The following is a 68220-nucleotide window of genomic DNA, read 5'->3' on the forward strand; positions in this document are numbered from 1 at the left end:
GAAATTCTGTAAACTTATATAATATTTGGATTTACTAGACTGTGGTTGATATCTGTTGTAATGATTAATTACATGTTCATGTATGTACGATACTGTATGTCCTGTGGGGTGGAGCCCTGTGTGTCAGAGACTCCGGGATTCTGTAATTTATTTATATTTTAATGCAGTTAAGTGTGGGGCCCTGTCTGGGAATCTGCTTTATTAATCCCTAATCGAGCTCCACGTCACCCACCCCGTTTGGGGGGCGTGACAAGCTCAGAGCGTAAGATTTATAATAATCATTTCAATAATGTTAAGAGTTCAAATTGTCAATGTTATAATTATTCAAGAAAGCATCTTCTTCCTTTAAAAAAAAAAACAGCATTTTGATTAAATTGTTATTACTATTGTATTTAGAGATAGAGAGGCATATGGTCGTTTTTCAAGGTTTTTTTTTTGTTTTAAAAAAAATAGCTGAAGTTTTATAAATTAACAAAATGACCGTTTTTTATTAATTAAAGGGTCAATCATCGATTGACTAGCAGTTAATCACTGATTGACTTAAATTTATCATTAATTCACTTGATGATTTCTTATTATTAATCAATATTAATTAATAATTAGCTGAAATTAATTAATTTTAATCTACAAATTACATGTTAATAATAATAAATCATTGGTAACATATAATAATTAATAGATCAATCATTGATTGATTTTGATTAATCATTGACTGAGTATTAAAAAAGGAAGTTAAAAAGGAGCCGTTTACCTATCTTTTTCTCTGTTATTAAATATAAGGACTAAATTGTAAAAAGAATACTTTAAATAAAAAAAAAACTTACAATTTTCAATAAAAATATTTTATATAATAAATCAAAAAAATAGAATCAAAGAAAAAAAATCTTTACATACATAAAAGTGCTAAAAGCCGTTTTTTCTCTCGTGACTTATATCACTATAAGAAAGTTTCTCATTTTTATTAACACATGGCATCTTTTTTTTTCTTTTTTTTCTTTTTTTGTGTTTTAAAACATTTTCATTATTTAACTTTCATTTTTTTTTCTTGTCTTTTATTATTATTATTATTATTTTTATTAAACTAAACCCTTTAAGAAATAATAAGATAAAAAAATAAAACTTTTAAAAAAAATAGAAGACGTTTCGTTCATGAATTAGAATCATGAGATTATAATTATTTTTAATTTACGTGTATTTTTTGTGAGAAAAAATACTGTAATAAATCATGAATCATGATTCGAATCAGAGTACGAATCCCCTTACTAAACGTCACCTAAATCTTTAAATTGTAATACATTGAATGTACACCCTGCTTATTTATTATTTAAATCATAATTTAAATTTTTATTATAATATTTTTTTTATAAAATTTTAAATATAATTTTTTTTATTATAATATTTTTTTTCACATGAATTCATATTTTAATTCAAATTTTTAAATCCGAATGAATGAAACACGAGTCGTACATTCAGGTCCTGTTCATTTCGCTGATTCGAGTTTAGAATTCGAGTTTTGCTACAGTAAAAAGTTCTCACAAACAGTCACGTCTAATTTTTTTATTACAGTAAAAAACTCTCATATAAAATCACATTTTAACTCGAATTAAAAACTCAAATCAATAAATTAAACGGGCTCTCACGTTATGCACGTGATTTCAACTAGTAATAATAAAAGAAGAATAGTGGTTCTCTATTTTAGCTCTCTTTTTTTTTTTTTTTAAAGAGAATTTTATTTTCTTTTTGGTTCCTGAGGCTGAGAAAATCGAATTCTTTGCATCGAGAAAGAAAGAGCGTGGAAAGAGAGAAAAAATAGGCAATCAGGAAAACGCTACCTTGGTTCTGTGTTCCTTCTGAGAATCTTTCTTCTCTTTATCTCCGTAAAGAAGAAAGATCGATCGACCAAGTCAATCTCATCGCCATTAATTTGTTTCCTTGGAAGTGGATGAGCGAGTTTTAAGACCAATTATTACCAGAGAAAAGCCTCATAGTTATGGGTCAAGCTTTTCGCAAGCTTTTCGATGCCTTCTTCGGCAACACTGAGATGCGAGTATACTCTCTCTCTCTCTCTCTCTCTCTAGTTTCACGGCTTTTTTTTTTTTGGGTAACTAAGAATTGAGTATGTTTGTGTTTATGAAATTGATATCTTTGGGATTTTTATGCTTTAGTTTTTTTTTTTTGATATTTTTGGGTTTTTTATGTTTTTTTTTTTTTTTTTTTTTTTTTTTTTTTTGAGAATATGTAGATTTTCTTATGAGTGATTTTTGAGTTGAAAGTGACTTACCAAATGATTTTTTCATATCGTCGTCTCAGAAATTGGAAAATCCCGTGCTTCATTTGTTTGAAGGAATTGTAATTTCTGTTTTTGTTACTCGTGTTGTTCTTTTAGTTTTTCTTTCATATGCACATTGTTTGTAAATCGGTAGAGACGTTATGCTGTTGTTTTGGTGTCAATATCAGCAACTAGCATTCCTTTTCAGGATATTATCGAAATGGGTTTTGTTGTCCTCTTGAATCAAAATGAAATCCAGTGGTGAAGAATCCAAAACGAAAAACTGAAGTCATTCTTATGGACAAAAGAAAAAAAAAATAGAGAGTATTGACTCGAGAACAAATTCATTAGGGGCTCCATGCCTCCATTGTAGAATCCAGACCTAATCATTAATTGCGAAGCCATGGGAAAGACAAAACCCGTGATTGCATAAGATTCTATCGAGAACGAACCCTAATGGTTCGTTGGTAGGATGGTGGAAGGGACTAGGAGCCAATTCCTTTAGTATGAAAAGCCATGTCATGAATTAATCCTAAACTAAAAGTTAGAAATGTAGAATCCAAAGGCCATATAATGTTCTGAGCATTTCAAGTTCATACCTTATACACCCCGCATCTCATTCTCGGAATCTCATGTGAAAGCAAAAATGAAGGTTTAATTAATGCTTAGAAAATAAATTGCTCAGTATCCAAGTTCATGATGCTAATAAATTAGAGGGGGTGGTTTAGATGTTTTTTATTAAATGGTCGACTTTTGGGCCCTTTTCTTTGCCTTCTCTTAATTGCTAACGAGCTTCCAATAATCTCGCTTCACTCTCTGTGGTTTCCTTGATCGTACTTTTTGATTGTGTTGGCTTAGGTTGTAATGCTAGGCTTGGATGCGGCTGGTAAAACTACCATTCTATACAAGCTGCACATTGGAGAAGTTTTGTCAACTGTTCCCACAATTGGTACGTCACTTTGTTCATTATTATCGAAACCTTTTCTTTCCTTGGATGGTACAATTGGATTATTGGAATCCTATTACTCAGGACACTAGTCAAAAATACATCCGACGTTTGACCCCTTATAAGTGTTGGGATATTGGGTTTTCTATAGCCCCAAAATTCTCTCTGAAGACACTATTCTTCGTCATGCTAGGTTCCCTATACTTGCATATGGATGCCATTTCGTGGACCAAGAGTTCCTTGCTATTCTATCTAGTTTTAGGAGTACCGTACTGCTCCCTTTTTTTAAATTAAAAAAAATACTCCATTAAAATGGAAACAATTACCCTGCTGTGAATTTTGCTTTAAAGACACCTCTTTGTCTCCTTCAGGTTTCAATGTGGAGAAAGTACAGTATAAGAACGTAATATTCACAGTTTGGGATGTTGGCGGGCAAGAGAAGCTAAGGCCATTATGGAGGCATTACTTCAATAACACAGACGGACTGGTAATTTTCCTGCTTGTGTTTTCTGTATCCTTGTCAAGCGATGCTGCTCGTTGTGGAAGCCAATATAAAGAAGCATTTTTTTATTCTTATATTACTTCTTTCTTGTTTTCCCTTTCTTGTCATCAACATGCACTGTTAACCGTTAAAGGATATTTATATCTGTGTTTTATATCTTTGTCTCTGCAGATCTATGTTGTTGATTCCTTGGACCGAGAGAGAATTGGAAAAGCAAAGGCAGAATTTCAGGTTGTATATCTGGAAAGAAATACAGTTTAAAACAAGCACGTGACTATTGTTAATGTTCTCATTTAACTAGGTTTCTCTTTCAGGCTATCATCAGTGATCCATTTATGCTCAATAGTGTCATCTTGGTGTTTGCTAATAAACAGGACATGGTACGTTATGCTAGCAATTTGTTTCTTCCTTTCAAATGTGAGATTTAATCACGCCATGTTCATCCCGTGCAGTGCTTAGTTTAGCAACTTGGCAATATAGTGAGAACCTTTACATGTTTACTTGCATTGACTGTTGAAAAATTATAGCGTTTAAACTGGAAAAATCTTGCTAGTTTATTCTGTATAATGGTTTTGTGATAACTTTTCCAGTCACATACTAATACATCAACCAAGAACCAACTTAGGAAGACTGGAGAACCTCATAAACTTGTTTTGGAATTCCCTCTTTAGGGTTTATATTTGCCTTGGTAGTGAAGGTTTTCATGCTAAACCAACTTAATTTGCAAAATGTTTTGTTACCCCCTTATAAAACTCACTTTTCTTTTTCCCCCCTCTTTCTGGAATAAAGAAAGGAGCAATGACACCAAAGGAAGTGTGTGAAGGACTGGGTCTCTTTGATCTTAAGAATAGGAAATGGCACATACAAGGGGCTTGTGCACTTCGTGGAGACGGCCTTTATGAGGGTTTGGATTGGTTGGCTGGGACACTCAAAGAGATGCGAGCTGCTGGGTACTCTTCAGTTGGCACCTCGTCATTCTAATTTGAAGGTTAATATTCTCTACCTACTTGCTTAACACCCAAATCAAAGTGACTTATTTACTATCCCTGCATTTCGAGTTATAAAAGTATACCCTGAATTTTGGACGTGCTCAGGAGGCTCTAAGTTTTGCGAAAATTGTGATTCTGACAAAATTTCTTCTGCAGGTTTGGTTGGAGTAAAGGAGTTCTTCAATTGTCAAAAGCCACAGAATTGACCTTTTGCGTGTTGAGGAGCAATGAACTGAAATTTTTTGGATTGTTTCCGAAGCTAATGATGTTCAATAGGTGCTTTTTCCTCGGCCTTGATGGCACTCAAAAAGTTGTAACTTCCTCCAATGTATATTAAAGATTATCCAGGGTGTGCCATTGATTAAAATAGACCTGGATTCTAGCTTTCTGTATGCTTTTGATCTCCTGTTTAACCCACTCTGCATATATTCTTATATCTTGTAGACCGAGGATTGATAATAGTTATAAGATATTGCATATTTCTCTCTTTCACTTATGCACACGAACCAACTCTAGGTGAAATTTTATTTGCAATTAGGTTTTCCTACCCGAGCTACGGCCTCTTGGTGGGTGTAAACATATGTATTGGGGATCATTTAGTGCTTATATAAACATTATTCTTAATCAAGAAGAGTAATTCTAGAAGATCAAAGTCTTGGAGATTTTAGATATCGTCAATGGGTCGATCGCAATGGCTTTCGTACACAAACGTTGATTCGAGAGTTATTGTTTTCGCGCTAGGAGATTTCACTACGAATTCGATGTGTTTGCTGTGGGATTAAGAAGCTGTTTAGTCTCGGATACGTGCGCGTAGGAGGGTGAGGGATAGAGATCTTCCCCTGGTTCCGTCATTCTCTGAATACTTGTACAAACTAGGAAGTACATGCAAGAACTTGGGTTGCAACTCTTTTAATATCAAGAGTTTCTAATAATTTTGGATACATGAGCCCCTTTGTTAGATTTAGTTGGAGATTTTCATGGCTTTATTAGTTGGTCTTTGACGGTATACATTCTTTCATGGATTTTTGCTTTACACACAACAAAACAAGCGACACAGGCGTTACAAATTTTATTTATTTTAATTATTAGATATCTAATTATTAAGAAGCACTCACGTCGAACATGCTCTCGTAGCTCAGTTGGTTAGAGCACCCGTTTAGTAAGCGGGAGGTCTTGAGTTCGACTCTCAACGAGAGCAGATCTTTACTAATTTATTCTTTTGCCTCGCCATTGGTAATGGTTTACTCATTTATTTTATTTTTTCCCGGGAAAATCTATCCTCTTACCGTTAATTTGCTTCTCTTCCTCATCGGGAAAAGATCTAATCGAACGGCCAGATGCTGTTCCACACTTTCTCTCTCTCCAAACAGAAACCAGAAAGACATCCGTGGATGGATTCCCAGCCATAACTTCCCCGGACCCCACACAGACACTCTCACTCCCTTTACCTATATTATATATATAATTCTCTTATATTATTGATTTTCATTTTTTCTCCATTTCCATTTCTAGAGAGATAAAGAAGATAGAGAGTCGTCGGAGTTCACACACAGACGATGCACTCATGCCAAAGCCCTGCAAACGCAATAATGTTGGCCTGCAGATTCCACCGCCGCAGCTCCGTCAGGATCCGGTGCCTCATCGACCAGATAATCGCCCCAAAATTCGCCGTCTCCTCCTCCCTCAGCTCCGTCTTCACCTCCGCCAACGCCATCGCCGCCGCCGCCGCCGCCGCCGGCTCCACCTCCCTCCACGGTGCCGTCACTTCCACCATCACTCAAGTTGCCGTCACCGCCGTCGCCATCGCCTCCGGTGCCTGCCTCTCCACCAAAGTCGATTTCTTGTGGCCTAAGCTCGAAGAGCAACCAGGTCTGAAATTTGCTCCTTTCTCTCTCTTCAATTTCGTTTCCAGAAAATCTTGTTTGATCCCGTTCGCTTTGAAAGAGTGAAAAAAATTAACAAAAATTCTTTATAATTCTGTTTTCGTTTCTTTCGAACGATCGAACAACAATTTCGTTTGGCAATTCCTTGTTTAGTTAAATTCTGGCCGTTCTTCTGACAGGAGAGAGTGAGAGAGAAGCGGAGAGAAATTAGAACAAAGGAAATATATTTTTTTCAATTCTGATTACGTCTTGATAAAATCTACAGGTTCTCTAGTTCTGGAAGGAGTAGATGTAACTGGATATCCTATTTTCAGCGATCCGAAGGTATACTATCGACATAATCAGCGTCTACGGCTTTGCTTGAACATCAGCAATCTTTTTTTTTTTTTGGTTTTTTTTTTAAATGAAAATGAAGATTGGTAATCAATCTGATGCATCTGGAATTGCTCCCATTTGTGAAGGCAGGTGCAAAAGGCAATTTCTTTTGCTAAAAAGGCTCACCATGGGCAAGTACGCAAAACAGGAGACCCTTATTTGACGCATTGTATACATACTGGAAGAATCTTGGCCATGTTGGTTCCTTCAAGTGGGAAACGGGTATGACTCTTTCTCATTACTTGTAGTGCTTTGAAGACACCTTTACTAGTTTTTAAAAGAAAGGAAAGGAATAAGCTAGTGTTTATTACCTATTAGGAAGTGAAATTGGATACAATCCAATTCCACTTTCTAGTGTTTACTAACTTTGAGAATATGAATTCTAAGAGTTAAGTACTAAAATTTCCTCACGCATAAAATTCCCTTATACATTTTTCTCTGTCAACGGTATATCTGGACTATCAAAAAGACTAAACCATCCTCAAGAGAGAAAAAAAAAATCTAGAAAAATAGAACTAAGGTATATGCTTGTTTTAGTAGGCATTTTCTTTTTACTTGGTATTTTGGTTATTTCCTAGTCAAATAGCATGTTAATCGATAAATGAGAGCTGATGCCATACATTTGCTACAATTAAATGATATACTTTCTGAATGCATGGTACAAAAAACTTGACGAGAAATTTATTTCAAAGGAGGGATTTGAACTCCACACTTTGTGGTGGAGTTAGGTGTGGAATTATGACTAGGCTATACCTGCAACCAATGATATACTTCTCTTTCTCTCTCTCCTTTTTTTTCAAAAAAAAAAATAATAATAATGATAATAATTCAAAGGGAAACAAAATTGGGGTAACATAGAATTGACTTTTCCTTTCCTCATTTCCTACATCACGCCGTAGCTTTCCTGATTCTGTGGGTAGACACATTAATAGGTCAGGAAGGGAAACAGTCCTCCCTTACCATTTGCACATGTCTTTAGTTTGTTGTTGTTTAGCATTTTTTGACGTAGAAATGTGCTTTCAAGAAATTTGCATGCAGTCTTAGGATATGAGTCATATTTATTGCTTAAAAGCAGATTATAATTGCACTTGTTAAGAGATAAGAATCAAGTCCTTCATTAACCCAAGAGTCTTCTACAGGCTGTTGAAACAGTTGTGGCTGGAATTCTCCATGATGTTTTTGATGATACAAGTGAAAGTTTGCAGAGTGTAGAAGAGCAGTTTGGTGATGATGTGGCTAGGTTGGTAGCTGGTGTTTCCAGGTTGAGTTATATTAATCAGGTATCTCAATTGGCTTATGAGGGTATAATAGTTATAATTGTTATGTCGCTTTGGCTGTTTTTCGCAGTTTAAGATTATATTTAGCCCAAGTTAAGAAAGTTGAACATTTGGTTTTGTATGAAACTTAACCGAAAATATGGAAATATTTTGCCATTTTCACCTTGTAAGGTCTCAGAAGCTTAAAAATAGTTATTCTTGGATATAACCATGCCTTTTGCGGAAATGATTCCATGTCTAACCTGGTACTGCTGAAAAGTAAGGAGATCATATCAAATTTGCTGTTTTCTATTTCTTAAGCAGTTCAAAGAAACATCAAGGTTTGCTCTCCCAAAACGTTGCTTTTGTGCAATTTTTGAAGCAGAGAAAACATTTCTAGTCTCTTAGAATCTGGCCTTATTTTACTAAATGGGTGAGAAGCTGAAACCGTTAGTATCAGAGATGAAAAAGAACAGTGTCTAACTTGAAGGTTTAAGAAAACTATTACCTGATTGCGGCTTCCATAACTTTTGTTTTTAACATACAAGTTCTAATTTGTTATGCAGCTCTTACGAAGACATCGGAGAATAAATGTGGATTCGGGTACCCTTCGGCATGAAGAGGTATACAACTTAGACCCCACGTTTTGATAACGATTGTCCATAATATGGGTGGTAAAACCGAGATTTTAGCAATGAATTGGAATCACCAATCACAGCGGATGATAAACACGAAAATAAATTTTAGATAATTCTATGATCCTATATCTTTTCAAGTTTGATGTATGAGCCATTATAATGATGTAAGAAATATTAAGTAATCTTAAATCTCAATCAGTCCAGTGAATTCAATTCATGATCTAAGACAAGTAGTATCAGGCAGTATCAATGTTCCGCAGCAATTTTATTCAGTCCCTGAGAATTACTAAGTGTGCATGTACTCATTTAATAGTAATCTTCCATAGAGGATGGTGGAGGGGAATTTCTTTGTATCTAATGCATTTGACTGTAGCACAATGAACAAAGCTAATAACGGCGTAAGGAGATGAATGAAAATTAATGTTATTAACTTTTTTGTTAAACATGACCGTATAAGCACCATAGATTAGCTGCTCCATTATTCTGCATCTCATTCTTGCTTTATTTACATTCCAGGCAAATAATTTACGAGTTATGCTCTTGGGAATGGTTGATGATCCACGTGTTGTTCTTATCAAGCTTGCTGATCGTCTTCACAATATGAGAACCATGTATTGATTCTGAACTTCATGTGTGTGTGTGTGTGCGTGCGCGCGCGTGTGTGTACTATAGTTTTTTTTTCCTGTTCTTTTTTTTTTCCCCACAACTTTTATGCAATCATAGTTCATAGTTCTTAAAGGCAATATGTCGGTTTTTGCCTTAGTCCCTCAATGTGGAATGATGATAACAATGGTATTATTGTCTTTCTATCTTTGCCTCTTTTTCAAGTTTTTTTTCTAATTAATTTCTTGTTGGCTGTTTAATTACAAAAAAGGAAAAAAGTAAGGAGATTATTGTCGCGGTTTGTTTTTCTTATTGTACAACAAAATTTGTGGCTCAAAATGGTAGCAATTAGTCACACTCTAGAGGAAAATGTTTTACAGTTATGCCCTGCCATTGCCAAAAGCGCAAGCTGTTGCAATGGAGACCCTTGCTGTTTGGTGTTCCCTTGCTTCCAGATTGGGTTTATGGGCATTGAAAGCTGAACTGGAAGATCTGTGCTTTGCTGTTCTTCAGGTTGCTTATATCTCTTTAGTTGTCATGGACTTGTTTAGCTCCTTGTTTCATGCCCTTGTCATTTGAGCATCTGCTGATTCACTTATTATTATGTCTTTTACACCTCGTGTGCAGCCTCAAATGTTTCAGAGAATGAGAGCTGATCTGGCTTCTATGTGGAGCCCTAGCAGCAAATCAGGAAACACAAAAAGAATGTGTGAAAAATCCAGCACGCAGACCTTGGATAAAAAAGGCTTTGTTTGCGATTATGAGGGGTCCGTGGCAATTGATGAAGATGTCACAAGCATGAAAGTAAGCTCTTTGCTGAGATCAATTGTTAAAAGTTACAGTTACAATTTATTGGGGCAAAGTCCTATGGGGAACAGTGAATGATTGTAGAAATTGATACGAAACTAAGAGATTGAAGATTAGATTTCTATATATTATATTAGTAGGCAGGCGGCTTATTTATTTTTATTCTCTTTTCTTCCCAGGATCTTTTGAAAGCTGTATTGCCGTTTGATGTCTTGTTGGATCGAAGAAAGCGCTCCAGATATCTTAGTACTCTAGGGAAAAGTTTGCAGAACCAGACAACCCCGAAGGTTGTGCGGGACACTGGAATTGCTTTAGCATCTCTGGTGGTCTGCGAGGAAGCACTTGAACGAGAGTTAATAATTTCAACTTCGTATGTGTTGCCTTCATATCTCCCCTTTCGCCTTGCTAACTGGATATGATTACATATACTCTATATTCTGTAATTTAACATTTTCATCTAGTGCACTGATTATGACGAAACAAAAAAGTAAAGACCATTGCTAAAACGTTCTCTTTGTTCATGCTTGCAGTTATGTTCCAGGCATGGAGGTGACTCTGTCCAGCCGTCTAAAAAGTTTGTATAGCATCTATAGTAAGGTAATTAATGGAGTCAGTGTTAATTGCATCAGAAATAGGTAGAAATGCAATGCTTTTAAAGTTCGAATAGCATCTTTGTTAAAGTTTGAATATTTGCAACCTTGAATTACTTGAAACATTAGCAACCTTGAATTACTTGAAACATTAGCATTTACCATTTGAATATTGTCTTTAAGTTATCATTATTTTCTGTGTTTTAATATCAGTCATGTCGGTCTTCTTTTTTTTTTTTTTTTTTTTTTTTTTTGGTTTTAATTTTACATCTTTATCTCTTTCTGTAGATGAAAAGAAAGGATGTCGACATTACTAAAGTGTATGATGCCCGTGCGTTAAGGGTAGTTGTTGGAGACAAAGTTTCAAATTTTACATCTTTATCTCTTTCTGTAGATGAAAAGAAAGGATGTCGACATTACTAAAGTGTATGATGCCCGTGCGTTAAGGGTAGTTGTTGGAGACAAGAATGGAACTCTTCATGGACCTGCTGTTCAATGTTGTTACAGTCTTCTCAACATTGTACACAAGTAAACCAAAATGAACTTATCTTATTTTCACATTGTTTTTGTAAAAAATCTTTTCACATTGCACGCTAGCAAATAAATATTTTGGAATCTGTGAAACATCACTCCGACAATGCCATGAGTTTCTATGCCTCTATGAATAATGACCTGCTCAATTTCAGATGTTCAGTAGAATTACCTATTCAAAGACCTTTTTCAGAGGCCGTGCATCTTCGTCAATTTTTTTCAAAGTAGAAAGCTGGATATATTCATTTCATTTGCACATCATTTATGGCCCAGTCATGATAATGGCCGTCATTCTTCTATGTGTAGACTTTGGACCCCAATTGATGGTGAGTTTGACGATTACATCATCAATCCAAAGCCTAGTGGCTATCAGGTTAGATGATCTCTCATTGTTTCACTATAAAGTAGAAGTTTCTCAAGTCATCATCTTCTTATGCACATTTGCGAGTAAATTACATAGATACCTAGTATAATCTACCCTTACATTCAAATCTCTATTTGTAGTCTCTGCACACTGCAGTACAAGGTCCCGACAGATCGCCTTTGGAAGTTCAAATACGAACACAGGTTCTAAACCTCTTCTAGCTATAAAAAGTCAGCATTTACTTCCTAGTATTTTTGACTCTGCTATTATCAGTGACTGTCTTTTCCAGAGGATGCATGAGTATGCTGAACATGGACTAGCGGCACATTGGCTTTATAAAGAAACTGGAAACCCGTTATCTTCTATAGCCAGCACAGACGAACTTGAAGTAGAAACTTCGTATTTTTCCAAAGACATGGTGGAACAAACTTCCATAGAATGTGATTTGTTTGAGAAGTATAGTTTGTTGAAAATTGGACATCCAGTTCTTAGAGTTGATGAAAGCCACCTTCTTGCTGCTGTCATTATTAGGTATATAACTACTTCATGTCTGGTGAATATGATTCCCATTATAAGGTTATCAATCTCTAACATGTCCTTCGAATCTGCAGAGTAGACAACGGTGGAAGGGAATTGCTTGTTGCTGTGAGCTTTGGACTAACAGCTTCTGAAGCAGTAGCTGATAGAAGATCTTCCTCCCAAATGAAGCGGTGGGAAGCTCATGCAAGATTATATAAAAAGGTTGGTTCTGATTTTATTTGAAACGTATTAATTGTAAAATGTAATTTATTGGTGACCTTATCTAGAGATAGAGGTCTTGCATTTCAAAAGCATTTACCGAACTATGTTTACATAATTTGCTGCACTCAGCATTTATTGAAGTATATGAATCGGAAATCCAAGAGAGTTGAGGTGAAAATATACGACTGCGTGGAAGTACCTTTACTCAAAGATAGCTGAATGGATATTGCAACATAGATAGTTTCTAAAATTGTATCCGGTTACAGCTGGGTGATTCATCATTTATGCTTTTTTTCCCCCTATTAATGGCTTTCCAGGTTTCCGACGAGTGGTGGTGCGAACCAGGACATGGGGATTGGTGTACTTGCCTGGAGAAGTATACACTTTCTCGAGATGGTATTTACCACAAGGTGTGTTTAGTATCTACTTAAAAAATAAATAAAATAAATAAAAAAAGAGAGAGAGAGAGATGACATTCTTTCTGGTAGATATGCAAGGCGGTAATGGTTTGTCCCAAGTAGGTCGATCATTTACTGTAGAGTTGCTATTTACCACAATTGGTGATGCAATTGCCGTGGCAACATGTTAGAACTTCCACATGGCAGGGACATGACCCAACGGTCACACTTTGTCATTCGACTCTTCTATTGTGTTACCAGGCGTGTGTAATGCATCACCGGTATTAATAAATAGCAGTAGTTTATTGTATTGATGTTGATGTTAACATAATGATCAAAATTTTATTGAACTTCCAGGAAGAATGTGATTAAATTTCTTTTTTACTTGCAGCAAGATCAATTTGGTCGCTTACTGCCGACCTTCATTCAGGTCATTGATTTGACAGAACAAGAAGAAACAGATTATTGGACAGTTGTATCTGCTGTTTTTGATGGTAAACAGCTTGATGATTGTACTTCAGGGCCAAGCTTTAACTCAGTTACATGGGGTTCCATGGAGAGTAGCATCAATAACAAGGTTTGCCTAAGATCCTTACTATTCTAAATCGAGAGAGAATGGGGTTCAATTCTACGCTTCAGTGACCAAATTCACACATATAATGACGCAGAATCGAGAGAGTAAAGAGTAAAATTAAGGAAGAGAAATAGAAACAAGAGAGATTAGAGATATAAAGGGAGAGGAGAGAATTCTGGAGAGAAAATGAGAACTCAAGAAACAAATCATACAATGATCGGGCCTATTTATAGAGAAACTAAACATAAAACAAAGATAAACACATCCTTATAGTTAGGCAAATTAAAATAGTCGTAGAAGATTAACATAATCTAAAATTCCTTATTATCTACATCTTGTTCCTCATCACTAATGCTGAGCTTTCAATTTGTAGGTGCGTTTATTAAGGACAATGCTGAGGTGGGAAGAGCAACTACACTCGGAAGCAAGTCTGAGACATGAAAGGCAGAGCAGAAAGGTTTATGGCTCGGTAGTTCTCGGGGAAGTAGTCATTGTCTGTTGGCCGCATGGCGAGATAATGAGGTTGAGAACTGGTAGCACCGCTGCGGATGCTGCTAGAAGAGCGGGGCTTGAGGGAAAGCTGGTTTTGGTTAACGGTCAGCTGGTGTTGCCCAACACGAAGCTCAAAGATGGTGACGTGGTCGAAGTCAGACATTGATAATATAACTAAATTTCTGGTAAGAGGAAAATTTGTAAAATGCTTGTGAATGCCAGTGGGGGAAGCTAATGTATGTTACAATTCTAAAGACGTAGGGCCTCTGTATTATACGATTCTTTTTGTTCTGTATTTTCTCCCCTAGTGTAAATGGGTGGGCTCTACATGGACATTACAGTGCTTGATTTTAACTGGTGACTGTATAGAAAAGATAGTTAAATGTACATATGGAACAATTTCATAGCAAAAAATAGAATGAAAATTCTTTCATAAATGTAGACTCAAGATTCTTTGTTGGTTTGTTACATGGTTAACATTATTCAAGGAGCAATGCTATAATATCACCACCTATGAACTACATTATATCACCATCTTAACACAATTTAATTTATGCTCGTTTCCAATGTTCTTAAACTACCTTTTTTGCGCCCACAATGATCACAAAGGAGTAAAGAACTCATCAATATTAATAATGTAAAATCCCACGATGAACACTGTGCAAAATAATTTTGTCAAAATGAACAAAGGTAAACACTTAAAAAGCTTAGGATGCCAAAGTGAGCCTCGGTTAAAAACCGAATTGTACAAGCAGCAACAGATGATCCAAGCAAAATTATCAGTATCAGTTTTGCCATCCTAGGACCTAAACTTCCTTCATAGCTCAGCGAACTTTATGGTTTCCCAAGCCAACCATCACAATCCAATGGGGCTTAACCAAATCACATTTGCTCATATCGAACTCCAGACTTTCACGTCCTTCCGGTGAAAAGCAAACGGAATGCTGAGCTCTGTAGAATTAAATCAAATTCTTAGAAAGCTACGAATTTCTAGCAGTTGTTGGTTGGTGTTGCACTCGTTTCGGAAGGTCCAGGTACAACTATATCCTCCAAAGCTTCCATGTCAATGGTCATGTTATCGTTAATATCAGCCTCTTCAACCTCAACCATTACTTCGTCCTTATCACCCACCGCATGTTCTATCCCATTTTCCACAGAATCAGACTGCTGCTTCAGTTCTTCACTTGCTCCATCAGGCTCATTTGGCTCTATTGTTGAGTGCGGATAAGGATCGGTGGAGATGGTCAACATAGACGTCACTAATAAATTCTACAAACAAGGAAATGGTGAGCTGTCAAGTCCATAGAACTTCTCAAGAACATAGCATCAATAAGTGTTGCATATGGAAATTGCGAGCTGTTAAGTCCATTAAAACTTATCAAGCAAATAGCATCAACGAGTATAACATATCATCAAATAATGCAATGTCCAAGATATACGGCCAAAGAGGACTTTTTGACTAACATACCTTTTCAAGTGCTAGTGCAAGCTTTAATAGATTTGGGTAAATTGCCCGTGCATCCAAAAGGATCTGTTCAGGATAAATTGAAAATAAGTTATCTCAAATACTTATGGCACTGTTTTTAATTTGGAAAAAAAAAAAAAAGGGGGATCGAAAAGCCAAAAATGATAGGTGAAGATCACGGTCCAGAAAGATGAATGGTTCAGCCATAGCAATGAATAGCTCTACCAATTAATGAAAAATGCCAGCTTAAAGAAAAGCATAAAAAATATAATGCCGCAATGCAGGTAACTGGGTATTGACTGGGATATAAAGAACAAAGAATAATATGAAGCAATTACCTCACACAACCTTTGAAGAGTAAATGGAGGACCTTGATCAAAACTATGAAGAGCTGGAAACACAGAAAACATACAGTTGATAGTCTTGTAAAGGGAAGAAAAGAAAATAGAATATTAGATATTCTTAAACCTAGACTAGTAAATCTATATGATTTTCACATTGCAGAGTAGCATTCAGCATCTCTCATTCTCCCACTTCTCTTAATTGTTAAACCTTCAATCAGATACAGTGGACCATTAATTTGCCTAAAAGTTAATACAGATGGTGCGAGTTATTGGAGGGATATCATGATCCACCGGTTGTGTGGCCAACATCACCCTTAATCTCATGTTAGTTAGTTCATATATTTCAAGCTACAGAGTCAGTCAGAAAAAGACATCCAAGATAACCCAGTAAAATAAACATCGGGGCAATACCTTCTTCCAACCTTTTCGCCAGCTCTGTAAAGGTTTCTCCTAAAGAAGCATTTTGCTGCTCACTTGTCATTTTTGTCTCAGGATACTCTGACAAAACCTTCATAAATCAGAGACAAAGAGAAGAAGAAATGTAAAGAAATTATTATTTTGACCGGAGAGAGACAAAAATCACACATCGATTGCAAACAATTACACTTTCCATGAAAGTTGCAAATTCATAGGCCCACATGCTGGCATACCTCCCCATACCTGCTTCAGCTGAAAGGATAAGATGGCCTTTAACTTGTCCCACTCATGCCTACAGAACAAATACATAACATGAAGAGACTATAAACACAAATCCTGTCTTCCAATTTCCGAATATGTCTATTTGATATAATTGGCTAAATTGGACCTAGATTTTGTTTCTACAACTACTTATCCTAAAGTAAGAGTAACTATATCCATATCTTGTATAACACGTGGCTGTGCTTAAGAACAAACAGTATCTAACAGCGTCCTATTGGAGGAAGGAATATAAAAGCCACACCAAATTTCTAGGTTTTCTTCTCTTAACTCACAAAAGATGATATTGGACACCCACTGCCAAAATTCAATATTAAAACTCGCAACAAAAACACTACATACTGAACAAAAATGAGGAAGTTTCCAGCGGAAATGATAACATACCAAAACTTCCCAGTGGATGCAATAACTTCGAGTATACCTCTAGCTTCTTTTTCAGCAATCTCATATTTCGGCTCCGCACCACTAAATCACAAGAAAAAAACTTTCACTATTATGAAATTTTGAAAAGAAAATAATACATATATGCATACATAGATATAATCTCTAATCATGAATCAGAGAAACTACCCAAAAATCAAAAAGAAAGAGGGAGGGGGTTGTAGATCTCATTGTTAACTGTGAATGCAAAGCAAATCTTCTAGTAATCCAATATTGGAGATGAGCACAAGAACGCGTAGATTATGACAACACACCAAGCATTGGTTGGATTATAAACACCAAGACCACAAGATAACCACTCACTATTACATTAACAAGGGAGGTGATTTTGTTTCCTTTCCTTCCTTTCATACCAAACACCAAACGAGAAATGACCTCTTTTTCCCTCTCCGTTTCTCACACCTAGGCTATCAACCTCTCCCTCCCACCAAGCAAGGCATTAACAATAAAAAAGAAATAAAGCGTAATTCCAATCTAAGAGCCTGTTTGATAGGAGGGAAAAGTGGAAGGGCAAAGAGGGGCGAGGGGCTTAATGGAAGGATTTTAGGACCCATGGTTGTTTGTTTATTAGGACAATTCATATGAAACACGGTAATAATAAACATAAATAAATAAAAAGGTCGTCTTCTTCCTCTCCAGTTTCCTCACCTAGGCTATATACCTTTCTTTCCTTCCTATTTTCGGGAGATTACAAAGGAGGTTCATTACAATAAAGTATAAACACTATAAATCCAATAACAAATTACATAGGGAAAGAGGCTTGTAATGTACCCATGATTCAGCACATCGGGAACCATATCCTCGTGATAATCATGATGGTGATCAGCTTCATTGGAAGAACTCTTGGACTTCTGCACATCTTCATTTGATGTCATTTCCATTAACGCTCCTATTTTAAGAATACATAAAAACGAAAACAAAATTGCGATCAGAAAAAACATAACCGCTCACACACAGTGGGGACAAGTGATAATACAGTGCGTAAAAGTCGAAAACCGAAGTTCTAGACGAAAAGAACAAATAATTGTATATGAAGGAAAATCTCATGAAAATTGAAAGCAATTGCATACAAAGATTTAGACTTGCTCATTAAAAACGAAGTTTCCGATACCAAAAATTTCTAAATTTCCTGAGAAACACAATTCTAGCTAATAGAGGAGCAAAATCTCCTGAATATGAAACGGAAGAAATCATAAAAACCTAGAAGAAGGAAAAAAAATCAAAATTTTTCCATATTCTCGTAAAATGTTGTAAGCAATCAAATGAAGCTTAAATATCGAAAATGAGAGAGAGTTTGTTTGTTTACCTGGGAAGAACCGAATCTCCGATTTGCAGAGAAACGGAACAAAGTTCTCGACTGGATTAAGATTACAGCAGTGAAACAGAAGTGAAGAGAGAAATTATTATTATATCTGATCTGGTACTTGAAGGTGTATTATGTGCTAAGAAGCATTTCTATCAGTCTTCCATTTAGATCTTGCCACGTACAATTGGAAACAAATTTAACTTGAAAAACGACAACTAGAAGGTGTAAATAGATTAAAACGACAATAAATAAGTAGAGAAAGACAGTAACATGATAAACGACAAGTGGAAGCTAAAAACATACAGAAATAGGGGTGGACAAATCATCTATTATCCATTGATTCAACTAATTCAATTCAATCCATCCACAAAGATGGAATATCCAAAGACTATTAGATCAGATTTGAATGATATTTTTACTAATCCAATTAGATTGGATTGGATGTTGAATTCAAATTTTGAAAATATAATAAAACCAATCTAATCCAATGTATTTATGTTATGAATAATCAAATATATAATTAATTATGTATATAATATGCAATAACCAAAGTTTTAGAATGCAAAAAATTATTAAAAAAACACTCGCTATTATAATGGAACAATCAAATCAACAAATTGTCTTGAAAATACATGGATTCATCATTTTGTTTGTTGTGTTTGATGGTTTTGGTTTTTATATTGGATGATAAATGGATGATGGGGACCAAATTGTCTTGAAAATATATGAATTTATCATTTTGAGCAAGTTTTATAAAATTTAATAGTTTTAATAAGTTTGATAAAAGTCTAGGCTAATCCAAGCATCCAATCCAATCAAATCAAATAGATATTCGATCGGATTAGATTAGAAGATAGCCCTACATTAAATTGGATTGATTGGATTTCAAAAGATTTATATTGTATTGAATTGGATTATGGATGGTGTGTGTGTGTGTGTGTGTGTGTGTGTGTGTGTGTGTGTGTGTATATATATATATATATATATATATATATTGGATTTGATCCAATGCCCACCTCTATACAGAAACGTTACAGTAGCATTTGCAGACGACACGACAACGAACAATTCCTAACGACAAGTCGAATTGAGTAAAGACGAAAACGACAGCACGGCAATAAATACGTAGAAACAAGATAATCTGAAATACGACATCTCGAAGAGAACAAAAAACGACAATCGATAAGTAAAAACAACATAAATTAAAAAAACGACAATGGTAATGAAAAATTAAAAACGACAACGACATTATGAAACGAAGCGACAACAAAACTAGAAACGATAACTACCGAGTCTTGACATGGTAATAGTAAAAACTAAAATGATAAGTCGAAACGAACAGAAGGAGCGACAATGAAGTTAGTAGACGACAACAATGGACGATAATAGAACTATCCATGAATGATAAAACCACAATTAATTTCTTTTTTTTTTCTTAAAAAAAAGAAGACGACAATCAATTTCAAAACGACAACAAGATGGAAAAACGACAGAAAATCTCGTTTAATTGGGAACCCAACAATAAGTTTCTATTAAATGAGAGAGAAAAGGCAAATGGCGTTGATTATATTGTCAAATATGGACTCAAATCTGTCTAATTTTTTTTTTGTCTCAATTAATATCTAACTAATTATAATGGGATACATCATTAATAAAATCTTAATATCAAAATAAGGAAAAATTCGTTAAAAAGATATTTCAATTATTGAAATGATACGACACAATCTGATTGATCAGATACCATTTTAGACAATAAAATTGGACAAGTGATTCGTATAGCCAAATATAAACAAAGCAAATAATAATTACTTAGTAAAATAAAGTCAGTCAAAAAGGGACGGCCGAAGATCAAATCTCCGATGGCTAAATCCTAAGAGACCAGTTGGGAAGTGTAATCGGTAAACTTTGTCGGCTCTAAAGCTCAAACTGTTCTCTTATGTCGCAATTTGCGACGTCTAATTTATTATGGGCATACTCAAACTTGCAGGAAAAGAAGAAAGAAAATATACAATTAACTGATTAGGAAAGAAATATTATTAGCGAATAGAAGAGGAAATTACTCATTCATTATTGTCCAACGTAAAAGATGAAGGGCAAAAAACAAAAAACAAAAAGGGAAACTGCAAATATTCCATTACTCTATTTATTCCCTTTGAGCAATTACGTGATATGACGCTAGTGCATGCGAATAGAAGAGGAAAGCTTCCTAAAAAGAAAACAGACGAATTATCGTCAAAGGTCAAACATGAGGGGAAAGGAAAAAAAAAAAAAAAAAAAAAAACAAGGAAACTGCAATATTCTACCATTACTTTCTACTCTCCCGTAATCATATAATAATGTATAATATATATATATATATATATTAATACAAGGATCTTAATTTTTAGTCTTTTGTTTACTTTTCTCTAGCAATGGACGAGAGAGTACTAGGCTTCAAGGTTTCTCGGTTGTTGAAGGTTGTGATCGTGTTAGTGGCAATGGGATTAGCCTCTCTAATCCTCTTCTCCATCCCCCCCTCGCCACATTTCTCCGTCTTCTTCGCCGCCGCCGCTCTCCACCATCACAACCACTCATCATCCTCCTCCTCCTCATCATCATCATCATCAACAAAGAGGGACTTGGACATCGGCTTTGCTGTCACCAACTTCGCCAGGGACGGCATGGTCTATGACCACATAATAGTCTCCGCCTTCCACGGCCAAGACTGCCTAGCCACCATCGCTACTCTCACGCCCTTCGAGCAGGAAGGCGGCGAGCTCACCGCTGTGTGGTTTAGGTTCTGGAACGTGACCTTGCCGCCGGTGGTCCTCCACGACATGTCGTTTGAAAATGTATCGTACGTGACGATTGAGTTGAGGGCTAAAGCTATGTACGAAGGGAAACGAGAGATTGCAATGCAAGTGATGTGCGACGATGTTAAGGTTGTTTTGGTCTCTTCGTCGAATGCCACCTGGTTTCCTACGCTTCATCACGACAATGGGGACCGGCTGAGGAAGTGCGAAGTCGACGGGATACGGAGACACCGGGAGCAATGGTTGTTTGTGGCAGTTTTTGTGGTTCCTGTTTTGCTATTTATGTTGGCTTTATATTGTGAAAATTTTATGTTCCGTCGAAATTGTGATGATTCTATGTCTCGAGACGGTTGATTGTACATAATATTGAAGCCGTGAGGTAGTAGATTAGTAAATGGAAGTTGAAAGAGCCAAGTAACGCCGTTTAAGTCAATTGTTTGAACTGTGACGTCTCAAAAACAAGAGAAAACGACAGAAGCATTCAAAACGACGATAAACTGGAAAACATACTTCCAGAAAAACGACAACTCTAAGACAATAAGTGGAAACGACTTAAAACATTATGGAAAAAACAAAGAATTAAAAACGGCAATAGAAAACGACAGAACGAGTAAATAAAAGGACAACAACCAAGACAACAATACATGAATCGCGATTCTAAAACGTGCATAACCTGAAAAACGACAAAGTAGAAGATAACAACAAAATTGTAAAACGACGATAACTAAGTAATAGTAACTTCAAACTGAAGCTACAACTCGAAGAGAAGAGCAAAAAAAGACAGCCACCCAAAAAAAAATAAAAAATAAAAAATCCAAGAACGGTAACTAATAAGCAAAACGACAACGCTATGATAAATGAAAAACATAAAAATAAAAATAATAAAAAAAAAGTGCAACACCATGGAAAACAAGTATGACATTCCAAAAACGACAATTTCAAAGGGACGATAAAGAAGACCTTCGTGGTTTGTCAGTTTGTCTTTCCATATTACTTCATCGAAATGAGCGCAAACTCCAACGTTTCACGAATCAATAGTCATTATACAGATGAACGAGGTATGTCATATTAGAGCGTGATTCTTTTTTCTTTTTTTTTTTCTTAAAAGGGAAATAATCTAGTTAACAAGTTATAGTAATAGAGATATAGAAACTGTAATGAATTAACAGACTGATTCCAAAACCATGATGAAAACATATACGTGACTAGGTATAAAGAGAGAAACACTAAAATACTGTGGGAAGGCAAATTGGCCTCTCAAGGTGTCTTCCAATATATTCCGACCACAAGCTAATTTGAAAAAATTAGCTCAAAGACGAAAAGATTTACAACGAATGCAACACGGCCTAACGTATTTAAAAAACAAAAAAGAAGAGGAGCTAGCTAACATTTATAAAACCACGACTCTGTACTCCTCAGGTCAGAACCTACTTGTCCGTGACCATCAATCATCATCACCTTGAAGGATGTTCTGATGCTTGACCGCTCAAGGAGGGGTTTGAGGAATTTGATGGAAGTGGCCCATTATCTTGAGATGGTGTTCCACCCCACTTAAGCTCAATGTCGGATGGCTCGACCACGTGTACCGTGCCATCGGTCATGCCAAGTGCGATCTGGTTAGGATCGGACGGATGAGCCGCTACGACCATAGGATAAACTGGGTTGCTGCTGCACAAGAGTGTTCATCAACTAATGTCACGACAGAGACGATGACTACATGTTCATATAGCAGGAAAAAAAATGAAAAAGACAATCTCATGCTTACCTGAGAGCAGCTGATGGCAAAAACAAAAAAAAACAAAACAAAACAAAAACAAAAAAACAAAAAGATTCTATGCTTACCTGAGAGCACCTGATGGCATGTAAGCAGAAGGAGCTATTCGACATCTGAGTCTTATGTTATCTGCGTCGAGAACGCCAATTGCGCCATCGCAAAACGCAACGTATACCATTAATCCGTCACAAGAATATATTGCACTTGAGATGGGAGCAGCAAGTGCATCTTTTGGATACCACTACAACAAATTTAAAATCCAAAATTTATTTATTTATTTTTTTTAAGTAATGACTATCAAAAGCTGTACTTCTACATTGTTATGACTTGAGAACATGAAATCTTTCTTGTAACGATACAATTTTTATAAGAAGCGTAATCTGAGCTGTGCATGAAGTTTGAGGAACACATTCGTGTCCCTTACCAATTCTCTGCTATGATTACGTCGTAGAATAACAATTTCAACTCATACACACAAATCTACTGTCAGCAATAAAAGACGCCAACAATAATTGGAAAATAAATCCTTTTTCCACGTACCTTGTTAGATATTCAGAAAAAAAAAAAAAAAAAAAAAAGAGCACCCATGAGTGTGACAGAAGTGCTTAAGTAGATAACTTACCGAGCGTAAGCATTCAAGCTTGCCATCATACACGCCAATCTGGCTTTCATGGGTAACCAACAGATGCGTTTGATCATTGTGAAACTGAACTTTAGTTTCTCCAGACAACGGAGACTGCCAACCAACTGGTGCTTGTATGAATCTCGTCTTCTTTTTCTCCCATCCGTCTATGCTCCACATGCATAACTATAATGATCGAAATAAAAACCACAGACTAAAACTTGGAAAGCCAGAAGGCAAGTAAATTCAGTTGAAATCTGAGGTAATAACAATTCTTCCAAGGATAAAAATTTTGCTGAAAAGCTCTTTTTTTCCAAAGCATGATTCAACATAATTACAATCCAACTCAAACCATAAATCTTTTGAAACTTAAAACATTTGAATTGGGATCACAAGGGACAACAACCACAACAACAACAAATACAAGACTTAATCCCAAATTAATTTTGGTTGGCTATATAGATTTCTCGTTTCCAGTCTGCTCTATTAAACACGAGACCCTCTTGAAGCCTTAGATCTTGAAAGTCGTGTCTAACTACGTCAGCCCAAGTAATTCTTGGTCTACCCCTCGCTCTCCTAGTACTAGGTATTTGGATGTTCTCCCAAGCACGAATAGGTGCATCTAACGATCTACGTTGTACGTGCCCGTACCACCTCAGATGGTTTTCCCGCACCTTATCTTCTATTGGTGCTACACCTACTTTACTACGAATAACTTCATTCCGTATGCAATCCATCCTCATATGACCACTCATCTAAGGGAAAGGAACATTTAAATTAAATAAAATAAATAGTTAAATTCGAGGACTTTGTGGTGAAAAGAACAGAAATCCATATACTATGAAAACTAAACAGAATAAACATTTCTGCTTTAACTTCATCCAGAAGAACAACTGCATTGCTCTTGAGGATGGCCAATGGCTCCTTTACTCGTGGTCATTGTGGATATTATGTTTAATTATAAATTCAATGAGCCACTAACCTGAGCATCAGCGCCCGAAGAAACCAGCACATTAAGAGTTTGAGAAAATGCAAGACCTGTAATCCGAGTCTGATGGCCTTTAAGTTTCGTTTTGACCTGTCAAATCTCCCAAGATCAGTTTTCACAGGATAATCAGAAACCATTTGATGCACGCTTAACTGATTAGAACACGTCTAACAGATTAAGTTAGAACTTGGATGTGTAAATATTACTCGTACAGACAAATTTGCTGATTATCGACTAACTTCAAAGCCATACCACAATGGCATTAAACACACATTTATGAGGTCAAACTATAATCTTAAGGGTCCACCTGCAAGTTTTAAAAAGTAAAAGGAACCCGGTAGCCTCACTCCAATGAAATACACATACAAAATATACGATACCAAAAGAGATGCTTTACCTCATCAACCCTAACATTATATATTTGAATAGTCGAATCCTCCATGCCAATGGCAACTATATTATTATCTTGGGGATGAAATGCCAAAAATGTCGCCGCAGGAGGTGGAGGCATAAATGTTGTCATGACCTGAAAAGGTAGCCAGTTTTAGTCATACAACTCATTCATGGAAATTGAGCCAATTATAGGTAGGCGTCAATTTGATTAGAAAAGTTGGTAACATTCAAGTTTTCACGAGAATAGATTCCAAACAAAATTTACAACCTTAAAGGTCATCATGTTGAACAACGAAACCTTCCCACCAGAGGCAGACATGACATAAGAATCATTTTTAGATAAAGCAATGCATGCAGCAGATTCCTCAGGTGGTTTACTGTCATTTATGTCATTGGTCATAAGCGTCCCATTGGGAGGCTGCCACAACTGTGGAGTGACATAAGCCGTAGCCTGAGGGGAGAAACAAAAAAGGAAAGAGAGTTCGAAAGTTAATAGAAAGACCAAAAAGTTAAATAAGAAATGCATATTTGCATGTTATGAAAACGGACATCATACCTTTCCTGATGGATTCCTATCGCTACGGTGCCATTTCCATAGCTTGTGAACAGCATTAGCAGTTAGAGCCAACAAAGTAAGGCCATTATTAGTGTACATAAGTCTCACAACCTGAAATTCGGAATTGATACTTTCTCAGTTCTGGTATTATAGACTCATAAACACACAAGTAAGTTTTTCCAACTGCCTTCTCTAATGTGCATGCGCACGAAGATGTTCGTAATTAATGGAGACAAAATCAATTAACAAGGCCGCATTTTCACTAGGCCAAAAAATACACCATTCATCTCAACGACATAGATAAGTCAGCTTGGAGAAGGAGGAGGGAGGAAGGGAGAGAAAAAAGAGCTGAAAACGGAGGTAGAAACAGAATACATCTATTTCTCATACCTATGAAAGCTAATATTAGCAGCGCTTTCTCCTATATTAAGCAAAGTATACAACAATGATACCCACCTTAGCAGCAGTTCCAGAATCTGGCAATCGCAAAGGTTTTAGTAGAGATGGATCTCCAATATCAGGAATCTTCCAGCTCTTAATCTTGTCTATATCATCGGAGATCCGTGGTTTAACATCAACAAGCCTGCTATTTTCCACAGGACTCTGCAGTTACAACTAATATAAGATTGTGAACAAGCGTGAACTAACAATTTCATACATTTTAAGAAGCTGAACTTACAAGGCCACTGATAGACACAGCAGGCGGTATAATGTTCGAACGCTCTAGGGTAGGACCAACAGCAGAAGAAACATTCGCCACTGGGCCTAGTGCATTAACAATTAGTGGCTGCAACACAAACAAAAATGTTTTCAATAAAAGAATCCATTGGCAAATTCATGAAGAATTAAGGATCTGAACAGCGCCTTCATGCCATTTACTTAAGTAGGCTACATTATATTTCCATGCAAAGTTTGCAAACAACAACAAAAGTTGGTAAACAAATAGAGAACAGAAACTACCTTGGAATTAGTAGGCTCAGAAGGACCTCGATTCTTATCCATAGCCCTGCCCTCCAGCATCCTTATCAAGCGTATACCATCATTGTTGGCTAAAATCTTAATACCATTCTCATTAGTAGTGACTGCCAACAACGACCCTTCTTTGTTAAACCTTAGTCTAGGACTTGCCTGCAAATAGGAAAATAGACGACACTCATTGAACATCCAACTCTTCCTACTCACGTACTTTTAGCAAAATGTGAAGGATAGAAGTGCTAACAGGTAAACCGCCATCTGCATCAACAGCTGTTAACATAGTGGTACTGTCCATATCCCAGAACTTAATTTGAAATTCATCGCCAGCAGCTAAGAATCGGTTTCTTGTTGTGTCAAACTGGACAACACCTAAAGATCTCTTCCTGAAACCAGAATATGTACGTTTGATAGCTCCTTCACTTTCATTCCACTCTACAAGATGAGATTCACCCTCCTTGCTTGTTCCACATGAGAAAAGCCTGCCAGTAAAAGAATACATAGTTTTATGAAAATTTTCTTTTCATCATTAATTTGGATATAAATGTAAGTTTGCGAACACATTTCAATATAAATTAAAAATTTATCCATCTCCATTATACATATCTATGTCATTCAAGAGAGTACGAATTTCATATCTAACTAGGAAATCGAAAATAGACCATATTAAATGGCAATAACTTAAAAGGAATGAGAAGGTTGTGAAAAAAATTGCATTCTTAGTTGGACAAAATCAACGTCATAAGTGGAGAAAGAGTTCAAACTAGGAACATAATCTATTCAGCTTTATGCATCATATAAAAGATTCCTAGAATAAATAAAATGAAATACAAGAATGTGTTAAATAAAGCATCTCCCCTTTATCTTCTCTAGAATAGGTAACCTTTACCTGGTTCCATCTGCGCTATACGCCATCATGGTGCACCAAAGTCCAGGAGCATCATAGTCCACTCTTGATCCCAAGCAATCATAAAGCCAGGCTTTAATCTTCCCATCAATAGCAGTAGAAAAAATAAACTGTGTACGTAGTGTAATTGAGATCTAAAGTCAGAAGCTAACTTTTGTTTTAAGATATCAGATGGCTGTACTCCAATGAAAAGCCAACTTATTAAAGTGTTCAAAAGCTTATAACCAGATCCATATAAGATACCTGGATATTTTCTTTGTAATGAGGACAAACAGAATATACTGGAGCCTCATGACCTTCAAATGTATAGAGTCTGCGTCCAGCTACAGCATCCCATACCTGTTGTACAGCAACTTTAGAAAGCCCCCAGATTTATAAAATAAAAATAAAAAAAGACCCAGTTGAGGGTTGCAACCAATGAAATACCTTAATAAGCTTATCATCTCCGCATGTAATGACGCAAAGTTGCTTGTTAGGATGAGCAAATGCAATATCATTAACACCACCCACATGAGCATCAATCTAAAAGATGAGACACCGAGTCAATCACCAATACTTACTACTACCAACAAATATCGTATTTTCAAAGGCATGAGATTTACCTCCATATGTTGCCTCATTTCCCCAGTTGGATTGTAAGTATAAAGCTGAACAATGTGCTTTGAAAATGCAACACCTGATCAATGCAAACGCAATAAGGGCACAACACAACCAATATTATCCAACAATAATACATTGAAAAATTTTGGCCTAGACTACAATATTTACATACCAAGCATGAGCCCATCTGGCCCCCAAACACACCGATTCACCGATATTGCAGCATCATTCAACAAAGCCGACTGTTAGCAGAGCCAAGACGAAAGTAAATCAGAACATGCCAGTATCACAATATAACAATGAAGGGAGCCTACGTTCACCAGGACTAGGACTGACCGGGTTTGAAGGTATGGAATAGGGCTAGCACATATAGTATCTCATAATTTAGTTTATCCAAAAACATTTCGATATAAAACTTTGTAATGTTTCAAGAAAAACAGAAAACAAGTGGTACCTGCAATGGCATCGAAGCAGCTTGTATGTCCCAAACCTTGAAAAGTTTATGAACCAACCTCTCCCGCGACCCAACTTCCCAAAGGCTAATCTCACCAACATTTGTGCCAACTGAAAAGAAAAAATAAAAAGCTCAACAAACAATTTCACAAAATAAACTCCTTGGGGGAATCATACTCACGCTCACAAACCTAGGAGTATAGTTTGTTGTTGTGGATGAAAATCCATGCTCATAACATTAGATCCTTGACTAAGAGTCCGCAAAACAGTTTTGGGAATGTCGTCTTGTGAATAGGCATTCGAATGCATTACAGCAGAAAATGATACCTATAAAAACCAACAGTGAGTGTATTTCCTCCATTTGTTTCTTGTATTTCTCTTTTTTCTTTAGCTGGGAAGCGCACATTCAACCAAAATGATTACCATGACATACTTGCAATAGATACTAGGCATGATAATTAAACTTGGACTTAGAAAATACATAAATGTTCTCTTCCTCACCTCCTCCGATGGGCCAGTGCGAATACGCTTTATCAAGTGCTCCGAATCAGCTGACTGATAATCCATCCCTGTAACACCTGTAGGAGTCCTTGGATGTTTCAAGAATGCAGCTGCATACATAGAATATGAAGAAGGTTCCATAAGATTCAAACTAAGTCAGTAAAAGCCCGCATTCAAACTTAGTTATAGAAATTTTTACCTGTACTAGAAGGCTGGACTAGACCCGGAGGGGCTGCTGCCACAGCAGGGGGAGGCAAAGATGGATTTGTGGTCGACATCCAACCAGCAATAGCACTGGGAGATGGGGAGACAACGGGCTGAAAGGGCTGCACAGCATAAAGAATTATTGCACGTATTATGAGAGCATTGCAAGTCATTTTTTAGTCCGAGAGACAGAGAAAGAGAGAGATTGAAGGAATGCAGCCTTACACTTACACCATGGGCACCAATAGGAGGAAATGCACCAGCCTTGGGAATTGGCCCCACAAGGGGGTTGTTTGTAGGAGGAGGACGGGATCCATTAGCAGTTGGATTGCAAGAATGATCCGTAAAAAGTGTTTTTATATCGGGGTTTGGACGAGGATTCTTGCAGAGTTGATGCTGCCAATTTAAACTGAAACGATCAAACAGCTAAGTGAACTTCAACGAAACAGGGCAAACCAACATCAGGTAAATAGTACAAACTGAGACAATTCTGTTGGCAAAAGAGGATGACAAAAAAAAAAAAGTGTAGAAAAATGTAAAAGAGGCAGAGTTGAACATGAATGAATATAGAGGGCAATAAATATCCCAAAATTACGAATCACCTCTGGTTTATTAACGTCCTTAGACGTGAACTTTTGAAGGCTGGGAATGCAAGCTTATCGCGAAATAAGGGGTTTGCTTCAATTAGCTTCTTAAGTTCTATAAGCATGATATTTCGAGCTGATTTCGTGTCTCCATACTTTGAAAGCTGTTCATTTTGCCTGGTTATATGATAAGACAGCAAAAATAAATAAAAACCAAAGAGCAGATCATCACAACTAACCCATGGAGAACTTGCATTATGTATATACCTAAAGTTATCAAGTGTAAGCAACTGTGTAATCTCCTTGAAAAGATCCTCATTGAAAGATGAAAAAACCTTGAGATCTTTCACAAGAATCTCAACGGCTTTGGCCCTGTCCTGCCTGATAGCGACGAAGAAAAAAATTGTATTAATAGATGTCAAAAGGATGGGCAAATAACACATATATATTCAACGACACTTGGCTACTGGAAACCAACATAACTCAGATCCCGTTCTTGAACTCAGCAAAATAACTTAAAGCATTCAATTTTGAGTTCTGAAATGCCTTCAAATCAACAGTTGTTACAGGACTTGCATACGGTCAGAAATCTTAAAAGTAAAATGTCTGTCAGGATGCCAAGAATCATAATTTCAAATCTCACCTATCAAGAGCTTCCAAATACTTCTGTTTCCTAATTTCAAAGAAAATCTTCATTGAGTACCGATTGTCTTCAACCTTCGTGAATCCACATAAATAGCGCTCAACTTCATCCCACTCTCCAGCCTGGACTTGATCCTCAAAATGTTTCATATTGAAGAAGAAACCGGACTCTTGCTCTAACCTAAGTTCCAGAATTAAGAAGACACAGCATTAAAAATCTGTTCAGCCTCCATTTTGTTTCTCATGAGGGCAAGAAAAAACATAGAACCAACATAATATATGACAAGCAAATGCAAATTTCTTATCACTCTTATTTGCTGAGTTGGCTGCAAATTTGCTTTATGATGCTAAATAAATTGTAAGACAAAGGCTACACAAACATTCCTGGAATAAAGATAAAATTTAAGAAAACTTTACTCTCAAGAAACCATTTAAGCTAGCACACAAATCCAAACCAAGTCTAGTAAAATTATCATTTTGCTCGTTTTAAAAAAAAAAAAAAAAACCCTTAAAGCAACCCTGTCAATTACTAAAAACCATCAGCTTTAAAAACAAATTCAAAGTTTTTTTATAATCATTTTCTTCCCAAAGTTTCGCACAACTTCAATGAGCTGAATTCGCAGCAAATTTGTTTTAGAATTCTAAATAAGTGCAAAGAAAATGCTACAAAAGAGTAAAGACAATTCCCGACATGAAGGTAAGATTTTCTCTTCTTTTTCTATTCGGATCCATGAAGAGAAAACTATACAAATTCGGACCAATTCTGGTAAATTTATTATATTGCTCATTATGGAAATGGGACCAAAAAAAAAAAGACGAAACAAATCCTTCTAAGTGCTAATAATCATTATTTATAAAACAAAAGAAGTTTATTACAATCATTTCTTCCCAAACAAAACAACCACAAGAAGAACAAACTTACTTATGAACCGTTTCCTTGAACTTCTCCTCGTCCAAGAACTGTAAGATCAGGAATACCAATTCCCTACTTAACGAAGACATTGTCCCCGGTACTAATAATCGCTCCAGTGCAAAAGATCCTTTTTTCAAATTCACCAAAATCAAATCCAAATGCGACTTCTCTAAAACACTTCCTCGGACCAAAAAGGAAAAAACTTCGTCAGAATGTGCCAAAAATTCAGTATCCAAGAACAATTTCCTCTTGCCTCTCTTTTCGTACAAAATTTATGCGTCAAAGCTTCACTATGAAATATGAATCGCAAAAAGTCGAGCTTGAGGAGCAAAAACGATGGGATTCAAGACAGCAAATTTAGGGCTTTCAGATTCAACAACTCGAATTCACAGAGCATGGAATGAATCTAATCTCCTTCTCCTTCCTTCCTCCGAGATCGAAAACACACACGAATCAATAATATTATTCCTCACAATCACAGAGCACCGGAGGAGGACGAGAAAATGCGCATTTCTAGGGTTAGGGTTTTTCCGAACCGAACTGAACCTCTTCTTCTCTTTATTCCTTTTCTCACTTTTTTCTCTCTTTTTTGCTTCTCTCTCTCTCTCTCTCTCTCTCTCTCTCTGTCTCGCAGCAAACTCTGTGCACCAACAACAACCCTCCACTCTCTCTCTCTCTCTCTCTCTCTCTCTCTCTCTCTCTGTATCGTTTTATACTTTTTTCTCTCTCTACATGACAAAGACAAAAGGTTCTGCTGTTGCCTGTTTCTGCTTTTCCTTCCCCTCTATTATTATATATATCTGTATATATATATATTTCTGTCCTTACATACACAGATATATATAGGTGTATATATATGTATATACTGTATCTGCCTTCATAACTCTTCCTAACTTTGAGCTTTCTCTTTCCTTTTCTATCCCTATATATAAATATAGGAAAATAATAATAATAATAATAATATAAATTATTATTATTATGTACTTTCTCTGTCTTTCTCTCTCTACCTGATTTTCTCGCACTACTGTAGACTTGACTACCCATCCTCGTCCTTGAGACTCTGTAACAAAACAAAACCCTAGACTACTGGAAACGGCTACCCTGTGGTAACCTCCATTTTCACTCCATGGACTCGTCCTCTTATTGGCCAGATAACTATCGTGTCGGGAGGAAAAAATGTATTATTCTTTGCCGCCTCAAAATAAATTGACAACATGTGTCAAAAAAGATGTATTATTCTTTGCCCCCTCAAAATAAAAATAATTCATTTGTGAATTTAGAACGTGATAGTATTTTGAATTAGACCCAACTACTTTGTAATATAGTTTTGGTTCATAATATTTGAATTATAATTCAATATTTTCTTTTATAAAAAATTAAAACAAAAATTTCATTTATAAAAATTTGAAAGAAAATATGTCTTTTAGATTGTGTTCATTTACATAACTCAAATTATGACTTGAGTTCTGTATGTAAAAGAAAAATATTGTATGAGATAAAATATTGTAGCAATATAATTTGAGTCATGATTTGAGTTATGAAATAAACAATGTCTTAGTATTATATAAAAATATTCTATTATTTTAAATAGAAAAAATTCTATCAGTAATATAATGTCTTTGCATATTAAATTATAATTATTCATTTATTATTGACTTTTAAATTGTAACTGTACTTTTATCAAAATATATCAATTTAAATAAATTAAAAACACAAAGGATAAAATTAAATACAAAAAACGATATTGATTTCACGTTGATTTTTTAGTCACTTCTAAACAAAATTTTTTTATTTTAATGTGACGACGATTTAAAATTATAGTTTAAAGTTCTTTTTATATATTGGAACGTGAATTTTATATTGAGATTCATATATGTCTTAAAAAATGTCTAATAAAACACATTATCTTCACACCATAAATAGATATAAAAGCACGTAAAAATCAATCAAAAAGTATTTTACATTTTTAAATAACTTAAATAATATGATTGGTTAAACCATAATTAAATAAAAATTTAAGTCCTTCACACCGTGAATTATTCTATATTCATGAAAAGAAAATGATAAGAGTTGTATATTTAGTGGCACTGGCACACATTTTAGATTATGAACATTAACTTGTCTTTTTGTCACGAGAGAATATATGATTGTGTTTGGAGTTGTTTTTGTTTTTCACATTTTTTGAGAAAAAAAAAATAAAAACGGGAGAGAAATGACGTTTGGCACAATTAAAAATAAAAAATGAAAATGAAAATGATTTTTTAGTTTAGTGTAAAATGGGAGAGAAATATTAAACGATTTTTAGTCATTTTTCATTTTTTATTTATGTTTTCTCCTCTCTCGAGCAAAGAATTTTTTTATACTGAAAACAATCTCTAGATAAAACTACCAAAGGCATTTTTAGAAATGATTTCTGTCCGAGATTAAAAACGTTTTCATTTCTATTTTCATACAAAAAATAAAATCATTTTAGAATGAATTCCAAACGCACCTTATAGTTTTTTTAGATTTAAACTGCCACTAAGCTTTACAAATAAATTACTAAATATAGAAACAAAAAACTTCAACAGAATATCCACTAGTTACATATTTATACCGCCTCTATTGCTGCCGAAAGTCTTAAAAAATCTTTAAAATATTTCTTTATGGAATATTACAGATTAATTAATTGGTAATAACTTTTCTTTTAAAGGGAAATTTCATTTATACTAATTAAAGTAATATAATGTGAATGAGCTTGCAGTATAAGGCATAACTCTAAACTGAGATCGGTTCTTCCGATACAAATCTAATTACGCTCAATAGATAATATATATGCTAGAGGCTCGAAACCAAAAAATATCTTGATACACTAAAAATGAGCTCACATAAAGTTTTTTTTTTTTTTTTTTTTACTAAAATCCTACAATTGATAGAAATTTTCGATTGATTGAATTTAGCAAACATGCCACTACATAGACTTCATATTAGAGAACAAAACAAAGACTCAAAAGGTGGGAATATGGCCTTTATTATTACAATGAAGGGTCGGTAAAATAATGAAAATATGCTAAATCTAAACAATAAAAGTATCATTATTTTTATTTGACATGCACAAAACTTAAAACAAAAGGATAAAATCCAAATGACAACGATGAAAACTCTGGCGACGAGTCGGCCACCGTTGAGATATGCGAGGAACCTACAAAATTACTGGCAAACAAAGGAAATTTGAAAAGAAAATAGGCCTCTGACGCAAGAGAACCACAAGTTGCCACCCGCCTCCACTAATTAGGGAGGGTGCCGCACGGATCTGTGCCACATAGACCAAAGTCCTCAAAGAGAAAATAACTCTGAACACCAACATGCTGACAGCCCACAGTGAGAGATGACGCCTCTCCACCATCTCCTCATGACAAACAACAAATTTGTCTGGGCTTCCGGGATACAGGCTCCCAGATGCGGCCAAAAATAGTAGGCAAGCGCATCGAAACCCTCCCTCCAAGCATTGTTGCTCCTTTCAAAATGTGAGCACGTCGAATAATCCCCCAGAGCAACTCTCTTCATATCGCTTGGGCACCCTCTCATAGAGCTGAAAGCTTGGAGACCAGCCCATATGCGGCGCCAGACTTAAATGGTAATGGTTATAGCTTTTCTAGTCAAAAACTTAATTTTACCTCTAAATATATAGAATTTTCTGGTAAGTTGGAGAGAGGAAAAAAAATATAGGCCGTTTGATTCATATACTAAAACTTAAATTATTAATTTTATTATAGTGTTATCCTCTCATAAAAATTTAAATTTTAAATATCATAATTAAGAATCATCATTTAAATATATATTCCAAACGAGTCCTATACTAACCGATCGAATTCTAAACATCAATCTATTAATTTTTAAAAATTGAATGTAATTCTATTGTAGTGTGATTTCATAATTGAAAATTACGTCATATTCAACATTTGTTTTTTCTTTGTCACCTTTTTAAATAAATATAAATAATAGACGTTAGGAAAAATGTCACGCTTGAGTACTTTCACCGGCCATTTTTGGAATTTGACAAATAATATGAATAACGAGCGTAAGGACGCCCTAACGGTAACATTACTCATGCGGCTGACAAATTTTTAACATAATTGAGCAGAATTCAGAGAGAGTAATTTTTTTTATAATAAAAGAAAAAAAAAGAGAGAAAAGAAATGAGAGAGAGTTTCATGGGAAATTGAGCCCTGTTAGGTCAGTAGTCAGTTCAGCACTTGTGGACCATTTATTTTCCTATTTCTTGCCATCTACTTATTTATTCCTGTTACAGAAGGAAAAAGAATGAATAAATAAAAATCACATACATGATAACTTTTTAATTAAAAATATTATTGATTATTACGAACTATGGTTGACGGTAGTGTATTAAAATTGGTATCTAATGGTGTAGTAAGAGCTAATAATTTTTCATTTTTTTAAAAAAAGAGCTAACAATTTTGGGCTTGTTATATATATATATCATTCTATATGTGTCGTTATTTTTATAAACAACATTACAATTGAATTAGACCAAGTAGGATTGAGAAAGACACCTTTGACAGAAATCAGCTACAAATAGTTATTGCTACATGTAAGTAATAAATAAATGAATAGGACCCAAGTATAGAAATCATATTAGTTTGGATTTATTTGTCAATTCTTTGTGATACATTCATGTTGAGAGTAGGCATGAGTAAAATGACGAGTTTGGGTCATGACAATTTTCTTCATTCCCCATCTCATTAGATCATCTCCAACAATATTATAATAGATATGTTAATTACCAATTAAAAAAGAAAAAGTTATGGGACGTTTGTTTCATATATTAATCATTGATTCTGAATTATGATTCATGGTTTTTTACAGTATTTTCTCTCATAAAAAATACACATAAAATGAAAATAATTCTGAAGTATGAATCTGAATACATAAACCAAACGTTTTCTTAATTTTCTAGAGATTGGAATCTAGATCAAATTATTGACCTTTAAGGTAGACATTAATTTAATTATACGTGTCCATTTATACGCAATCGATGTGTTTTTGCTTCAATTGTCAATATCAAAGATAGATATTGAAGTTGTAATTTGTAAACAGTTTGATAGGCTGTTAAACGTTTATTCATAGTAGATATTAAATTAATTAATTAGTTGCTTTAGTCAAGTTCCAAATTTCAATATCTAATATAGTACAATGATTTGGCATACGTTCTATTTAAAGATGACAGCATTTTTTTTTTCTTTGGAAACTTGAATACGACTGGGGAAAAAAAATCTTAGATGGCACGATATCAAATTTGTTTGGTGCTTTCCAACTGAAGATTTTAGACGTTTATTAGTTTAAAATTAAGAAGATTCTTCGTGAAATATATATTATTTGCTTGACTAGTATTATTTACGTTTGAGAGGGACGTTTTTACAATATCCAATCCAATAGGTCTTGTGTGCGTCATCATCAAGCAAATAAAAAAACAAAGAAAAAAAACTTTATGGTAAGCATTGTTTACGGTCCTGTTTAATAACGTTTTAAAAATGATTTTATTTTTAATACAAAAGTAAAAAATGAAAATTATTTTGAGAATTATTATGCGACTGATTTTAAAATTACATTTGGTTGATTTTTTAAGAGATTATTTTGAGTATAATAAAAAAGTGAAATCGTATTTGGTTATAATTATTAATTAATATATTATAACATTGTTGATAAGTACTAGAAAATGAAAACAGAAAAGAGAAAAAAACTTTCAAACATTTTCTAATTCATTCATAAAAACTATTCTCATAATTTTTTATTTTTTTCAATTTGTTTTCAAAATATTTGCTAAACAAATACGATTTGAAGACTTTTTTCATTTTCGTGTCTCAAAAGGTGTGTAAAAACATTTTTAAAAACAAGTAAAAATCAATTCTAAACGCACTCAATACTTTTTATTTTTGTTTTTCTTTTTTTTAAGAAGCATTAACAATACTTTATTTAGCTCTAAACTAAAGTTCTTATTCTTTTTTGGAAATAATGCGCATATATTATTCAAGTCAAATCGGTTAAAACCACTTTGTTTAAAAAATGTAAATAATTTTAACTGAAAAAATTATTTTTACTAAAAAAGGGATTTTTTTAATAGTTGATTCAATAAAAAAAATATACAAAACATATAAATTATGATATAAATTTAGTAATTGAAAAATAAAAATTTATTAATAATCTATTTTTATTAAGACCATTAGAGAGAGTTTTTTTTTTTTTAAAGAACAGATTTTTTAGTAGATATTTAGTTTATATATTCAAAATCATAATACAAAATTATTTTTATTTTATATGATTTTTTATGAGATAAAATTATTATAAATAATTATAAATAATGATTTAAAATTAAGAATGAATATAAAAAAAAAAGAAAAAAAAAAGGGAGAATTTGAAAATTCAGAAGGGCAACGTTGTCATAGAGTCATATCCAAGCAAAAGGTTCGATTCCCAAGAGACCACGTCATCCTACCTCGTACAGAGATTTACGTCCCTCCACTTTTACTTAATTACAAATATTTTAATACAGCGGGACCCACAGACAAGTACCCACTTACTTTTGTTTGCTTAAAAAATAAAAATATATTTAAAAAAAAAATAGAAGACACAGATGACGACTTTTTACAATAAAGTGTTTTTTAGTTATTCGAGGAATTTAATCAAAAGATTATGTATATCTATCCATCAAAATCAAACAAGTCATAGTCTTGGAGGTAGTGGGAAATAGCTGTCTGAGTAAAAGAGAAGTGATAAGTAGCCTTGCTTATCATCTCCTCTTATTCCTGTTTCCACTTTTTCTGACACACACACACACCATCCATAATTCTCGTTTTAATTTTTAAATATCTAAAAACTGAATTGTAAAAAAAAAAAAAAAAAAATCTAAAAACTGTTGGGCATTTCTTGCCTATATTTACTCATACATTTCTGATTTGTACCACTTTTTTTTGTTTTTTTTTTTTGGGTTGAAGAATATTTGGTTCACAAATTTCAAAACACCTTTTTATATTATGACCATTTTAAGTTAGGGATTTACTTTTTCCTAGGGAGTTATGTTATCTACTTGCCATGCCCACGTATCACTATCACTAACGCACAAAAATATATTTTTTCCGAATCATATTCTTGTCAACCAATTTTTTTTTTTCATTCCTTAAAAAATATATTAATAAGTAAATACTTATTAAAGGTATATATTTACGCCTCGTTCATTTCACTGATTTGAGTTTTGTTATAGTAAAAAGTTCTAAAAACAGTCACATCTAATTTTTTTATTATAATAAAAAGCTTTTACATAAAGTCACATCTTAACTCGAATCAACGAACTAAACAAGCCCTTATTGAATTTCAAATCATATTGAAATCAAATAGATAACAAGTACAATTTAATACAAAATTAGATTAGAAGAGTATTATTATGAACTTGTTCTCTTTGCGGATTTGAGTTTTTAATTCAAGCTGAGATGTTATATTTTCTGAGAGCTTTTAACTGTAGCAGAAAAAATTAAATGTGACATTTTTTAAGAGATTTTAATTGTAAAAACTTAGGACTGAAAACTCGAATCGGTTAAATAAACGAAGATTATATTTTAAAAATTTTAAGATTATTTTTATTTGCTTTTCATTAAAAATAAGAATATTAATTGCTTATCGTTATTAAGGCGTGTGAATTATGGCTTAAAGACTTACCTGAGTCCTTATTATATATTATTATTATTATTGTCATTTAAATAAAGACTTACATTTGCCCACCATATATGGCCCCACATGGACAGGGTTCCTTGTAGTTGCCTTCATACCTTTTTGATTAATAATAACGTCACAATCATATTTTCCAAAAAAAGAAAAGAAAATAAAAAAGAAAAAGAGGAAGGATAACACCTACAAGGAAAAGTTGGCTTTTTCTTTGTTTTTGAATTGAAAAGTTAGGCAGGAAAAAAAAAAAAAATGGGAGTGAGAAAAAAAAAACAGTTAATTACATATATGTTCATGTAGGTGTTGAAAAAAAATGAATGTCTCTAATTGTGATATTCACACATAAGTCTGTAAAATATTCTGTAATAATATTTATATCTTTTGTCACCTATAATCACCTAAAAAAAGATATATTTAAAATAATATTATCTCAATAATTATAAAATAGATAAATTAATAATAATGTTAAATTTAAGAAATTTTAAATATGAGTATAAGAGTGATGGTTTTGTATGAATACTTCGAGAAAAAAGGATAGTAATGAGACATGGACATGATTGAAGAAGTCCAAGCGAAGAAAAAGGGGGCCTTACAAAAAGCCCAAAATAAAAAAGAATATACGAAAACAAAGAAAAAGCCAACTTTGCTAAAATAAAAGAAGAAGAAGAAGAAGAAAAACATCACTGGTTTCAATAAAACAAAAGCAATTCTGTTCTCTCTTTTTGTATTTCAAAGTAAAAATAGATTCACCTGGTATAAAATACGTTGTATGTTTGTTATGTTGAAATATACTCCCGTAATTCATGGGATTGATTGGTCAACAATATCTACACATGTTTGGTCAACAATATCTACACATGTAGGATTAAGTTATCAGCAATTTCTTTTTGATTTGGAAAATAATTTCTTCTTACTTTGAAGAATTTATACCTCATTCAGTCCACCAATTTAAATTTTTAATTCAAATTGAGAGTTTTTAATTATAATAAATAATAATAAAATAAAAAAATTAAATATGACATTTTATGAAAATTTTTAACTATAATAAAATTATAATTTAAAATTTAAATAAGTGAAATAAACGAGACCTTTTCGTCCCTGATTTAAGAATTTTTTGTTGCATATTTTTTGTCTCCTTACCTATATATTTTATATGCTTTCTCCAAAATAATAAATGTCCTTTATTAAGGGTTCGTTTAGTTTATTATTTTGAATTTTGAATTTAAGTTAAGATGTGATTTTATGCGAAAATTTTTTACTATAACAAAAAAAATTAAATATGACCGTTTTTAAAAATTTTTTATTAAAATAAAATTCAAATCGATAAAATAAATGAAGCGTAAGTTTTCTGTTTCTCTGTATTTCTTCCTCTCTTTCTCCTTGTTCTTTCTTTTGTTCTTCATTATCAAGATTTTGTTTTTTATTTTGAAATATGGTATCAGAACTTTAGGGCCCGTTCACTTCGCTGATTCGAGTTTAGAATTTAAATTTTTTTACAGTAAAAAACTCTCACAAACAATCACATCTAATTTTTTTACTACAGTAAAAAACTCTCACATAAAGTCACATCTCAACTCGAATTCTAAACTCGAATAAGCGAAGTAAACGGGGGACCGATTTATTCGTACTTTCAATTCCAATTCCAGTAAAAAAAAAAACCCCTCAGATTTCTTCAAAACCCTAAGTCCATAGTTGAATCCTTTGAATCACCACCACAAATAAGCCGAAGGTCGTCGCTTAGATTGATGAAACCAATGCCCAAGAACCTCCGTCAAAGAAGCCCTCCACCTGACGTCGCTGTGTGGCCGTTCGAAGACCACACTTGCACCAAAGTCGAAACATTCACTGTCATCGAAAAAGAAGAAGTGCTAAATGAAAAAAAAAAAAAAAAAAAAAAAAAAAAAAAAAGAGAGGAGGGGAGAGAGGGCGCTGCTGAGAACGTATGAAAGAGAAAATAAAAGGAAAGGAAGCTTTTGGCTTCCGTGAAGAGAATAAGGAGAAAAAAAAAATAGAAAAAGTGATGGGTTAGGTGAAGAAAAGAAAAAAAAAGGTGAAAAAAATAATAAAAAGATGTGAACGTACGTGTAAGTGGGTGTAGTTGTCGACAAAAAAAAAAAAAATAAATAAATAATAAAAAAATGAGAGAAAAAAAGGTGTTTAAGTGACGTAGGATTTCATTTTCTGGGCAGTAAAAAAAAAATGAAAAAAAAATTTCTATTCATTTCGCCGATTCGAGTTTTGTTACAGTAAAAAATTATCAGAAATAGTCACATCTAACTTTTTTACTACAATAAAAAACTCTCACATAAAATCACACTCAATTCGAATTATAAACTCGAATCAGCAAAGTGAACAGACGTGAAGCTCACAAATTTGATCTCCAGAAGCGCGATTGGAGCTTGTGCTGTGAAGCTCATTTGAGCATGGCATGTGAAGTTTATGAAAATTGGTACGATTTGAAGCTCTTGTGAACTTGAGCCAGGCGTGTGAAATTTCTTGGTCTGTTTAAATAAACTTCTGCATGTTCAATCGCAGTTGATGATCTTGATCTTTAAATGCATCCTGAAGAAAAAGAGTGCAGACACCGCGATTCAAATCAAGATTTGATCTTTGGTTTGCAAGCTGGATGAACTAGCTTGAGGGGAGTGTTGAAATATGCTCCCGTAATTCATGGGATAGATTGGTCAACAATATTTATAGCTATAGGATTAAGTTATCAGTAATTTCTTCCTGATTTAGGAAATAATTTATTCTTAATTTAGGGAATTTGGTGTCCCTAATTTAGGAGTTTTTTGTTGCATGTGTTTTTGTTTCCTTGCCTATATATTCTGCATCCTTTCTCCAAAATAATATAAACTAATGAAGTTATCCGTTTCTCTGTATTTCTCTCTCTCTCTCTCTTTCTCCTTGTTCTTTCTCTTGTTCTTCATTATCAAGATTTTGTTCTTTATTTTGAAACATGTTAATCGTGAGTGTTGATTGATTTTAGAATCATGTAATTTGTATATTTATCGATCTTAAAAAAATGCTGTCGGTGTGATATTTTTCAGTACCTCCTACAAAATTGCACTAAATTTTAGAAAAAAGGAAATATTTTTTTTTTTCTAATTGACGAAAGAAACATTTATAATTGTATAAAATTGATTGAGAACGTTTGGTTGGAGAATTTAAACTATGTGATTCGAATTATTTTTAATTTACATGTATTTTTTGTGAAAAAAATACTATAACAAATCACGAATCATAATTCAAATCAGAAAACGAATCCCTCTAAAAGATATCCGTAGAACTACCACTTAATAAAGGTGAAAAAACTCAGCAAATTTTTTTTCATTTTGAGTCTTATCTAATAATGAGTATTGGACCGCAACGATAGCATTAAAAAAAAGAAAAAGAAATGCATTATAGCCTTGCTGTAAATATTCAAGCAAAGAAGTAAGAAAGTGTGGGTGGTAATTGAGAAAGAATATGATCTCGTTTACACCGTAGATTTAAATTTTTAATTTGAATTGATAAGTAATAATTTTTTAAGAGTTTTTAATTGTAAAAAAATAATTTATATATGATATTTACTGAAAATTTTTAACTATAAAAATTTAAAATTAAAAACTCGAATTAGTGTTAGTAACACTTTCCACTTCAATAGAAGTCTATACCTAGAAATTTCTTTTTTTTATTATTTTTTAAATTTTTTTTAATATTTTTTTTGTAAATATTAGTATTTTTTATTTATTAATCGTCAGATATATATTAAATTTAATTAAAAATTAAATTAGATTAAAAAATAATATAAATTTAATGATTAATAAAAAAGAACACCAAAAATTTTCTTTTTTTTTTCCCTCTTCGTTGCTAGAAAAAAAAGGAAGCCACAGTTATAGGCTTCTATGCTTAGTGACTAGTGGTTTCTAACTTTCTATAGGATGACAATAGGGTGTTTTGTACGGAAAGGGGCACAAACTTCAAAGCATACAAGCAACGTAGGCCGAAGCACAGCGAATATGAGTACCAAGTACAACCACGCTCAAAACGTTGAGAGACATTTCTTTTTATTATTATTTTTTGGATTTTTAGAAAATTCTACGACGACGAACATCATGTGAGTTGTCTAGAACTATAAGAGCCTGTTTAGTTAGAGGATTCATTTTTTGATTTAAATTATGATTCATAATTTATTATAGTATTTTCTCTTATAAAAAATACACGTAAATCGAAAATGATTCTAATCTTATGATTCTAATCCATAAACCAAACGGACTATAAGTTTGAGACGGTTAAATAGACTGATCCAAAGCCCCCACTATTAGCTCAAATTCGATTTGATCTAAACATTAAGGTCAAGTCACAATTTTTGAATCCGGTCGATCTTAAGCTTTTTAGACTTTAAAATCGAATCAGACCGTCTCTATTCTATTTAAGATTTGGCTGACCTAACTCAAAATTTTCATTCAAACCGTTAGACTTAGATAGCCTAAATTTTCAGCTCTAGTCATGACTCAAAAAAACATATAAAAATAGAAAATGTACTTTTAAGAGTATATTAATCTGAATCTTTATCTCTTACTCTTAATAAATACTTTTTTATTAGTGTAATTATTTAACTAAAAAATTATAAATAAAAAATAAAAGTAAAAATCTTCTGTACTTTTAAAAAGTATTTGTCAAAATTACCGGTTAATGTATAGAGAAAGATTCTCAATTTTGTTTGATTGGCAGTGGGCCTCATAATTTGTTTGACAATGAAAGGTTAATTGGCGCACCTGATTGATTGCATTAGGCATGTTATATTGGCGACGCTTGAAACTTTGAAGCTACAAACACACACAAGGAAATTGTCACTCAACCGAAGTCATGGCAAGGACTTCCTCAACCGAAGTCACCAACACCGACAATGAGGGTTTAGAGGAAGATCTTATATGGAGTTGCTTTTAGAAGCATGATGGTTGAGTCCGCAAACAATCATTTGGGCACGCATGTTTCTCGTAAGCTTTACTTGCTACTCTTTAAATGAAAAGGCATGGTCATGTTGCTTGTGCATATGGTTTTCAAAAGGACAGTAGAGAAGGAAGAAAGTAGACCCACTACTTCTATTTGCTGAGGCTTCAAGGTAGACATAATCTCATCATTTGCAGCTAAGGAGCTTCTGTTTAGGAATTGGTGGCACATTGGTTTTCTGGAATTATCATAGCTTTCAGCCCAAAGTTCTCTCTTCTTTTCTATCATTACGTAGGCATATTATCAGAAAAATGGGGGTCTTTCCCCAGCATTGTGCATAAGATTGTTACCGTGTATACTTCATTGTCGTTTTACCTGGTGACGTCGTTTTGTTGGACTATTGTCCTCTCTTCTGCTGATGTCGTTTTTTAGGTGATATCAATTTTGTTGAGTTATTGCCGTTTCTTCCGTTCATGTCGTTTTTCAGGTGTCGCCTTTCATTTTTTTGAAATAACACCATCTACACGGCATCATCTACCTAGTTTGACCACGAATTTATGCTAATTTGATCTATCAATTGTACAAAGCAAATGAACTACAAGAATGCATGGCAAACTTTCTTCCATGATTAAGACTCGCCAATTTGGCAGTCTCTATAATTGCTGATTTGGTAGTGTCAAGTGTTTGTCTACTTGGGGAATGGTTTCAGGCATTATCAGCAACTCTGCTGATAATGTCCGAGGCATATTTGGCAATTTCTTTTTCTTGGGATTGTTGAAGCTTTCGGATAATGGGTAACAACTCCGAAGATCGGAGGAACTGTCTGCAAGGAGAGTGTGCACACATCTTTGTCAATGAAAAGAGAGCTACCTTTAGAGGCGACTGATTTAGGGCACCTGGAGCTGGATTCAAGGGTACTGCTGAACACTCAGCCACCAACTCTAGTATAGCCTGCAGCACAAGCAAACCAATAGTTATTTATTAAGCTATTAAAACGTGGCAAATGTTTGTTTTTATATTCTAACACTTCCCCACGCAAGGATTAAAATATGTGAAAAGCTTAAAACGTGGCAAATGTTTGTTTTTATATTCTAACACTAGGATTAAAATATGTGAATATTTAGTTATAAGCACGAAACATATTAAAGAACGAATACATGATGATTTTGAAGAAGGTAATTATAGAGGTTTAAATTCAAGATTCTACACACATACCATATTACTTTAACTGTTCTCTTAAAAGCTTAAGCTATTAAGTGAGTTCACAATAGCTTTGTTGTTTAAAATTCCATCACAATACGAACGAACAAAGAAAAAGAAAACCATGTTTTTGAAAATAAAATGGATGGCAAACTGAAGATTCTGTTCTTAACACTCGAAAATTAGGTGGAAGTGAGTTTATTATAGCCGTTTTGCAATTTTATCTTACACGAGTGCACAAAGTGGCATGCGTGCATGCATAATTGAATATCTCTCGACCAACCTGCAAGGCTCCTGTAGATATAATCTCTTCACAAAGCTTGTTGGAGTGGCGAACGAGGTTACTTAATGCACCTGCAGCATTAGCTTTAGTTTTGTCATCTTCTCCTTTTAGCAACAGATCGGCAAGATAAGGTATGGATCTCCTGAGTTGTTCATACATTGTGCCATTATAGTAAGCAGCATTTCCTATCTGGGGAAAGGAGAGAAGATAGTAGTATATAAGACTAAGTAGCCATATATCCAGGAAGCCCTTATTTGGCTTTTCCATGTTTCTTCCCAAAAAAAAAAAAAGTACTATCAATCTATCACTAGGTTAAAATTTACTAAATAAAAAGAAATAAAATTCTCAATTGGAATAGGATGGACAATAGAACTTACAGCAAAACATGCAAATTTTCGTGTGCGTTTGTCTGGATCAGAGCATCGATCGATAAGGAGGCTAATGATTTGGAACCTTGCCTGGAACATTGCTTTCAGTTATAAAGAGATTTGCAACTAATTCACCCTTAAGGTTGTGTTTGGTAAGAGAGAGAGAGAGAGAGAGACAGAGTAAAGAAATGTATATAACTCGAGGTGAGGAAAATGGAAAGGAAGGTTAAGACCTTTCTCTTATTGTGTTTGGTATGGACCAAACAGTTTGTCATTTCTCGAGTGTAACAAAAAAAAAAAAATGTGTTCGCAATTCACCAATGCACGTGTAAGCTCATAAGTTTTGGGGGAATAATCTGCCAGATTTTTTTTTTTTTGACTATTTCCTTTCAAAACAACCTCAAGAAGAGTTGATTCTCAGGATGTTCTTTTCTGACCCAAAATAAATAAATAAATAGATAAATCTTGAAAGTGATCTAGCTGTTTGGTACTTACGAGTGAATCATAAAAGTAGCAGCTATGCCGGCACATGTTGCCTAGAGCACTACACGCATTTGCTCGTACGTTGGAGTCTTCATGAGTGAGAAATTCCTTCAAGTACTCCAAAACAGAAGCCCTGTCTATGTACTCATAAAATCCCTGAACACCATAAAATCTGAACTTAGTGATTCGTTTTGCGGGGGGGATACGGAACCGAGAGTGTACAATATTTTGTATACATGAGTGATGAAGCAAAGTTGTTTCCATTGTCAAAAAATAAATTCAGTTTGGGAAATTCCGAGGAGCATAGCTGGTAACATCAAATCAACCCTTTTTTTAAAGGAATTCTGCAGTTTTTGACAACTAAACCCTTTTCCATGAGGAAGGTTTTTGACCAAATCTCTTGGAACAGAATTAAAAACTAAAATTCTCCTTGGAAGAAACTGAGGAATCGCCTTTAACTATGATTACTATGCTTGAATTGTGAAGGTCTCATTGCGATTTTCTTCGGTTCTAGTGGACTTGTCCTATACTTTTGTGCATTGCTTTTTTATTTAAGAAACCTCTTATTTCTTTCTTATAAAGAAGAAAATGTGTAGATAAGAATGTATTATATGCGGCAACAGACCGACAGTTGTGTAACAAAAACAAATCTAACCTTGTGCATGCGAGCTAAATCTGAAATAATCATGAGAGCATCTAACGTGACTTCTATCGGGCATGAAGAATCCAGCAACCTTCTACACCTATTGGGATCCAATAAGCCCTTTTTCACAAGTTGACCTGCCAGAAGTGGCTGGCGTATCATTTTGGCGAGAAATGCAAGAGGCCGTCCCAAATCTTTTAACTCCATGCGCTCCAAACATCTAAGAATGATGCCAGGCACTCCAACCTGGTAAGTTGACAAGAAATCGAGTGAGAAATATGGGTCTATCGCTTCCAGGTGGTTGTTGTACGGAATTTTGGAAGGAAAAAAAAAAAAGGAAAGCCAATCCTTAGTTATCCTTGGTTTTACTTTTGTGTTTATCATTGAATTGAAATAAGCTAATAAACTACAAAATTATTTTTTGTAGCCTAAATGCGCAAGGACATTTTAGCACTCAAGCAGTTAAGGTACTAGGATTTCTATTCCTCAGGATAGTATTTCCACTTTCTAATGGTAAATAAACACTGGAAGGACAATCGAATACAAATTTGTCACGGCCAAAGAATAGAAACAAAAGGAATAGACACTCAAACCTCCAAAAGGATTTTAGTATACTTTCCCAAGTCTTCCTCGATTACTTTCACCATATCCTTGTTTTCCATGCATACCCTCGCACCGGGTGAACCCATATAGAGAAGGAAACCACTGTTTACAGAAGCAGTAGCTGTTGGCAGGCCTGGAGCATTCTGTACAGCAACAAAAGGAAATGCTAATAGATCAATCACTGTATTTATTATATCTCTGACTCCATCCTTACCTCCACCAGGCCCAACCCAGCACTTTACAAGTTTGAGGTGCACATCACTCAGTAAGTCAGAAAAAATCTTGATGTGATCGGTCTTCATAATTTGACGAAAAGTGATGGATCCGCCTGGAAGACAGTGACATATTGATGAAACAGTCCATGCTGCGCCTATTGGGGATAGTCCAGCTTCATCTCTTATGCTTCCATTTCCTTGAGGAGCTGCTTTTGAAGCGTTTTTAGCTAACAAATTAATGAGAAGCATAGGGATACCATTTGCACACATCTCTTGAACAGCTAATGGTCCGCCCCACCTGAGTCTGCATTCTAACAAACCGACACATCCATCCTTAAGGCCATGCCAATTTGAGAGAGCACCAGTTGCAGGATGATTATCCACTTCGTTTTCGTTGCCAGATGAAATTTTAAGGCAGTCACAAAGCATAGCAGTTCGAGGAATCAAAGGCACTCCTATTTCAGATACAGAGGATTCAACAGAGGCCCCAGTTTCGAGGGATATAATGGAAGCAAGAGCCAACATAGCTGATGCACTACAAGGTTGAAGAGAAGTTTTTGTTTTGTCATTAGGAGAGAAATACTCGGCAAGGACAGCAAGTCGAGAAACCTGCTTTTTTTGGGTGGTTGTGAGCATAAATAACGCCGAGTTTCTTCCCATTGCCCTTAAGCACTGTGCAACTGATGCAACAAGGAGGCAAGAATGTAAAACCAACACATCGGGATTGGTTAATTTACTCTTCAAGTTACTTGTTTCATCTGTTTGTGTAGCTTTATTGAAGGATGAAGTACAAAAAGATAATATCGAGAATATCTCTGAAATAATGGTTCCATCCCCTCCTCCACTGACAACAGTAGTTACAGGTAGGGAAATGGGAAGGCCGCATAAAACACCTGGAACAATTGCATTATGTAGACAGCACCTTGACAAGACCTAAGACACAAAACTAAGATCTCATCATCCTTTTATGTTAAATTATGAAAGCTTAATGCAAACAATAGTAATTTGAAAATGCAAGTAAAATTCTTTAAATGCCTTCAGATCTTAAGGGAATTCAAATTGAAGAAAACACCACTTAGTTGGAAATTTCAGATAATTAGGATGAGAGCAAGGACCTGAATGCAAGCACATAGTGAAGCCTCAAGACGTTGACGAAGACAATAGTAAAGAGCAACCTGCACTGCCTTTGATCTGAGGAATGCTTTTGTCACTGCATCAACAACTTTAGCTGATTCTGTGTCAACTAATGAACCTCGATCTTGATTGCTTATGTCAAGTCGGAGCAAAGAAGGACTTTGTAGCGCACTTAAGGGAAATTGATAGGCATTTTCTTTCATATAAAGAGTTTCTGATGCATGTATCAACAACCAAATAGCTCGAAATGTTTCACAAGCAGCATGCAGCTTATCAGAAGAACCCGAGAGGAGACTCGAGCCTGACGTAGCTAAGCAGAGACACAAATGGTCCACTAAACTAGATCTTTTAGCATGATCCAACATGCATCTTAGCAACTCATTAAGAGTCGAAATGACCTCAGAACCTGAACCAGAAGAACATGCTTTTAGACCTTGGACGACTGAAGCTAACATGACAGTAATGCAAGCAATAGACTCGAACAAAACTTTTCCAGATATATCTTCAGTGCAACCAACAACCTACACATTCAACAAGATGAAATGACTTTAAGGAGCTTATACTTTTGTCAGCTATTTCTATTCAAATGGTGGCACAAAAGGGCTATGACCTGAGAAAAAATTTCGGTTAATGGAACCCAGTGTCTCAAGTACGAGGTTGTAATGCCGTTTCCTCTATTGTGCACCAAAATTTTGATGATTGAGAAACTCTATAAAGAGATTAGAGTTGCATCAAACGCTAATAATCATCAAACAGGAAAGTTTATAGAAGTTCGGCATTTAAAATCTAAAACTGTTTAAGATATTTCAGTTAAATCACAATAGTAAAAAAAGTTTCAGGAGGAACAGTATTGAAAGAAAAGCGCATATAGGACTAGAACTCTAGAAGGGATAGTTTTCTAAATAAAGCAACAGTACCTTTGCACTTAAGTCATTAAGTTCAGATGGTTTGAAGCTAACAATATGTGCGGTGAAAACAAGAAGTTCGTGTGTTATTTCATCAATCAATCCACTGGGCTGTATGGCGCCAGCTGCAACTAAGTTTGAAAGAATTCTTAGTGACTGGTATGACATAAGAACTTCTTGATCCCTAAACACATTGGCAAACAATCAAATCTCTATTAATTTGTTTATAATGCCTTAGTATAAGTTGAATAGTTAGGCATCCTACTAAATTTACCCGCAAGGCTTTTGAGATCCTTTGGACCATCTGTTTAGTGGTCGCAAAACATGTGCTAAAGCTTCATTATCTTGACCGATCATTTGTGCCCCTTTGACTGTACGGGAGTTATTTTCTAATCTATCCAATGTCTGGCAACCTGAAACAAAGTTCACCACATTTTACAAGTATCGTGTAAATTAAGAAATTTAAGGTGGTAATTGGCATTTCAAAGATTTTATCAAAATTTAGTACATGCATTGCATTTCTGCAGCCACACATCCTTAATATGCTCATAATACATGCTACAAAGAAGGGGGAAATGGATTCAGCACCAAAGAAAATCGACCTATTTGCGGATTTTGGTCATCAAGTGTAAAGAGTTGGAACAAAGATCAAATTAGGAGGGCAATATATGATATTGAAAACGAATTCCAGAAGAAGCGCCAGAGAACTACTAAGTATGACAAGCACGACTAGAAAGCTATTCAAGGATCTAAAACTTGTGTGTGTGTGTGTGTATAGAGAAACAGCTGGTATACCAATTTCTTATGGTTGTAGTGTAAATTTAATCAGATTCATTCTTAATACAATGCTCAGATTGATCTCTTTTGTGTTAGTACCGTTGAATTCCTTATAAATTGTTCTTTAATTTCTGTTCTAGATTAAAAAAAGATTTTTAATTTTGTTATGTGCAATTCAAATGTAAGATGTGGTAATATCGGTTAAATTTTGGGACCCATTTGACACGTCTTCGAGTGTAGAATTGCCAAGGTTCAGATACTAATTTCACTAAATTAATAATCAAGGTTAAGAGATATTCCTATATCATCAAATTAGCTAGAGAGTCTATACATAACACAGGTTACAGAAGATTGAAAGCATGGGAAATCAAGAAGCGTATAACCTGCCCTTTTTTCTCTTTTCTTTTCTTGTTTTTGTCAAATGGTAAAATTATCTACCTGACTGCTTAACATCGTTAGGACTTGCAAATCCTGGGAACTCCTCATGCAGTGAAGAAACGCCTATGTTGGAGTTAGGAACATTTAGCTGAGCATTTTTATCTTTGCACAGCCCTTTACTGTTCTCTGAACAATCGGGAGAGTTTTTTATACCTTTGACATAAACGAAATCATATTTATTTGATACAGAACTGTAATTAAAGTAAATAGAAGACATACAACCAGGACTAGAATAGCCAAACCGGCAGATATGTGACTCTCGCTTCCTTCTCCATTGCATGGCGCATCACATCTTCTAGCAGTCAGCGGACACATTTCCTGGTAAAAGGTTAAAGGCACATTATTTTTTTCTCTTGCTTCCCACAGAAGGTTAAGGATGACCATTCTCTTAATATCACTGATGCTCTGCGAGGATACATTTTAGTTTATAAATGTGAAAATGGAGATATTAAGAAATAGAGTTACCCCGGCCTGTGTTTCATCTGACATTCCCTTAATGAAAGGGTGTTCAAGAAGAGCAGGCCATGTCAATCGATTTTGTGGGACCTATTGCCATTTATACAAAGGCCAAGTGAAAATTTGGTCGCATACAGTGGAAATTGATACTGTCAATCAGAAGCAAGGGATGTAACCATTTCAAAACCTTATTGAGCAATCCCTTCAGGAAACTTTTAAAATTTGGACTTATGGTGTCTGGATATTTGACTGGATCCTGGAACATTTGCATGCAAAATTAGTTTGTACTATTAAGCTTAAATTAACAAAAGTCACATTGGGTATGACGGAATTTACCTTAACAATGTGTCTGATGAGTGCATATACAGAATTTGTGTAAAATGGAGGCTGGCCAACAAATAACTCATACCTGTTGTGTCCAAGAAAAACTAGTTTGAACAAATATGGAGGATGAAAGAAGGGCCGAAAAGTAAAATAAAAGAATCTACTGTTCTAGTAAAAGGCCAAAGGAATCTTTTGACTGCAATAATAGAGAAATGGACATTCTACATACAGTATAACTCCGAGAGACCACAAATCTGCAGTGTGGTTGTAGGGTTGTTCTCGTACCAGTTCCGGAGCCATATAAAGAGGAGTGCCTAAAAAAATATCACAAGAAAAGATAAAAATGGTACTAAAACTAAAAGAACAACGTCTATAGCAAATCATAAACTGCACCGATACTAAGACAAGAAAATTAAATCATTAAGCCAACCTTTTATGGATCGCAAAACAACAGTATTCATGGACATTGCACGTGCAAACCCGAAATCACAAAGCTGTCACCAAAGAGAAAAGTAACAAGTTATTTGATAACAGGACTAAGGTAAAATAATGAAATTGGTACGGAATTTATTTTTAAAAAAAGGCATATCATCTGAACCATGAACCTTGACAATAGACCCTTTGCTAATAAGAATATTCTGAGGCTTCATGTCACGATGGATGATACGGTTGGAATGCAAGTAATGCAATGCTCTCACCTATAAAATTCAACAGGATGGTGAGGTCTGAATTCCATAACGAATAAAATACCAGCTCCTGCTTATTAATAATTTAGATGGGACCAATATTCATAATGAAGAATTACCAACTGCTTTGCAATTGCTTGAACTTGTTCTTCAGGAAGGCAATTGTCATCCTCAAGAACTTCAAATAGCTCACCCTGTCAAGTGTGTGTCAAGAAAAGTAATGGACTAGTTACTTACATGTGTCTGCAACAGCCTTCAAAATGGCACACATGCATAAATTTGCAGCCTGGATGTATTGTTATAGAGAGAACGAAGAGATAGCTTCTCCTTACTTGTGCAAATTCAGTGACAACACAGAACTCTTGAGGGCTTTCGAAGGAATCAAGCATTTCAATGATATTCTCATGCTTCAGCTTTCTTAGAATCTGTGACATTCCAAAGCAAGGAAATATCAAGTGACTTTCCATAAATAGATTCACTAAAACAACGATTCACTTGACAGATCACTTGGTACAAAAGATTTGGTAGTTTACTTAGAGTCCGCATCATTATCCCAAATAAAATCAAGAAACTACTCTGCATATTGATATCATTACCAAGAGAAAGTAAGTCCATTACCTCAATTTCTTGTCTTAGATTCAATATGTCCTTGTCACTTTTCCCATGCTTCATAATGAATTTCATTGCAACAGTCTGCAAAGCCATGCAAAATTAAAAATTAAAATAAAGCCAATAGAAATTAGTTTATGGACTTTGAAAACTCTTTTTTCAATAGAATTATGGACTTTCAAAGACTCAAAATGGAAGAAGTGTGTACCTGGCCGGTGTACTTTCGCCTTCCCTTGTATACCTTTCCAAATGATCCTTCGCCTACCAGTTCAATCACATGATAATCCTCCACACCCATCTTTTGACTAGAGCAATATTTCTCTTACCAATTTCTAACTCTGCATATGAAAATACTTCAATGGGATAAAAGTCATCATTGTTCTCGGAGTAAGTTTCACTTTCAGAATGCTCTACTTTTGATAGAATTACAACTTTCACTTCTGGTAAATCAAATAGAAACAGAGGTCAAAAGTTAAAACTTATAGAAGTGCATCTATGTTTATGTACGAAGTATTTTGAGGATTCCAAAAGCTATCCCAAAGAGTTCTCTAAGCCTAAATCATGATAGAGTGTAATTGGGAATTTAGTTTAAAGAAAGAAGTACTAATTGTTCATTTACAATCTAAATTCCGTCCAATGCTAGTTTCAAATATGCTAATTAGCCATTCCTAAATTAATCAAAATTAAATATTACCTAATTATAGCTCGCATAAGTTGTCTGCCCAAACTGATAGCTTCGAATGCTTTAAGAGTCCTGGATTTTCGACAAAAATTAGTTAATCTTACATCATAACAAGCTAAATTCAGCAAAAAAGTGAAGAAAATTTCAGAGAATCCAAATTGAGAGAGGTAGAAACGAATTTATTCCAATAACACGTAATTCAGCAAATCAACATCGAAAATCTGGATTGCAGATTGATTGTAAACTATGCCGAGTATATATACCCATAATAATTGAAAATTTCACTGTCAATCCAAATTTGGAGCTGACGAAAGTTATGTTTGGAAAGCGAGAAAATGAAGTAGACGAAATAAGAAAGAAAAATCGAAATGCTTTCTTTTCCCAAAAAGCCAGAGACAAAATCGAAAATCCAGAACGTGCATTGAGCCAAAACTAAGTAGAGTGTAGATATGCCAATCAACAATCGAAAATTTCTCCTAATGGCTGCTAAGTTTGTGTTTGGAAAGTGAGAAAATGGAGGAAACGAAAAAAGAAAGATACTCCTGAAAATCCATGGACGAAGACTAGAATTGGCAAAATTAGTAAATAAATAAATAAGTAAAACAGAAAGAGAATACAACAGAAGAATTGATAGATATACCTAACGAGTTTTAGAGCGAGAAATTTTAGGAGAGAGAGACTTACAGAAGATAGTGTGGAAGCCGAAGAAGAGAGAGGGAGGTGCAGTGTGGAATTCAGGCTTTTCCCGCCTATGTTTTTTCAATTTTTCAATTTGTTTTTTTTTTTTTTTAAATGACAAATGCTTTTATCACTTTCCTATTTTCTTTTTGTCGCATTAGAAGAATATTCGTTTTTAATCGTGGGTCACCTATGCACCGACCATAAAAAAAAGTAAAAAATAAAAGATAATCAAGCGGCAGTTTATTCGGTGAATGTGACTGGCTTTTTATGTGTTTTCTTATGTCGTTTTATTGATGTTACAGTCGTTTCTTCACTTATTGATGTTTTCTTATGTTTTACTGCATTGACTAGTTAATCCGTTACATCTCTTTCTAACGTTAAAACATAAACAAGAATCCGTTCCGTATTTTACTATTCGATACTCGTTTACTTTGTGCTTTCAATAGGACAAAAATTCAACTTTATTACTTATGTGAAGTATATTAATGTATGTCTATATTTTATTATGTAGTTTACCGTTGTTTTTAGTTTTATTATGTAGGTTTATAGTTGTTGTCGTTTTCTAATTTGTTGCCCTTTTACTGTTGATGTTTTCCCCCACCTTTGACGTTTATTTGATGGAGAAAGATTTGGTTTTTTTTTTATATATATATTTTATTGTTGTTTGTTATAACTCTCTAATTTAATTTAATTTTATAGTCGTATTATCAATTGTATTAGATAGATTTGAATATTTTGATAATTGTATACAAAGTTATGTTTTCTCTCTAAATTGGAGATTTTTTCTTTGTAGGATTCTTTTAGGTAGATTTAAAATTTTATGTCCCGTGTCCAAATTAAATTGGCAAACCCTATTCTATTTATTTCAACTTTCTGTTTTTTCTCGAGATGCACCATGATGGATAATTGGAACCGTTTTGATCAAAGTTGCGGATCTTGACGGTGGATTACAAAATCTTTTCACCACCATCACCACTAGTTTCCTCCATCACGTTTATCATATTATCACCTCCGCCACCACCATCAAGGTCATACCACGATTATTCTATTCATTTGGCTGCATCATTATTACAATTGCAGTACGTTTTTTATATTTTTTATTTTGCTAGAAAGCCCCCTTCAGCAACTCTTCGTGTCCTAGAACCTATTATACCTCACCCCAACCCGCCCACCATCGGGGCTAGCCGAAGCGGCCGTAACTTTTTCTTGGTATGTCGTCTCTGGTGTTTTTTTTGTGTCGTCTGCAGCTTAGATATGTCGTTGTTTCTCACTCTGTGTTCGTTGACCATTTGTTATCGTTTTCTTATTGTTGTTGTTGTTGGTATCATCCGATCACTGTCGCGTTTCACCATAACTTATTGTTCTAGTAAATCGTTCTAATAATCATCTGTTTTTAGTCTGTTTATGCATCTTGTTCGTCGTTTGTCAGCTTAAATTTATTGTCACTTTTCAGTTTTCTGCCGTTTCATATTTGCTATCGTTTATTTATTTATTTATTCAATTTTGTATCGATTACATTTGCTGTCGTTTTTTACTTTTTTTGTTTAATTATAATGTATATAGCGATGGCGTTTTTCATTCATGTTGTTCGCGGTTCAGTTCAGCAGCTCAAATTTTATCGTCGTTTGATATTTTGTGTCGTTTACCTCGCTGGAAACACAACCTTACCACCGGGCCTATCACTGAAGTCATGTCGGTTCGTGACTACAAAATTCGGCCCAAAAGGGCCCATTTAGAAAAAAAAAAGCACGTGGCGTGTGGAATTGCTTGCCTGTAGCTCACACAAAACAAAACTCGTCCGTCCGATTAGGCGCGTGTACACAACCGATTCAACTCAATCCCATCACGTCCGTACAGTCCCAATATACTATTCTTCTCTCCCCACGTAGCACTCTAACTTCACCTCCGACCCCTCAATTTGCAAATATTACAAAATGTAGGAACCAATTTTTTTTTTTTTTGAAAACAAAACAGCACCCTTTCAAAAAAGGAAAAAAAAAAAAAACAAGATTATTTTTTTTAAAGGAAAACAAAACAAGATTAGTTTAATGATAAATCCACCCATGGAATTTTTTTATCCTAAAATCAAAAAAATTAAATAAAACAAAAAATAAATTAAATCCTCACGTTTTCAATTAATGGCACAAGTTGAATGTTACATCAACAAAAAAATTAATGGCACACGTTTTTTTTTTTTTTGCATAATATCAATCTTAATCTTTAAATTTTTTAAAAAGAAAGCTCAAATAGGCACTGCTAGAGTGTACTAAAAAAGGCCTGCAGTTTTACCTAATTTCAGGACATTAGTGAGAAATATGAAAGATATATGTAAATTTTGTATTTCGTAAAAAATAAAGTTAAATACTGTATTTTGCTTAAAAATAAGGGAGGGTTTTATAAATTTTTCCCCTCCACCCCTCAATTTCAACATAGACAGATAGACCTCCTCCCCTCTGTGTTCGTATTTTAGAGAGAGAAACCGGGACTTCTAGAGAGAGAAAGAAGAAGAAACAGTTTTATCAGGTACATACTTTCACAAAAAAAAAAAAAAAAAAGAAAAAGAAAGAAAAGAGAGAGAGAAGAGATGGAAAATCTCCAGTTCTGAATGGAAACCCTAACCCTAGCCCGATTTTGTCCTCTTGGATCGTCCCTATTCGGCCCCTTTCGGATCGTCGGCTCCTTCCTGTTCTTCGCCGGAGGCTGAGCCACCGCCGCCGAGGCGAGACGTCTGTTTGTTTTTTAGAGAGAGAAAGAAGAGAGAGAGAGACGCAGAGAGAGGGACTTTTTGGTGGTTTTTGTGTGGTATGGGGAGTACGGATTCCGGTACGGCTGCGGAGTTCAGCGTGGGATCGATCGTGTGGGTACGGAGGAGGAACGGCTCGTGGTGGCCGGGGAAGATTGTGGGTCCCGAGGAGCTCTCGGCTTCGCATCTCACCTCGCCTCGCTCCGGGACTCCCGTTAAGCTCCTCGGCAGGGAAGACGCCAGTGTGTACGTTTCTCTCTCTATTTTCACTTTCTCTCTCTAGTTTTACCTTTTTGGAATTTGGATAATTTCTTATGTATTGGATTTTAAACAGCGGACTTTGAAGCCTTTGTTTTGCTTGAATGAATTGTTAAATATTAGGATTTTCTTAGTGGTAAAGAGATGTGTTTGACCTCGCAATTTCTCTTTGAAGTGTTGGTGGTTTGAAATTAGAAAGTATAAACTTTTTGGAATAGAAAGTAATACTGGAGATTTGGGGTTTCTGTGTGCAAACTTTCATGTTGAAAGAATCACAAAATGGGTGCTTCTTCACAATCTCACTTCTTTTCAGTGTGTACGCCTCTCTTCTTTTCCCATTTTCTCTCTAAATTAACCTTTCGAATCCACACATCTCTCGTATTAATTTTTATGAGAAACAGTTTTGGAGACTTTCCTTTACTTGAATGAATTGTCAAATGTTAAAATAATGGAGCGCTCAGTGATGGAGAGATGTGTTTGACCTTGCAATTTCTCTCTGGGTATTTCTGATGTGAAGTTAGGTTGGAATGGAAAGTAGCAGTAGTAGGAATTAGGGAGTTTCTATGCATACTTTTTTTGAAAGAAACCACAAAATGAAAGTAATACTTGTATGCATAGTTTTGCACATCTATTAAAATCTTCTTAAAGTAGAAAGTAATACTGGAAGTGGAAGATGGGGGTCTCTGTGCATAGTTGTATGCCCAAAGAAAATCACAAAATGGGTACTTTTGCACATATGTAAAATAAATTTGTAGATTTTCTTCAATCTATTTTGAGGAGAATTGTTTGGTTGGGTAGTGCTATTTTTATTGTTAGATCCCATCAGAATTATAAGTATGAAAATTTAATGAAACTTGATGCCGATTTGATGGTGGTATTTTTTTTTTCGGTACCGTACCACATAATTTTAGAAATTTCTTTTATTAATTTGGTGAGTGTTCTTTTCTCGATACTCTAAGTGGTATCACAAGATGGATACTTTTGAATGTGTGTGTACAAGTCCCAAAACATTTTAAAGAGGAACTTCAATCTATTTGTATCAATTTGTGACGTTCTTTTCTCCTTTTTGTCTTTTTAAAGATTTTTAAGATATTCTACGTGGTGTGCTTCTCAGGGATTGGTACAATTTAGAAAAATCAAAGCGTGTGAAGGCATTTCGATGTGGCGAGTTTGATGATTGTATCGAGAGGGCTGAATCCTCCCAGGGAATGCCAATAAAGAAAAGGGAGAAGTATGCACGTCGAGAAGATGCTATTCTTCACGCACTTGAACTTGAGAAGCAACAAATGAAGAAACAAGGGAAATTGGGTATAGCTTCTGATTGTGCGAACAGTAAGTCATCTGGTGCTGTGAAAAAGGGGTTAGTTACACCTTCAGAAAGTTTTGGAAATGATAATCTAAAACTTGGAAATTCCAAATCAAATCAGTTTTATAAGAGGCTAGATGTGTCTCCTAAGAATGAGATTCTAGGGAGTCCTTTGTCTTCCCAAAAGTCCAAAGAGGGAAACCAACTTAGCGGGGAAGAGGATCATTCTGAAGTCATACCTCGGATGAGAGGCTTGCAGGACTTCGGGCTTAGGATTGCCCCTTCAAAGACAAAACTTTCACCTCCCATTTCTACGAATGGTTCTGGGAAACCATTAGTTGACAATAGTGTTCAAGCGCTTTCTAGTGGTGTTCTTAAGATGGGAAGTACAACTACAAGTCAAGTGAATGGTAAAAATTCTTTAGACAAAAGGAAAAGGTTACATGAGGGGTTGAGTGAGGAATGTTTGGTCAAGAGACGTGACAAGCGCCGCCCTCTTGTCCAAGTTTTGAAGAGTAGTGCAAAATTAGAAGTCCCTCATTCCTTGCAACCTGACAGTGCTACTGTTTCTACTTCTATTTCAGGAGTGGAGCCTATGGGAGTTATTTGCAGAGCGAAGAGGAGCAGATTTGTGTACATTCCAGAGTCTAGTGAATCCTTGGACTATAAAGCAATGTCACAAAGTCAAAGTGACATTGAGATGTCAGATTCCCAAATTGGAGCTTCTCTACATCCCAATTCTCTTGAAGGGATCATTTCTGGTTCCACAGAAGATGAATCAGATACTTCTGAAACTGATACTTCCGAATCCGAGTCTGATTCTTCCGAGACAGAAGATATGGATGAAGAAATGGCCATACTCTCAGGTGGAATTTTCACTTCTCATTATTGATTTATTTATTAGTGATGGAAATATGGCTTTAAAGCTTTAAATATTTGAAAGATCAATGTCGTATAGTTGCAGCTGATAGTATCTCGTTTGAATTATTTTAGTTCTATCTATGAAATCTGCCATTTGGCTTTGAGAATTCTTTATTTGTCCATTTAAAGTTGCATTTTTTAGCCGAAAGGATCTCAGCATTTGTCAGCCTGCGTTAGAAAATTTTAGTTTAATTGAGTTCACTATTAATAATTAGAATTTTAGAGTTATTGTTGAAACAAAATTTGCATTACGGATTGATCTTGGTCATTGAAATGTTTGTGGTGGACCTGGTGGTAAATATTATTAAGCTTCATATCCAACCCATATGGTGTGTTCGGTTGGTGTCAGAAGTTTGCTGGAGTTTGTACATGACTTCACATCACTATGATATGTTCGTAAATATAAACACTCGAGTCTAGGAACAGTCATATGGAACTTGGCTAGGAGTTCTTAAAAATAAGGACCAGATTGGTGATATTTGTTATTCTTGTTCTGAGGTATGCGTGGCTGATCTCTACCACTGTTCCATGCCGATAATATATTATTTTAGATATATTTTATGATTAACACTACTAGTAATTGTACCCGTGCTGTGCTCCCATAGCTGACCCTATTATGTTTTTATTTAATTGATTATGTCTTTGTTCCTTTTATGAGGTATTTATATTTATACATGAATTTACATATTTGTCATTTTGTAATAGTAACCTTTTCCGTCGTTTGTTCAGATGCTGCTGTACCCACAGAACCAGAAGTGAGTTCCATGGGAAGATATGATGCACAAGAACATGGAAGCATGGGCGGACTGGAGCCTGATGAGCCAACGCTTTCTGGTGACATGTCTCACTTTTATGGTCATTATCCTTCATCCACTAATGAAGCAGTGTCCAAATGGCAATTGAAAGGGAAAAGGAATATTCGCAATCTTACAAAAAGGCCTGCTGATGCAACTGATTGGAAAGGTTATATATATGGAGCATATCCTGATGAAAAGGTAAGTGTTTTGAGACAAAGTTCTTCAAATGGGAGCCTTACAATTTCTACACAACGTTTTTCTTTATGATGTTCTGACAAGGCTGATGTGTTTTACTAGGATTTTAGGGCGGAGATGATTGAACTAGACAATGGTTACTCCTCATCAAGAGCTGCGTTCAGAGGTCGAAGTAGTGTTGGCCGTAGTATGATTGATTGGGACGACTCTAGTTGGGAGGATCAGCCTTCTTTGAGGGGATATTGGGACACCAAAAGAGAACACTTTGATCCGGTTTACGATTCCCGTTATCAATTTGGGGGGAGGTCAAGATCCATGTTGATGGATGTCGATTTGAAAGTCCAAGCAAGTTATCAAAAAGAGCCTGTCCCTATTGTCTCTTTGATGAGTAAGTTGAATGGGAAAGCGATTATAGGGCACCCAATCCAGATCGAAACATTAGAAGACGGTTCATCTAGTAATCTTCTTCCCACAATGGATTATTTTGGCAATGAAGCAATTGAAAATGATGGAAGTACTGCTCTTCCTCAGGCATGGAGAACAGCGAGGAGGACAGCAAATTTCCGGGTCCCACGCCCTCATTTATCGTCAGCACTGGACGGTGACGAAGCTGCTTATGACTTTCCTTTCTTAGATAGAGAAACTAAGCCACCATCCAAGAAATCAAATGCAGGGAATTTCAGTCACAAGCCGGTGCTGGTGAGGAAGAATGCTCTTCACAATTCAGGGCCTCTGTCCGATCGAAAAAACAAAAAGGTGCCGAAGAAAGTAAGCTCATCATCTAGCCAGAAGACAAGGACTCTGTCTTCTATAGCTATTGAACATAACTTAAGTAACAAGCCAACAACACATGATAGTAGTAGCAACCAAATAGATGGGTTGATTAAACCGGAGTCGTCTGTGCCACCCACGACAGTAGCGTGCATACCTGTCAAATTAGTTTTCAGTAGGTTACTTGAGAAGATCAATAGGCCGCCATCAAAAGCCGCAGCTAGCAATGGGGCTCTGTTAAATAGTGATGTGGAGAGAAATCCATCATAGATTTACATGTACATTTTTATATGGCGAACACAATAAATTTTAAATAGTGCTAGTACATCATTTGTTATTGCTAATTTACTTTTTTCTGGACAAGTTTCTTTTGAATAATTGGATGAAGCAGGTAACCATGGATTGGAGTGGAGTCATGTACAGCAAAACCGGAAAAAAGTCTCGCGGTAGTCAGGAAACAACTTGGTGTCTGCAATCAAATTGGATGACGTAGTAGGAGGTACTCTGATGAGAAGTTTGTCTTTTATGTATTTTTGTGTTTCTTTCTTTTCATTTTTCTTTTTAACTAATTTAGCAAACATAGACAAACCTTGAGAAGTGCGATTCGTTGTAGATCCCCTTTGAATATGTAAAATACTGTAGATCATCAGTCTTTAGAACTCAGATTCCTCGGTGAGATATATATGTTTACAAGTTCATATTTTGTTCCTTGATTTCTGACGGGCACAAAAGCATTGCTTGAGGAATGTGTGATATTATTGTGATTGTAACAGGTTGGTATTTTGGGCTTTATGGTATTTGACAATATGATTGTAACAGGTTGAGTCATTATATATTTTATTTTTTTATTTTTTTGCCTTGTTTATTGTAAAAGTGGGGGTGATGTCTCGCATCATATGTTATTAGTTTTCATTCTGCACAACTGTACAATTGATGATGTCCAATATTTTTATTCCAAATATTATAGAAGATGGTTATATTCTCTTAGTCATTCAATCAGTTTGGAATTCTTGTGTTTGTGAGTTTGTGGAAGAAGTACCAAGGAAGAAGTTAAAAATTAAGGGCCTGATGTATTTAAACTCATATTTCTGATTTTGTTATAATGTTTTCCTCTAATAAAGAATTTGAATGTAAAAATTTTCTATCAATGGTACTTTCAAGTTCGTGTTAATGAATCAGAATTATTAATTTGAACACGTGAATCAAATGAGTTCTTAAAAAGGGTCCCAAAATGACAAAATTTCATTGATTAACATTGCACTTTTTCAATCTTTTTTTAAAATGTATGTATTAGTATCAAACAAGCTATGGCCTTATGTGCAAAAAGACTTTCGGATTTACAAAGGCAATACTAACTTGACATAAAGGCAATACTAACTTGACATAAAGACAATAGAAAAAGAAAAGATTGGGTTTTAGAGGGCGTTTTACAGCTCTATTTTTTTTTTTTTTTTATTAAATATGTTCACTTTATAACTCAAGTTATATTGTTACAGTGTTTTTTCTTATAAAATTTAAATTTAATTTTTTTGTTATGATATATTTTTTTTACGTATATAATTTAAGTCATAACTTAAGTTATGTAAAATATTAAGTCTAAAAATGGTTTGAGGGCACGATTTGAAGGATCACTTTTTGTTACTCATCAACTTTTATTTGTTATCTCTGTAAGGGGCTGGTCCCTTGGAGGACTAAAAAGGGACTACGGTCAAGCTCTATTTATAGGAGTATTTAACTATAGGGCACGTTATTTTATCTGACCAATAGGGTAAAACAAGCCTTAGCATAAATTTCTCATAGAGTTAACTACACATGTGTCCTTTTTATAAGAGAAAATGTCCATAGGCCGTGATATTTGCACATAAATCTCTAAAATAACCTAATTATATAATAATATTTAAATAACGTATTATGCAATTACTTTTATGACCTTTTAATGATATTATTTATTTATTTTCATAATCATGATATTGCTCTACTTTTTTTTTTTTCTCACATTTAGTGGGATATCTACTTTTTAAATGACAAAAAATTCAAATCTCATGAAATAAGGATTATGAGACTGATTTTGTGACACTATTATGAAATAAGGCACTGTTCACTTCACCGATTCGAGTTTAGAATTCGAGTTTTGCTACAGTACAAAGCTCTCAGAAACAGTCACATCTAACTTTTTTGCTACAGTAAAAAGCTCTCACATAAAGTCACATCTCAACTCGAATTAAAAACTCGAATTAACGAACTAAACAGGCCAAGTATTTTGTGGGATGTCTACCTTTTGACGTTGAGTTCGTTATTTTGATTGATTGGGTCTTATTATGTTATTGAACTTTATGCATGTATTTTGTGAGATGTACGAATACTGAGGCATTAGTATGTATTTATAATATAACTGATATTACAGTATATTAATAATGACATGTGAATACCTTATTCTTATTAATTGATATTACATTATATTAATGATATCATGTGGATACGTTATACTATTTTAATGATATGTTAGTTTTTTTTGCACCATATGTTGTTTATTTTTATTCACTGCAATTTAAATGATTGCTTCTTATATTTTGAAGTAATGCTTGTTTTTAACAATTTAATTAAGAGAAAAATAGGGAAGCTAGTTGCAAATAAAAATGCACATAAAAAACTTCTCTAAAAAAAAGGGTCTAACAAAAATCAATTAAAGGGGTATTTTTGGTTGCCAATACATGTATTTAAAAAAAATAATCCAGTGATATTTATAAAAAGCAGCCACATTTTAATTTAACTCTGAAAAAAAGAGTCATATTGTGTAATTTTTACAAAAGAAGAACAATTCAGCCTATTTACACATTAGGATTTTTATATGTATCAAAAAGAGATAATTACACTATATTGGCAAAATTACAAAATTTCATATCTTGAGTTGAAATTTAGCAAAAATTTCAGAATATTATAAATATAACAAAAAAGACATAGTCATTATCATAATAATATCAGATTTAATACTATATAATGATATAATCATATTTTAATGATATCAAAATTTTACTATTCTTATAATATTTTGAATGATTAAATAGTCATTATCATAATGATATCTGATTTTATACTATATAATGAAATAGTAATTATTTTAATGATATTAAAATTTTGCTATTCTTGTAATATTTTATTGCTAAATTAAAACTTTGATATTCAAATCTAAAACCAATTACTATGGTCGAATCCTTTAGTGGACGAAAAGTTTCATCGGTTTCTCCTTCCACAATCCATTAGGGAAAATGTTTTTATTTTTTTGTTTTTACTGAAGGAGAAAGGAATTCAGTGTGATGCTTTTATTTGTAATCGCTATGGCATTGTTCATTTCCGCCTTGTTTGGCAGAGTGGTTTTTGAATAAAAAATTTAAGAAAATATAACTCGAGTTATAATTTTATTTGAGTTCATGTTCTTTTAAGTTTGAATTCGAGTTTGGAACTAAAACTCAAATTCAAGTTTTCCATTCAACTCGAGTTCAGAAACTCAAACTCAAGTTAATGAATAATATTTTTTCTATTCTTAAAAATGATATAACTTTTTCGTTTTAATTCTGATTGAGATGATTTTTTTTCTATGCGTTAACAATGAAAAAACGAATAAAATTAGACCCATATACCCTATTAAAATTTTTCATCAGCATTGAGTTTTTATTAAAATATTATCTAAATACAAATTCAAGTTTTAACTTACTCAAACACAAACTCAAAAAAGATTATTATCTCAAACCATAACTCAAATGTACACAACTAAACACAAACTCAAATTACAACTTCAATTCAAGTTATAACTCAAATTCAACTCAAAATCTACACTCAAGTTACCTAACTCAAAAATATCAAAAGAACAAGCCCTTCACAACTCAAGTCATAACTCAATTTTTATGGTTATAATGTTTTCTCTAATAAAAATTTAAATTTAATTCTTTTACTACACTATTTTTTTCTCACATACACAACTTAAATTATAACTTAAACACGACTAAAAAACATAACTCATATAAGCAAACTAAACAGACATAAAAATATTTTAAAAAAAAAATCAATATATTAAAAATGAAGACAAAGACACTTCAAAAAAAAAAAAAAAAAGAGAGAGAAAGGACCCGGAATCTAAAAAAAAAAAAAAAAAAAACCCTAACCAAAAACAGTTGCCGTCATCTTATCTTCTTCTACAACTCTGAGTCTCGACTTCCCCATCTCCTCTCACTCGGATAAGCAGCGGCGCTCCGGCCGTCCGGCGACCTCCCCTCTGTCAGGTTTTTTCTTATCTTGGACCTCTGTTTTGTCTTTTTCTATAGAATTGCTTGAAGTCTCACCAGCCCCTTCAATAATAATAATAATAATAATAATATTAACAATAACAATTCCAATAAAAACAAATAAATAAATAGAAGGGACTAATCAATCTCACAGCACAGCGCGGCACAAAAATTGTCAAACCCTATTTATACTAGAAGACGCCTCTATGATCTTAAACCCTAAAATTGAAACCCTCTTCCTTTTGCTTTCTTCCTCTTACTTGCGCAACAAACAGGAACGCTCTTTCTCACTACAATCCCTAAGTCGGTGGTCTTCCTTGCAAATTGCCATCAACAATCATGGCGACTCGTGAGTTGTCTTCTTCTCCTCTTTTTTGTTCCTTTTGAAATAATTATAATGATTTTGTGTTTAGTTTAGTTTTGTTTTGTTTATATTGGTCGGATTAATAAGAAGAAGATTGAAACAAATATGATGATGGTGGTGATGATGATAATGATTGATGGTATCAGGGCTGCAATTTGAGAACTCGTGCGAAGTTGGAGTGTTTTCGAAGCTCTCGAACGCTTATTGTTTGGTCGCCATTGGTGGTTCTGAAAACTTCTACAGGTTGGTTTGTTTTTTGTTTCTTTGTGTAATCAGCCTTTCTTCTTTTGTTTTTATTAGTTTTAATTTTGAGAATGAATGAATGAATGAATTTGGTGCAGCACATTCGAATCGGAGTTGGCTGATCACATTCCGGTTGTTAAGACCTCCATCGGCGGCACTCGTATCATTGGTCGCCTTTGTGCCGGTACTACCACTACTTTTTTCTTGTGATTATCTTCTTCTTTTCAATTTAATCTTTTCTATGTTTGATTGTTTTCTCTCTAAATCTCTTTTGTTTGTATTTTCAGGAAACAAAAAGGGTCTTCTCTTGCCCCACACTACTACCGACCAAGGTACTCTTATGTTTTCTATCTTATGTTTTCCATGTTTTTCTTTTTCATTTGTACTGTTATATTAAGTTACTAGTACTAATACTACTACTACTATTACTACTAATATCAGAGCTTCAGCACCTGAGAAACAGTCTTCCTGATGAAGTAGTAGTTCAGCGCATTGAAGAGAGACTTTCTGCTCTTGGTAATTGCATTGCTTGCAATGACTATGTTGCTCTCACCCACACCGATCTCGATAGGGTCTCTCTCTCTCTCTCTCCCCTTATTTTCTCTGTTGTCTTTAACTTTTATACCATTCATCTTTCAACACTAACACAGCTCTTCTTTCTTCCCTTTCAATTTTCATCAGGAAACTGAAGAAATGATTGCGGATGTTCTCGGAGTTGAAGTTTTTAGGCAGACAATTGCTGGAAATATTCTTGTTGGCAGTTACTGTTCCTTCTCCAACAAGGGTGGCCTGGTAATTACTTATCACAAACAAACATTATGCTTTTCGTTTCCTTGCGTGGCTGGCGCGTTTATTTTTCTAATTAAAATGTTGGACGCAGGTTCACCCTCACACCTCTGTTGAAGACTTGGATGAACTTTCAACGCTTCTTCAGGTACCTTTGGTAGCCGGGACTGTCAACCGGGGTAGTGAAGTCATAGCTGCAGGCATCACGGTGAATGACTGGACGGCATTCTGTGGCTCAGACACCACTGCAACTGAACTCTCAGTTATTGAGAACGTCTTCAAGTTGAGGGAAGCTCAGCCTAGTGCCATCGTTGATGAGATGAGAAAATCTTTGATTGATACTGTTGTCTGAATGCTAATTTCGTGCTCGCTACCTTATTATTTGTTTGATGACGATAGTTCTAAAGCACTTGATTATTACTTTTCAGTTTCGCTTCAAAGCTGCTTTGGGTTTTCTGGTTCATAACAACTTTTTATTCCTGTTTAAATGCGACTCTGTAAACCAATGGCCTAAGTGATCTTCAGCAATGTGGTCATGGGCTAATTGGGTGTCTATGATGGGTGTAATATATGGTGCGCATTAGAGAAAGCTGTAAGAATATTACTGTGACATGTTATTATGTTCCGGGGTTATATTATTGTGATTGCTTCGACTCTTAAGACAGAGAAAGCTCTAATGTTAAATATCTACAGAGAGATCTGCAAATGATAGATGGGACTCCATATGTGAAGGGAGAATGGCAAAACTGAATTGGTTATGAAAATAAATTTTGCAGACTGTTGAAGTTCTCGTAACTAAAGACTCGGTTTGTTTCTCAAGTTAAAAGATTTGGTAGGCTGAAAGTTTTACATTTTAATTTTACTTCTAAAGTATAAAGTTTGAGAATGGATATAGACCGAAAATTCAGGATGATATGCCACGGACATGTCCAATAACAATCAGAAATGTGATGATTTTGCTTTGCTTTTTAGATTTCATCTAATTATTTGTTTTCTACACATAATAAATCTTTAAAGAATTTGTACCATTCTTTTTCTTGCTCTCCTGGGAAGAGAAAACTAGTATTTTCAATTTCCCCAGTCTATCAATTATTCACCATTTTTTTCCCCATTAAGTATTTACTATCAATTTATAGTCGCATGTACTTTGCAGCATTCATTGAAATCTAGAGGGGAAAAAAAAAAAAAAAACGGATAAGAAAAAGGATTTTATGTTAGTGTAAAAAAAACCTTTACCAAATACCATAATGCACAGTATTCGTATTAAATTATACTAAAATAAAAAAGGCCAAATAATTCTGCGTTAA

General features: G+C 34.5%; 7 protein-coding genes and 1 non-coding gene across 15 annotated transcripts; 5 read left to right on the forward strand and 3 right to left on the reverse strand.

The window, feature by feature from the left end:
* Positions 1-1728: 1728 nt before the first annotated feature.
* Positions 1729-5193, forward strand: LOC21402632 (ADP-ribosylation factor 1-like 2). Its single transcript, XM_010089191.2, has 7 exons — positions 1729-2047; positions 3128-3218; positions 3587-3702; positions 3889-3948; positions 4032-4097; positions 4507-4705; positions 4863-5193. The coding sequence occupies exons 1-6, from the start codon at positions 1991-1993 to the stop codon at positions 4696-4698; spliced, it is 582 nt and encodes a 193-aa protein (XP_010087493.1). The 5' UTR covers positions 1729-1990; the 3' UTR covers positions 4699-4705; positions 4863-5193.
* A 637-nt stretch (positions 5194-5830) lies between these two features.
* On the forward strand, positions 5831-5904 carry TRNAT-AGU. Its single transcript has one exon. It is a non-coding gene; the product is annotated as a tRNA-Thr (tRNA).
* Positions 5905-6002: 98 nt separating this feature from the next.
* On the forward strand, positions 6003-14395 carry LOC21402633. The gene is made up of 18 exons (XM_024165377.1): positions 6003-6575; positions 6855-6913; positions 7055-7186; positions 8104-8244; positions 8787-8843; positions 9375-9469; positions 9842-9974; positions 10089-10265; positions 10448-10638; positions 10799-10865; positions 11253-11386; positions 11696-11762; positions 11894-11956; positions 12043-12284; positions 12365-12494; positions 12812-12904; positions 13284-13469; positions 13840-14395. The coding sequence occupies exons 1-18, from the start codon at positions 6263-6265 to the stop codon at positions 14122-14124; spliced, it is 2565 nt and encodes an 854-aa protein (XP_024021145.1). The 5' UTR covers positions 6003-6262; the 3' UTR covers positions 14125-14395.
* Positions 14396-14570: 175 nt separating this feature from the next.
* Positions 14571-18286, reverse strand: LOC21402634 (serine/threonine-protein phosphatase 4 regulatory subunit 2). Its single transcript, XM_010089193.2, has 8 exons — positions 18211-18286; positions 17676-17793; positions 16848-16928; positions 16428-16476; positions 16179-16275; positions 15762-15814; positions 15427-15489; positions 14571-15227 (listed from the first exon to the last, which is right to left on the reverse strand). Exons 2-8 carry the CDS (start codon positions 17783-17785, stop codon positions 14949-14951), a joined length of 732 nt encoding a protein of 243 aa, XP_010087495.2. The 5' UTR covers positions 17786-17793; positions 18211-18286; the 3' UTR covers positions 14571-14948.
* Positions 18287-22176: 3890 nt separating this feature from the next.
* On the reverse strand, positions 22177-32012 carry LOC21402636 (protein TPR2). Of its 4 annotated transcripts, none has more exons than XM_024165514.1 (25): positions 31121-32012; positions 30200-30379; positions 29824-29937; positions 29575-29733; positions 29204-29381; positions 28968-29094; positions 28769-28878; positions 28459-28594; positions 28269-28378; positions 27987-28056; positions 27817-27890; positions 27641-27736; positions 27458-27553; positions 27197-27324; positions 26555-26789; positions 26296-26463; positions 26015-26122; positions 25792-25938; positions 25336-25446; positions 25048-25230; positions 24784-24912; positions 24381-24476; positions 23399-23584; positions 22845-23017; positions 22177-22667 (listed from the first exon to the last, which is right to left on the reverse strand). In XM_024165514.1, exons 1-25 carry the CDS (start codon positions 31198-31200, stop codon positions 22457-22459), a joined length of 3405 nt encoding a protein of 1134 aa, XP_024021282.1. In that variant the 5' UTR covers positions 31201-32012; the 3' UTR covers positions 22177-22456. The 4 variants fall into 4 exon arrangements, with proteins under 4 accessions (XP_024021282.1, XP_024021267.1, XP_024021276.1 ...); XM_024165499.1 differs by having other exon boundaries at positions 29198-29381; XM_024165508.1 differs by having other exon boundaries at positions 22177-22670; positions 31121-32011.
* A 12366-nt stretch (positions 32013-44378) lies between these two features.
* On the reverse strand, positions 44379-54327 carry LOC21402637 (serine/threonine-protein kinase TIO). Its single transcript, XM_024165384.1, has 24 exons — positions 54253-54327; positions 53581-53640; positions 53095-53224; positions 52896-52970; positions 52610-52702; positions 52397-52471; positions 52197-52289; positions 52022-52085; positions 51821-51905; positions 51604-51676; positions 51455-51523; positions 51277-51357; positions 51054-51129; positions 50812-50964; positions 49871-50009; positions 49609-49780; positions 49302-49400; positions 48673-49212; positions 47333-48490; positions 46752-46985; positions 46109-46252; positions 45623-45703; positions 45246-45434; positions 44379-44713 (listed from the first exon to the last, which is right to left on the reverse strand). The coding sequence occupies exons 3-24, from the start codon at positions 53182-53184 to the stop codon at positions 44468-44470; spliced, it is 4029 nt and encodes a 1342-aa protein (XP_024021152.1). The 5' UTR covers positions 53185-53224; positions 53581-53640; positions 54253-54327; the 3' UTR covers positions 44379-44467.
* A 2551-nt stretch (positions 54328-56878) lies between these two features.
* Positions 56879-62133, forward strand: LOC21402638 (uncharacterized protein At1g51745). Of its 3 annotated transcripts, none has more exons than XM_024165187.1 (5): positions 56970-57238; positions 58365-58966; positions 59141-59422; positions 60207-60472; positions 60572-62133. In XM_024165187.1, exons 1-5 carry the CDS (start codon positions 57054-57056, stop codon positions 61508-61510), a joined length of 2274 nt encoding a protein of 757 aa, XP_024020955.1. In that variant the 5' UTR covers positions 56970-57053; the 3' UTR covers positions 61511-62133. The 3 variants fall into 3 exon arrangements, with proteins under 3 accessions (XP_010087499.1, XP_024020955.1, XP_024020963.1); XM_024165195.1 differs by having other exon boundaries at positions 58365-58582; positions 60572-62132; XM_010089197.2 differs by having other exon boundaries at positions 56879-57238; positions 58365-59422.
* Positions 62134-65348: 3215 nt separating this feature from the next.
* LOC21402639 (eukaryotic translation initiation factor 6-2) lies at positions 65349-67573 on the forward strand. 3 transcript variants are annotated; one of them, XM_024165412.1, is made up of 8 exons: positions 65349-65517; positions 65796-65869; positions 66031-66127; positions 66226-66311; positions 66415-66459; positions 66569-66699; positions 66809-66919; positions 67008-67573. In XM_024165412.1, exons 2-8 carry the CDS (start codon positions 65860-65862, stop codon positions 67263-67265), a joined length of 738 nt encoding a protein of 245 aa, XP_024021180.1. In that variant the 5' UTR covers positions 65349-65517; positions 65796-65859; the 3' UTR covers positions 67266-67573. The 3 variants fall into 3 exon arrangements, with proteins under 3 accessions (XP_024021180.1, XP_024021185.1, XP_010087500.1); XM_024165417.1 differs by lacking the exon at positions 65349-65517 and having other exon boundaries at positions 65696-65869; XM_010089198.2 differs by lacking the exons at positions 65349-65517; positions 65796-65869 and having other exon boundaries at positions 66021-66127.
* The last annotated feature ends 647 nt before the right edge of the window (positions 67574-68220 follow it).

This window comes from Morus notabilis, unplaced genomic scaffold, assembly GCF_000414095.1.
Source record: "Morus notabilis unplaced genomic scaffold, ASM41409v2 Scaffold201, whole genome shotgun sequence".
NCBI classification, from domain to species: domain Eukaryota; kingdom Viridiplantae; phylum Streptophyta; class Magnoliopsida; order Rosales; family Moraceae; genus Morus; species Morus notabilis.

Excerpts from the sequence above, each read along its gene's own strand:
- LOC21402636 (XM_024165492.1), bottom strand. The coding sequence starts at position 31,200 with ATGTCTTCGTTAAGTAGGGAATTGGTATTCCTGATCTTACAGTTCTTG. Across the intron at positions 27,737-27,816 it reads AAATGAGGCAACATATGGAG|ATTGATGCTCATGTGGGTGG; the intron begins GTAAATCTCATG and ends CTCATCTTTTAG. Across the intron at positions 26,464-26,554 it reads ATGCAGATGGCGGTTTACCT|GCAAGTCCTAGACTAAGGTT; the intron begins GTTAGCACTTCT and ends TCCTATTTGCAG.
- LOC21402638 (XM_010089197.2), top strand. The coding sequence starts at position 57,054 with ATGGGGAGTACGGATTCCGGTACGGCTGCGGAGTTCAGCGTGGGATCG. Across the intron at positions 59,423-60,206 it reads AGAAATGGCCATACTCTCAG|ATGCTGCTGTACCCACAGAA; the intron begins GTGGAATTTTCA and ends TCGTTTGTTCAG. Across the intron at positions 60,473-60,571 it reads GAGCATATCCTGATGAAAAG|GATTTTAGGGCGGAGATGAT; the intron begins GTAAGTGTTTTG and ends GTGTTTTACTAG.
- LOC21402639 (XM_024165412.1), top strand. Across the intron at positions 66,128-66,225 it reads GGTTCTGAAAACTTCTACAG|CACATTCGAATCGGAGTTGG; the intron begins GTTGGTTTGTTT and ends AATTTGGTGCAG. Across the intron at positions 66,700-66,808 it reads CCCACACCGATCTCGATAGG|GAAACTGAAGAAATGATTGC; the intron begins GTCTCTCTCTCT and ends AATTTTCATCAG.
- LOC21402634 (XM_010089193.2), bottom strand. The coding sequence starts at position 17,785 with ATGGAAATGACATCAAATGAAGATGTGCAGAAGTCCAAGAGTTCTTCC. Across the intron at positions 16,276-16,427 it reads TATCCTTTCAGCTGAAGCAG|GTTTTGTCAGAGTATCCTGA; the intron begins GTATGGGGAGGT and ends TGATTTATGAAG. Across the intron at positions 15,490-15,761 it reads CTCTTCAAAGGTTGTGTGAG|ATCCTTTTGGATGCACGGGC; the intron begins GTAATTGCTTCA and ends TATCCTGAACAG.
- LOC21402637 (XM_024165384.1), bottom strand. The coding sequence starts at position 53,184 with ATGGGTGTGGAGGATTATCATGTGATTGAACTGGTAGGCGAAGGATCA. Across the intron at positions 52,703-52,895 it reads ATCTAAGACAAGAAATTGAG|ATTCTAAGAAAGCTGAAGCA; the intron begins GTAATGGACTTA and ends GGAATGTCACAG. Across the intron at positions 49,401-49,608 it reads TTAATGACTTAAGTGCAAAG|AGTTTCTCAATCATCAAAAT; the intron begins GTACTGTTGCTT and ends ATCTCTTTATAG.
- LOC21402633 (XM_024165377.1), top strand. The coding sequence starts at position 6,263 with ATGCACTCATGCCAAAGCCCTGCAAACGCAATAATGTTGGCCTGCAGA. Across the intron at positions 6,576-6,854 it reads TAAGCTCGAAGAGCAACCAG|GTTCTCTAGTTCTGGAAGGA; the intron begins GTCTGAAATTTG and ends TAAAATCTACAG. Across the intron at positions 10,639-10,798 it reads GAGTTAATAATTTCAACTTC|TTATGTTCCAGGCATGGAGG; the intron begins GTATGTGTTGCC and ends TCATGCTTGCAG.
- LOC21402632 (XM_010089191.2), top strand. The coding sequence starts at position 1,991 with ATGGGTCAAGCTTTTCGCAAGCTTTTCGATGCCTTCTTCGGCAACACT. Across the intron at positions 2,048-3,127 it reads TCGGCAACACTGAGATGCGA|GTTGTAATGCTAGGCTTGGA; the intron begins GTATACTCTCTC and ends GTGTTGGCTTAG. Across the intron at positions 4,098-4,506 it reads TTGCTAATAAACAGGACATG|AAAGGAGCAATGACACCAAA; the intron begins GTACGTTATGCT and ends TCTGGAATAAAG.